The sequence below is a fragment of the Lithobates pipiens genome, unplaced genomic scaffold (genome assembly GCF_037356315.1).
Source record: "Lithobates pipiens isolate NorthernLeopardFrog02 unplaced genomic scaffold, aLitPip1_a1.2 Scaffold_23, whole genome shotgun sequence".
In the NCBI taxonomy this organism is placed as follows: domain Eukaryota; kingdom Metazoa; phylum Chordata; class Amphibia; order Anura; family Ranidae; genus Lithobates; species Lithobates pipiens.
Genome location: NW_027507785.1, coordinates 4,796,171 through 4,868,259, shown reverse-complemented (window position 1 = coordinate 4,868,259; position 72,089 = coordinate 4,796,171). Strand labels below are relative to the sequence as shown.

The 72,089-nt window shown below is 43.8% G+C and overlaps 1 protein-coding gene and 1 pseudogene across 1 annotated transcript; one reads left to right on the top strand and one right to left on the bottom strand.

Moving 5' to 3' along the window:
* Nucleotides 1-38,383: 38,383 nt before the first annotated feature.
* On the top strand, nt 38,384-46,064 carry LOC143926790 (vomeronasal type-2 receptor 26-like). The gene is made up of 3 exons (XM_077450836.1): nt 38,384-38,419; nt 38,926-39,049; nt 45,025-46,064. The coding sequence occupies exons 1-3, from the start codon at nt 38,384-38,386 to the stop codon at nt 45,915-45,917; spliced, it is 1,053 nt and encodes a 350-aa protein (XP_077306962.1). The 3' UTR covers nt 45,918-46,064.
* Nucleotides 46,065-46,431: 367 nt separating this feature from the next.
* LOC143926789 (large ribosomal subunit protein eL15 pseudogene) lies at nt 46,432-46,921 on the bottom strand (annotated as a pseudogene).
* Nucleotides 46,922-72,089: the final 25,168 nt, after the last annotated feature.

The following is a 72,089-nucleotide window of genomic DNA, read 5'->3' as shown; positions in this document are numbered from 1 at the left end:
GACACCAGTAGAAGTCTGTGCGAACACTCCACCATCCGACATCTGGCCATTTTGCCCCACGTCCACATACAGGAAGTCATAGGTCGCTGACACCACCACCAACATCACGATACTTTTAAACCCCTTGTAATTATAATAGTAGGACCCCGAGTTGGGGGTGGGATGATGCGGACATGTTTCCCATCAATTGCACAACCACAATTGGGAAAGTCCCAACGGCTGGCAAAGTGGGAGGCCACAGTCTACCATTCCTGTGGCGTTGAAGGAAACTGTGGTGTCAAACAAGATTTTTTATTTTAATTTTGCACATCAACATTGCAAGCAGATTAGACACAAACATTTTTGGCCAAGATCAGTATAACATTTTGGGGAATGAGTATTTAAAGCCTAAAGTATAAGGTCCCCTTATCAGAGTCATCACCCCCCCATCCCATGGGCCCTTGCAAAAAATGAGGGGGGAGGATGTTTTGGACAGGTAACCCTCTCCACTTCATTGAGAGCTGAATGCATAAAGAATGTGTGATATTTTGGCCAGCCCCTCCTTACTTAAACTATTGGCAGCCCACCGGACAGGTAAGAAGTGTCATAATACAAAAAAAAAAGGAACACATGGAAGCACATTTTGACATTCTGCTATTACCTATCAAGATAATAATAGGATAAAAAAAACTTTAAACTGTAGCATTTGAAAGTATTGAGGCAGGCCCTTGCACTACATGCTTTGGTGAATTCATCCATAAATCTGACCAGAAAAAAAGGTAGGTATAGTGTGTATTGGGTTTGGTAAAGTCAGCAGATAGATGATTACTATCAGCTGACCTAGCAGCTGGGGGGAGGGGGGTTCCTAATGAGTTTGGCCCAACCAAAAAAAAAAAGAATTCGGGCACTCTGTATGAATTTAAGCACACATATAACATTTGTAGACATTTTAGGGGGTGTTTAGGGGAAAGCAATACTATGGAGCTGACTAAATACATTGTTAAGTGACTAGACTATAGGTTTATGGCCCCAGAAAAGCATGCTGGGGAAGTTAGTGAAGGCAAATATGCATGAAGGACAAAAAAGGAACTTTAAAAGCTTCTAGCATGCATGAGGACAAAGGGGCACAGCATATCAATTAGAGCATATTGCAATCATGGTAATTAGGGAATGAGGAAAGAAATACAAGACATTAGCAAACAATAAATACATAGAATGTGATGTTAAAGGAGAAAACTTACCTTCATATAGTCCTTCTACAGGACCTGAATGATGGCAGAACAGGTCTCTGGAATAATGATCCCCAGAGCCTGGGGGGAGATGCCTGTGGAGAACTTCAGGTTCTGAAAACTTCTCCCCATTTCCAAGTAGTGCAATGTGTCAATGAGCCTCTGCTCTGGAGTGATGGCTTGCCGCATTCAGGTATCCTGCCTGGTGATATAAAGGGACAGCAAAGCCAGCAGACGGTGAAAAACGGGGTCCATCATCCGGAGATAATTCCTGAAATCATCAGGATTATTCTCCCGGATCTCACAAAGCAAAGGCATGTGCGAGAACTGGTCACGCTGGCTCAACCAATTCTTGGTCCACAAACTCCTCCTCACCCTGTTCATGGACGGGGCTTGTGTCAAAGCTAAAAGCCCAACACCAGCTCCTGCACAGCACAAACTCTACGACGAGTACGTAGACGAAACATGGCTTAAAACGGTCGGCTGGTCAGAACGGACAACAGAAAGCACCGATAAACAGCAAGGCCTGAAAGAACGACCTGAAAACCAGAAACGAGCAGACAATAAGCAATGAAAATCAAAGCGTACTATACCAAGATATAGTCCACAATGAGCAACAAATGCTAACTGACTACACACACAAGCAGATACGCACCCACAATCACAAACTGAAGAGCAGTAATGATCTGAAGCACAAATCTGAAAAGCGCAAATCGTCTCTAACCAAACTTATACTAGCACGCGATAAACACGAGATCAGCAGAAGGAGCCCAAAGGGTGCCAGACGTGGCGCTGAACTTCTCTTTTCTAGTCCTGTCATACACAGCTTACGTCACCGCGTTCTTGGCAACCGGAAATTCTGACAACTTAGTCCCACCATGTGTATGCAACACCACTTCTGGACCTCTTCCGGACTAAATCCGTTGGTTGTTGGAATGTCCGACCATGTGTACAAGGGCTTAGAGTCTACAAAAGACTTGAGACTGGGCTGGAGGTTCACGTTCCAGCAGGACAACAACCCGAAACATACAGCCAGAGCTACAATGGAATGGTTTATATCAAAGCATATTCATGTGTTAGAATGGCCCAGTCACAGTCCAGACCTAAATCCCGTTGAGAATCTGTGGCAAGACTTGAAAATTGCTGTTCACAGATGCTCTCCATCCAATCTGACAGAGCTTGAAATATTTTACAAAGCAGAATGGGCAAAAATGTCCCTCTCTAGATGGGCAAAGCTGGTAGAGGCATCCCCAAAAAGACTTGCAGCTGTAAATGCAGAAAAAGGTAGTTCTACAAAGTGCTGACTCATACAAATTTCCTCCCCAACATACTTTTCACATATTTATTTGTAAAAAATATTGAAAAGCATTTATAATTTTTCTTCTACTTCACAATTGTGTGCCACTTTGTGTTGGTCTATCACATAAAATCCCAATAAAATACATTTACATTTTTGGTTGTAAGGTGACAAAATGTGGACAATTTCAAGGGGTATGAATACTTTTTCAAGGCACTGTATATTTCTTTGTCTGAATAATAAAATCCCATTAAAATATTTCCCAACATCTTCTCCAGGTCAATTATCGAGTTGCTGATCGTCGCCTGAGGGAAAGAAGAAGGTATCCATCTTTATTCCATATGACACCAGACGATCGGGCCCGTTTTGCAGCTATTATTACATTTTTGCAGCATATGGGGTGGAACTTGGTTGGGATAATGACATCGGAGGACGGCAGCGGTGATGAGGAGTCCCAAGAACTGAGTAAGATGATGGAACAACACGGGATCTGTACAGATTATATCATTCAGCTCTCTCCAGATGTTGTAATTGATAACTTGAAAATGATTATTGGTAAATCAGCAGCTGAGGTTATTATAGTGTGTGGGACTTTCACAAATGACCTTTTCTATATAGTTAGTCATATGCCCTCTTTTATAGAAAATATCACATTTATATTCCCACCACCATGGAGTAAACTAAATTCTGCACTAACTCGGACCCATAAATCAATCAACTGCAGCTTCATATTTGTATGGCCAGAAAAAATCCGCCTACACATTAAAGTCTATGATGATGGTTTCAGCTTCTACAACTGCTTATATGACCCAATAATGGAAGATTTTTGGATTCATTGGTATCGGTGCCTTTCCCCAAACCAAGCCAAAAATTACCGTTTTCAGATCTTCTATGGGATTTCCGCAAAAATGTGTACAGATGTAAGAAATATTTCAGCCAATCTTAATGCTTACACATCTACACCTTCCTATGTATACAGGGCTGTATATGTTCTGGCCCATGCTCTACATGGAATGTACATGAAGAAAAAGACATCTGAACACAATGGACTCCAGCACAGAGTAAGTGGATAATAGGTGTTTACTGTATATTACTAGGATCCGATCCAAGATTATATAATAATGATGTGACTGAAGTAAGATGAACAGCAATCACTGCCCTCCATCTCCATACCAGGGATGAGCTTCATGTTCGACTCAAACATTGGCTGTTCGCCAGTTCGCCGAACAGCAAACAATTTTGGGCGTTCATGGCAAATTCGAAAGCTTTAAAAGTCTATGGGAGAAATCAATAGTGCTAATTTTAAAGGCTTGGTATTGTCATAAAAAGTGTTTGGGGACCCGGGTCTTGCTCCAGGGGACATGTATCAATGCAAAAAAAAAGTGTTAAAACCGGAAGCCCCCCCAAAGCATCTTGTCCCCATGTTGATGGGGAGAAGGGCTTCATCCCCACAACCCTTGCCCGGTGGTTGTGGGGGTCTGCGGGCGGGGGGCTTATTGGAATCTGGAAGCCCCCTTTAACAAGGGGACCCCGAGATCCTGCCCCCCCCGTGTGAATTGGTAATGGGGTACAAAAGTGCCACTACCATTTCACAAAAAAAGTGACAAAAAGGTTAAAAAACATAAGAGAAGTTTTTTGACAAGCCCTTTATTAATTTCTTCTTCTTTCCGCTTCTTCTTTCATCTTTTTTCTTCTGGTCTTCCTACGGTATTATTCTTGTTCCTCCAACTTCTTCTTCTCCATCTTCTTCTTCCTCCGCTCTTCTCGTCCTGCATCTTGCTCCGGCTTCTTCTCCACTCCGATCCGCCTCAGTGGGAGTCTTCGATTCTTCTGACACTTCTTAAATAACATTTACGTAAACGGGGCTAACCCAAAGCACCCTCCCAATGTTGAGGGCATGTGGCCTGGTACAGTTCAGGAGGGGGGGTGCTCTCATCCCCCCTCTTTTCTTGTGGCCTGCCAGATTGCGTGCTCGGATTAGTGTCACCATTTTTTTTTATTTTGGTGTGAGGTACCCCTTAAAATCCATACCAGACCTGAAGGGTATGGATTATGAGGGGGACCCCCACGCCGTTTAAAAAAAAAAATTGGTGCGGGGTTCTGAAGGGGACCTGAAGGGCCTGGTATGGAATTTAGGGGGAACCCCACGCATTTTTTTTTTTTTTAAATTGGTTCGGGGTTCCCCTGTGGGGAAATCCCCATGCCATTTTTATCAATGAACTTTTATGTAATTTGCGGACCAACAATTCATTGTAGCCGTGACGTCAGTAGTTTTAAATGACTTTTTTCCTTTAGAAATGTAAATTTGCTGTCAGACTGTTCTAAACACGGCAAACATGCACCCCTTCACAAGCATACTATAGACACCCCCCAGGTACAAAATTTAAAGGAATATTTCACTTTTATTGTTTCACTTTAATCATTATTAAAATCACTGCTCCCGGAAAAACTGCAGTTTTTAAAACTTTTTTTTGCATTGATATATGTCCCCTGGGGCAGGATCCAGGTCCCCTTTTTATGACAATACCTTGCATATAAGCCTTTAAAATTAGCACTTTTGACATTTGTGTCCAATGGACTTTAACGGTGTTCACGTGCTCAAACAAATTTGTTTCCTGTTCGCATCTTCTGGTTCAAACCGAATGGGGGTGTTCGGCTCATCCCTACTCCCTACCTGAGCAATCAAGAATATTGCAGTCACCTTTTAATGGATGTTACAAGTCACACCCATATTTACAGTATAATATGTAACATGCTCCAGTATATGTCTGTGGGGAGGAGGGGCTTCGACTCACATGACAGTGATCACTGCTCCCGATGACAGGGAGCAGTAGATCGCTGTCATGACACAAGGACTCAGAACGAGGAAATGCCTTGTTTAGAAAGGCATCTCCCAGTTCTTCCGCTCCGTGACACAATCGCGGGTGGACATAGAGTCCACGGGACCTGCGTTCACTGAGAATGTGTGCTGCTTCTTAAAGGAAGCATACCGGTACACCCTTGTGCCATTCTGCCAACGTATATCATCGTGCAGCGGTCGGGAAGCGGTTAAATATCCTGTCTGAGAGATCCCCTTAGTCTGCCTGTAAAGTGGTGCTTCTGTAGAGTGTATAGAACATGCTGCAGCAGAAATTACATTTCTAAAAAAGAAAAAAAAACCACAAGTCAAATCCCATTTAAAATGACCAGCGGTTACAATTTCCGGCACCTGGCTTATGAAAAATTGAATAAACAAAAAATGGCGTAGGGTCCTCCCAAAATCCATGCCAGACCCTTATTTGGACCTGCAGCCTAGCAGGTCAGGAAAGGGGGGATGAATGGTCCTCCCTGGACCATACCAAGCCACATGCCCTCAACATGGGGGGGGGGGGTTGAGTGTTTTGGGGCAAGGGGGGCTGAAGTTGGAAACTAATTGGCCACCATGCACAGCAATACCACATTTTGCACTCTCAACTTTTATTAAATCAATCCCACTGTTTCCAAACAAAGACGGTTCGCCAGGCGGTGTGATTGACGATTGGATTTACATCGGGGAACATTATTTTTTTTAAAGGATTTGTCGAAAAACTTGTCTCTTGTTTTTATTACTTTTTTTACACTTTTTTGTGAATGGGGAGCTTCCAGATTTCGATAAGCCCCCCCCCCCCCGCAGACCCCAAAGACACAGTTGTCAGGATGAGGCCCTTTCCCCCCCCCCATCAACATGGAGACAAGGTGCTTTGGGATGGGGGGACAGAGCCCCCCCGCCCCAAAGCACCCAACCCCCCATGTTGAGGGCATGTGGCCTGGTATACTTCAGGAGGGGGGCACTCTCTCGCCCCCCCCCCCCTTTCCTGACCTGCCAGGCTGCATGCTTGGATAAAGGTCTGGTATGAACCTCGGGGGGAACCATATGCCTTTTTGTTTTCTTTATTTTTTAACCAGCACTTTGTTTTATTATTCAGCGGGGAAACTCATCTACAGCTGAAGACTGACGGTTGTTAAAACTGAACTTCAGTAATTTTTTCAACTTTCCATCTTAACTTTGTATAGTAAAACATTTTTTTCTGCCAGTAAATCCCTTATACAGCCCACTTCCTATTTCTTGCCTGGTCATTAAACTAGACTTATGACATCATGCACAGCTCTCTCTTTCACTCTCCTGAGAGTTTGCCAGGAAAGGGAGGGAGGGTGAGTCATAAGAGGGCCAATGAGAGCTGCAGAGCTGGAGGTGTGCCTCCGTGTGTCTGTGTAAATCCAGGAAGTGAACAGGCAGCGTCTTCAGCTGCCCACAGTTAAAACAGATGCAGCCAGACTCAGCGGAGGGAGATTTCTGCAGCATATTTAGCAAGTACAGAATCACAGTATATATAAAATAATATGCAATGTGGTTTGGAAGGAAGTTTCAGAATGGCAAAGATGTTTTTATAACAAATTATGTGAGCAGACTGCAGTTCCTCTTTAAGGATTGTCCACAGCTATCACATGGTACAATTCTGCTGTGATTGACCCTGTACCATGTGATCTCTGTGTCCAATCACAGAGATTGCAATAGTACACAATGCCTATGCATGACTACCATTGTTTACAACCGACATGTGATCACTGTAATTGGTCACAGTGAGCACATGGTACCAGGACTGCACACCGCAGCTCGGTACAACGATCTTGGTTTGGACACAGTGGGATTGATTTAATAAAAGTTCAGAGTGCAAAATGTGGTACTGCTGTGCATGGCAGCCAATCAGCTTCTAACTTCAGCTTGTTCAACTTACCTTTGACAAAAAAACCTGGAAGCTGGTTTTCATCATTATTATTTATTATTATTATACAGGATTTATATAGCGCCAACAGTTTACACATTGCTTTACAAAATAAAAGGGAGACAATACAGTTACAATACAATAAAATACAAGAGGATTAAGAGGGCCCTGCTCAGAAGAGCTTACAATCTAATAGGGTGGGTACAAAAGGGTGGTACAAAAGGTTACAAACCAACCAAACTGTAGAGTCCTACGAGGTTCAAACCATAAATCCCTATGACCAGGTGGGGGAGCTATTCCACTATTAAACATCAAAAATAATCAAACTCAAAATGGAAGATGCTGAACTCCTACCTATGTATAAGTGATGTTTCTAATATTTTATCTATATCCCAAAGAGATAGATAGATATACAGTGGGGAGAACAAGTATTTCATACACTGCCAATGTCACAGTCCCAGCATGCCCCGGGACTTGACGTCATAAATGGTGGGGTCACTGTGTGACATCACCTGGTGACCATGCCCCATGCCTATATACGTTTCTGCACATCGCTCACATGGCATTACAGTGGAAGAGAGCGTTGTGTCAACATCGCAGGAAGAGAAGAGGGAAGAAGACGACGCAGAAGCCCCTAGCAAAAGAGCTGTAAGAAGATAGTGGATAGTGTGTTTTTTTATTGACATTTTTTTCCCCAGGTGAATGGGTACCCCATACTCATTCACATAGGGTGGGGGGCCAGGATCTGGGGCCCCTTATTAAAGGGGGCTCCCAGATTCTGATCAGCCCCCCACCCGCAGACCCCGACAACCAATGGCCAGGGTTGTCGGAAACAGGTCCTTGTCCTCATCAACATGGCGACAAGGTTCTTTGGGGTAGGGGTTCCGCAGGGCGCCCCCTTCCCCAAATCACCCACCCCCCATGTTGAGGACATGAAGTCTGGTACAGTTCTGGGGGGGGGGGGGGCGTTCACTCGTCCCCACCCCCTTTCCTGACCAGCCAGGCTGCGTGCTCAGATAAGGGTCTGGTATGGATTTTGGGAGAACCCCATACCAGTTTTTTGGCGTAGGGGGTTCCCCTTAAAATCCATACCAGACCTAAGGGCCTGGTTTGCCTCTGGAGGGGGAGCCCATGCCATATTTTAATATTAGAGAGGTGACATTATCGCTTCAATATAGATGGAGACTCGACTTGGAGATGACTTCCATTGAAATCAATGGGTACAAGTCGCCTAGAAGTCGGATTAAAGACATACAGGAACCTTTTTTGAAGTTGGAGTGGCTGCTGTAGTGTACATTAAGATGGCTCCATTCACTACCATTGATTTTCTCAACAGTGTGACTTGGGGAGACTTGGGGTGACCTGAAGTTGGATACTGGGTTGCCCCTGTGTGAACCGGCTCTAAGAAGCCCTCCTATACTGCATTCATTACCTGTATTAACTGCACCTGTTTTAACTCATTACCTGTATAAAAGACACATGTCCACACACTCAATCAAACAGACTTCAACCTCTCGACAATGGCCAAGACCAGAGAGCTGTGTAAGGACATCAAAGAAAAAATTGTAGACCTGCAAAAGGCTGGGATGGGCTACATAAGCAAATATTGCAATAAGTGTATATTGATTGGTTTGCGCACAAATTACAACATCTACAAACTATGGGAAAGATTAATAGCATTTTTATATATTTTCTTTTTTTAATAGCAATGGCAGCGATCTATGATTTTTTTGAGGAACTGCAACATTGTGGAGGCCAGATCGGAAACTTTTGACACATTTTTGGGACCATTGACATTTATACAGCAATCAGTGCTATAAAAATGCACTGATTACTATGTAAATGACACTGGTAGGGAAGGGGTTAACACTAAGGGGCGATCAAGGGGTTAAATGTGTGTTCCCTCAGTGTGTTCTAACTGTATGGGGATAGGACTGAGTAGGAGAGGAGACATTTTGCTGTTCCTACTTACTAGGTACAAACTGTCAGAAACCATAAAACAGACTGAGTCAGAAGTACAATCAAATCACACTTGTTTATTAATAAAAATAAAAGGTAAATAGAAAAAAGCATAGTCAAGCATAGCCAGAGTCCAGTAGCCAAATCGGGTAGTCAGCCATTCCAAAGTTCATTAACCAGATCGGGTAATCAGCCAGGCCAGAAGTCAGGGATCCAAGGAGAGCAACCGCAAGAAGAATAAGAAGCCAGGTGGGATGTCAGCAACCCAGTCTTGAAACAAACAGCAGGTTCCTTGTGATGTGACCAATGCGAAGGTAAAGGAAAAAGTGAGCTGGAAGTTTTTAAATAGGCAGGTCAGATGAGCATCATCGGGAACAGCTGGTAACTGCGGAAAGAGAAGAGAGCTGGCAATTAGCCGACAGCTGTGCGGCCAGCCCAGAGGAGGAAGGGCTAAGCCAGCCCTGACAATTCCCACCTCCAGCACATACAGATTATTCTTCCTCAGTGAGTTCCCACCTCCAGCACACACAGATTATTCTTCCTCAGTGAGATCCCACCTCCAGCACATACAGATTGGTCTTCCGCAGTGAGTTCCCACCCCCAGCGCATACAAATTATTCTTCCTCAGTGAGTTCCCACCTCCAGAACACACAGATTATTCTTCCTCAGTGAGTTACCACCTTCAGCACATACAGATTAGTCTTCCTCAGTGAGATCCCACCTCCAGCACATACAGATTATTCTTCCTCAGTGAGATCCCACCTCAAGCACATACAGATTGGTCTTCCGCAGTGAATTCCCACCCCCAGCACACACAGATTATTCTTCCTCAGTGAGTTACCACCTCCAGCAAATACAGATTATTCTTCCCCGGTGAGTTCCCACCTTCAGCACATACAGATTATTCTTCCTCAGTGAGATCCCACCTCCAACACATACAGATTGGTTTTCCGCAATGAGTTACCACCCCCAGCGCATACAGATTATTCTTCCTCAGTGAGTTCCCACCTCCAGAACACACAGATTATTCTTCCTCAGTGAGTTACCACCTTCAGCACATGAAGATTAGTCTTCCTCAGTGAGATCCCACCTCCAGCACACACAAATTATTCTTCCTCAGTGAGTTCCCACCTCCAGCACACACAGATTATTCTTCCCCATTGAGATCCCACCTCCAGAACATACAGATTATTCTTCCTCAGTGAGTTCCCACCTCCAGCACACACGTAAGTATGACTCGAACATCGGGTGTTTGCCTGTTCGCTGAATAGAGAACAATTTGGGGTGTTCCCGGCAAATTCGAAAGCCGCGGAACACCCTTTAAAAGTCTATGGGAGAAATCAACAGTGTTAATTTTAAAGGCGCTTATATTGTCATAAAAATTGTTTGGGGACCCAGGTCCTGCCCCAGAGGACATGTATTAATGTAAAAAAAAAAAAGTTTTACAAACTGACATTTTTCCGGGAGCAGTGATTTTAATAATGCCTAAAGTGAAACAATAAAAGGTTAATATTCCTTTAAATTTCATACCTGGGGCTGTCTATAGTATGCCTGTAAAGGGGCGCATGTTTCCCATGTTTAGAACAGACCGAAAGCAAAATTACATTTCTAAAGGAAAAAAAGTAATTTAAAACTACTCACGGCTATAATGAATTGTCGGTCCCAGCAATACAGATAAAATAAGTCATTGAAAACAACAGCATGGGATCCATGGGGGTCCCCCAAATTCCATACCAGGCCCTTCAGGTCTGGTATGGAAAAGAGGGGGGATGAGAGCACTCCCCCCTCCTGAACTGTATCAGCCCACATGCCCTCAACATGGGAAGGGTGCTTTGGGGTAGCCCAAAAAAGTACCTTTCCCCATGTTGATGGGGACAAGGGCCTTATCCCCACAACCCTTGCCCAGGGGTTGTGGGGGTCTGTGGGTGGTGGACTTATCAAGGGGACCCCCAGATCCTGGCCTCCCCCTGTGTGAAATGGTAATGGGGTACAAATGTACCATTTCACAAAAAAGTGTCAAAATGGCAAAAATGACAAGACACGGCATGGGACAAGTCCTTAATTAAAAAATTAAAAAATAAAAATTTCCCACAAAGTCTTCTTCTCTTGCTCCGCCGATAGACCGAAAAAAAAAGTGACCGACCAGCCTCCATGGGAGGCTCCCGCCATATGACGCATCTTCGCTTTGCCAGTTATTTTATAACTGAGGGTGGGGCCACACCATGACATTCCCGAGTGACCCCGCCACCCTCTGAGGCATGGGGACATCCCTATGGCTTTCTTGGGGCGTCAGAGGGGACATAAACCCTCAGTTATTAAAGAACTGTCAAAGTGAAGATGCGTCATACGGCGGGAGCCTCCCATGTAGGCAGGTTGGTCGCATTTTTTTTTCGTTCCATCGGCGGAGCAAAAGAAGAAGAAGAAGACTTTTAATTTTTTTTATTTTTCAATAAAGAACTTGTCCCAAGCCACGTCTTGTCATTTTTACCATTTTGACACAGACGTCTGGTATGAATTTTGAGGGGGACCCCCACGCCATTTAAAAAAATAAATAAATTGGCACGGGGTTTCCCTTAATATCCATACTAGACCTGAAGGGCCTGGTATGGAATTTGACCCCCATGCAAAGGGCCTGGTAATGGACTGAGGGATCCCATGATGTTTTTTCAATGACTTCTTTTATCTGTATTGCCGGGACAGATAATTCATTATAGCCGCGAGTACTATTAAATTACTTTTTTTTTCTTTAGAAATTTAATTTTGCTGTCAGACTGTTCTAAACACAGGAAACATGTGCCCCTTTACAGGAATACTATAGTAACCCCCTAGGTACGAAATTTAAAGGAATATTACATTTTTATTGTTTCCCTTTCTTAAAATCACTGCTCCCGAAAAAATGGCTGTTTTAAAAACATTTTTTTTTTGCATTGATACATGTCCCCTGGGGCAGGATCCAGGTCCCCAAACACTTTTTATGACAAAAACTTGCATATAAGCCTTTAAAATTAGCACTTTTAATTATTCACGTTCGTTTCCCATAGACTTTAACGGTGTTCGAACACATTTTTTGCCTGTTTGCACGTTCTGCTGCGAACCAGACTGGGGGGTGTTCATGTTAATCCCTACCCATCAGTGCCACCCATCAGTAGCAAAAAATAAAAAAAACAGCAGTGATTAATTAACACCAAAAGAAAGCGCTATTCGTGTGAAAACAAATGCTAAAAAGGTCATGTGTGTACAGTATTGTTTGACCGCGCAATTGTCATTCAAAGTGTGACAGCGCTGAAAGCTGAAAATTGTCCTGGGCAAGAAGGGGGTGAAAGTGCCCAGTATTGAAGTGGTTAATTCCGGAACTCGTATAACTGTAGATGGTAATGTGTGTATTTCTGTCTTCCATTAACAGCTGCACAAATATGTGAGAAATGTTCATTACACCGACCCAGACGATGGCGAGATCTACTTTAATGAGCGGCAAGAAGTTCCAACTGAACTTTCTTTACAAAGCCGGGTATCGAACATGTCAGGTTTTGTCATTACAGCAATTTCTTATATTAAAGGCCAAGACTTTGTGCCTGGAATGTTGATGAATATCACTGATCCCTTCTTCTGGAAAAGAGGCAACGTAAGAGATTATTTGATTGTTTTCTGTTTCTATCACATGCTGAGGAGGTTCATAATTAGGATTTATAGGGATTGTTATCCTTATTGTAAAGCCGCGTACACGCGATCGAACGGAATTCCGGGCAAGAAAAAGACCGATGAGAGCTTTTCATCAGAAAATGCGACCATGTGTATGATCCATCGGAATTTAGCTGTCCGAATTTCCGCCAGCCAAAAATTGATAGCATGTTCTCAATTTTCCCGATGGAGTGTATGCAATTCCGACATGCCAAAAATCACGCATGCTCAGATTCAACTACGACATGGAAGCTATTGGCTACTGGCTATTGAACTTCGTTTTTCTAGTCCCGTCGTACGTGTTGTGCATCACCGCCGAATTTGGTGTGACCTTGTGTGGGCAAGACAGCTTGAGCGGAATTCCGTCGGAATTCCGTGGGGAAAACCATCAGAGCTTTTTCCGAGGAGAATTCCGATAGTGTGTAAGCGGCATAATATATACCGGCCAATGTGCCGGTTCATGAATGGGGTCATTCTTCGGCGAAGGTTGCTGTCAATTTATGCACGTGGAATGATTCTTATAGGATATTTACTTTTGATGTTGGGTATATATATGTGTTATTGAATAAAGTTGTTATAGAAGGTAATGGAGGCTGTAAATCTCTGACATATGTGACATGGGATATAATTATAAAGGGAAACAACAGCACTGAAAATGTATCTGATCCAACTTACAAATAAACTCAACTTAAGAACAAACATTCAGAACCTTGTTTGTAACACAGGGACCGCCTGTACATCCAATGGGACGAGGGTCGCCACCTTTTCACCAAGCCAAACCTGAACACTTTAGCAGCGCACGCCAACATTTCTCATTAGATTCATTACCTCTGTACAAAGCTATACACCACATTTTTTATGTAGTATACACTTGTAGCACTGACCTCCGAAGGAGCTGCTGATGTTTGATTGGGCCTGCACTCTGCTACTATACCCCCATTGACTTGGCTCAATCCCCTTGACAACAGCTGTGGTGCAATGTTGGTGTGAAGCTAACAGCAAAGGATCCCAGCAACAGCAAACCCCAAAATGTGCAGTATAACAATAGTATACCTTTGTTTATACCTGAGTATCCGTGCTCCACCTGCCGGAAAAGGAACAACGCTTCACACCAATTGTACTTAACCAGAAATGTATTTTTACTGGAACTGGCATATAACAGTAATTACAGTATTACCACTGTCACACAAACGTAATGCAATAGCACAATAGGTATTCACAACAATCTGTACATATAAAGTTGCTTTAGATGACCCTTGAGAGTGTGTCTCCAAGTCGTACTAATGCTCAGAGTAACAACGCCTTAACTCTGGGCACCTTCCCACTTCCAGCACACCTAGGTAACCACAGGAATGTAAAGTTATCAATACAGTACAACCTAATTACTAGGGAGCTCCCCCTACTTTATGATACAGTCCCTCTTAATATTAATAGGATGCAAGGCCTTGCAATAAGAGATGCAGTCTTTAGTCTTCTGTCTTCTGCTAGCTATTTGTGTTGTAGAAATTGTAATCCAAACAGCTGAACAAACAAGGATTATTGTAGGGCGAGTGTTAGAACTGTTCGTGCAATGCAGCATACTTACAACTGCCTTTGGTGTAATTGGTTCTGAACCGCAGTGTCAGTAGTCAATGCTGTGTAGGCTTGAGGCCTGCTCAAACTCAGTCCTTTAGATAAGATCTCTTCTATGGGACTACAGGTCCCAGCAACACTGTGTTTAGAGTCTAAGTGTGAAAAAGTATGTTAATAACTATAGGCGGCAGCCCTCTCACCCATCCAGATCTGTAAAGTAGAACAGCTCTGCTCCGGTTGTCCCAGTCTTGCTTCACGCCAGCTGGCGCCGTCACACCGCTCCGCTCTGCAAGATGAACTGGAACCCTCTGATGGCTCCGACCGGTGTCTCTGGTTCCTTCCCGATCCGATCACATAGTCTTTCCAGCACACAGGTGTAAAGCAGAGTCGCTGGCTGTTCCGCTCCACAGTTAATATAGGCCGCTAGATGGTGCCAAATACAAAGTTATAACACTATAATAGTTTAACACTGCATAACCCTAGCAGGCAAAAATACCAGCTCTACACACTATACATATATTTTGTGATTAAATAACATTTCTAATCATGTGGAGTTAATAATAAGAGTCGCCCTTTACATCAGATTCAACAGAGTTTCCCTTTAGATCTTAATATGCAGAGCTCATATTTTTTAAACAAATAAACTATACTTGAAACTTTTTGTTCATATAAGAAGCAACACTAATTATGAATATGAATGTACTATTCTTGGAAGTATTTTTTTGTTACTTTTGTGTGAAAATAAAAATCACACAGATTGATTTAAGCTGACTCCGACATAATTAAGAAATTTGTCTCACAATCATTTTAAAGTTTTTGCAATATTAAGCTATTTTAACATTGGCGCATGCCAGCCAGAATCAATTTGGCAGAAGTTTTTTTTTTCCCCACTTCCTTCCTTTGATCAGATGGGAGAAAGTGATGAACAGAATTTAACTTTGCAAATATTTAACGAACCTAGAGGAAAAATATTTTTTTCTCAATTGATTGTGAAGACCTGAGAATTTCAAGTGGAAATCAGAAGTTTTGACATAGACTTCAGCATAGAACGGAAACAGTATTATATTTGGTGAGTAGAAAACCATGGATTTTGTAGATTGTTTAGCTAATGAAAGTGCATTGGAGTTTAAAGGTCTAGTGAAACGGGTCTCTGACGCTGTTTTATGGAAGCCAATGTATGAACAATGTTTGCAGGCAAATTTTGAAATTGAAAAGGCTAGATTCCCATTAGCTAAAACAAAGAAAATAATTACATAATGTAATGAAGCTAGTTATTGTTTTTAATTCAATGGTTTATGATGACTCAGAAGATCATATGATTTGTGTAGTGCACAAGTCAAAATGCACAAACACAGGAGAATTTATATATTGAACAAATACTGACTGAGAAAGGTGAATTGGAACAGAAAATTAATGCACTATTGGAAATGTCTAAAGAAAGAGAAAGTTGTATTGCCTTTTTGACTCAGAAAGAGGTTGAAAATGAGAATATTATAAGTTTGCTTTGGAAGGTATTATTGGAAGCTCAGTCTTCTGCACATGCTCAGTGCTCAGCACAGATAGAAGTTCTTGGACGTGTAGGGAAGTCAGATGCGAGTGTTAATGATGTTGACTCCGGAGCTGAAACAGTGGAGACTTCTGATGAGTCTATTGTTAATATTTCCTCAGACAATGAAAGGTTGAAGTCTGTTAATTTGAATAATAGTAATATTATTCAGAAATGTAAGTTTTCATCGCCATATGCTCTGAGAAAGGTTTATGCAAGAAGAGCAACTCTTAAATGTTTTTGTTTGCAAACGAGAGGGTCACATAGCCAGGTTTTGTTTGATGGCTAATAATGATATGCAAAAGAGTTGTATTATCCGAAAACTATGCCATGAAGTGTTATGAAGTGTATTCCGTGAGGTGGTATAATAATTTGAAGTATAGAGGCCATAATAATCAAACTTATTTACCTTTTAGGACCCAAATTCAGAGATTGCAAATTGAAAATAGTCCATTAAGACAGAAAAGGTATCATTGGGTAGAATATAGCACTGTGAAAAACGATGTTAGCAGTCCCTAAATGTATTACATGGATGGTAAAAATCTTCTGGTTAATGTTTCTTTGCTATGAATAAGGTTATGATGTGAGGTTCAGAGATTTGGCTTTTATGTTTGGAATATTATAAAGGACTTTTCATATATTTTTAGTATTTTCCAAGGATAAACCTTTTGTTTTGTTCAGGTGGAACATTGAGAGGTTTAGATCACCTGAAAAGGGGAGTAATTAGCAACTTTGTCTTCAATTAGCAACTGAATACATTTTCTTTAAGACAATAGTGAGTTAGCTGTAGGCAATAGAACAGCAGACACATTAGCTAAGGAAGCAGCTTTGTATGGAAAATTAGTGATTCAACCTGAATTGGTTTCAATTAATGCTGTAAAGAAAACAACCACACGGAATCCTTAATTTTTAGAGGAACATGAAGGGGTGATTTCTTTTGTATTCTTCTCAGGGTGTCATGAGATCTTTCTTTGTTTGTGAAAACGGGATCTTGTGTCATGACTTAGATGGGTATCTGCATCCTGTTATACCAAAACACCTACAGGTGGGCTTCACTAAAGATGATGTTTTGATAATTGTTAGGATGTTGATTAATCATGGTTTTCCAGTTTGGGGTATATCAGAAATCAGAAATGTAACATATCATTCACAGTATGTGGGAATTGTTGAAAGAATGAATGGGACAATAAAATCTAGGATTACAAAAATGTTGTTAGATAGAGGAAATACTTGGGTTGATGTTGTTCCATTTATTTTAAGGAGGTGTTGTCATTTAAAAAAAATATTCAGCAGCTACAAATACTGCAGCTGCTGACTTTTAATAATCGGACACTTACCTGTCCCAGGGTCCAGCAATGCGGGGGATCGAAGCCCGGCTCATCTCCCCCTCCGTTTGGTGGCGCCGGCATTGTAACTGTGGGAACCACTGCACATGTGTGAGTCGCGCCATGTGCCGTGATTGGCCGCTCAGTCATCTGGGACCTGTGATGTGTCCCAGATGACTGTCTAGAGGGTGGGGGAGAACTGATCTCCCTTCCTGCACCGAGGGAAGTGAAATCAAGAGCCCAAGCACTGAAGGAGGCAGAATACCCGGGAACCCCTAGCAACTGGTATTTAGAGGTGAGTATTTTTTTTTATAATGTACATTAATGATTTTTTTTTTTGGGGGGGTGGAACTCCACTTTAACATCTGTATAGCTAGAACAGTTTGTGGTATATTTTACCACAGATAAAATTGTCACTAGAGAAAAGATGAATCCTGATGATGATGATAAATCTCTCTTTAAAACTTTTCTTTTGTTGAGCTGACATCTTTTCTTCTTTTTGGAATCCATGATTCCTCCAGGTTAGATTTTTATAATTCATTCCTGAAAAAGGGAACGCAGCATCATTATCTCAGCATATACAATTTGTTGTACCCACATTTTGTATTGTCTACATGCATTTTTCACTGAATTGAGACATCAAAAGTCAGCAGCTGCAGTATATGTAGCTGCTGACTTTAAAAAAATAAATAAGCGGAACTCCGCTTTAACAGGATTGAAGATTTACACAAAGTCATTACATCATTCAGAAACAAGAGAAGTCTAGACATTGATATTAATACAGACAAAAAAATGATAAAAACACTGATATCAATACAGAGGACAAAAATGATAAAGATATTGATATTAATGCGCATGGCATAAATCATGATTTTAGATATGTTAATCTTAATACAGGAGAATATTTGTATGGATATGTATGTGTAGGACAGGGATATGATTTCTGTATGCAATTATATTTCAGTCATAGCAATAATATTGAAATCAAAGTTAAAATAGAATCCAAAACAAATGTTGTTAAAATGCAGGGATCATATATACTAAACATCAAAACCGGAACTTTTGAATGTAATATATTGCGGAGAAGTTTCTGATCGAAATATTTAAAAGGTAATGATTCAAAAATTCGGTCTGGAGATGTTACTAATACTCTGTCAAGATTTGGAAAAAATACTTTATTCCTTAGATCAATTCTATTACCTTTTTCAATGTTTTGTAAAAATATTAGAGCCAGAACATTTAAACATAATTGGAGATGAAAAAAGGGACGTTGTAAGAACATGGGATTTTAAAGTAACACTGAAATTAGCTCAAATAAGGAATACAATTAGTATTTCTGTGGTCAATATGATTGTTCCAGAAATTAAAATATTTCCACAATCTTTAAAAATCATTGAAGACAAAAATAGTTTGCATTTGATATGTTATACAGAAATATATCTACCTCAAAATTAATTGTTAACTGGGAAAAGGAATGGTGAATTTTTGCGTAGTTTTCTTCACAGTTCTACTATTATAATTCATAACGGAATTTCTGGTAGTGTGAATTGGATCAATGATACATTTGTTTATCAACAAATGAGTGTGTCTTTGAATGATACTGGTATATATGAACGTTTCATATCAATAGAGCATTATCCGGTGAAATGTGCTAAGGCAAGTGTTGTAATGTCTCCAAGGAAAACTCCATGTATTAATAAGAAAAGAGTTCCTGTGAATCCATTTCAGATTAATCATTTCCAAGCTCTATTGAGAGATGGAAAGTTTGTCATTAAATTGTGGAACTTTAATGTTTCAGAATGGAAAATTTCTACAAGGTTTCCACAATGTTAAGTACATTTGGTTAATATGGAATTGGGTATTGAAAGATGGTTTGTAATGAAAAGTAGAAATCATAACAGAAATAAGCGTGGTATTGTTGAAAGTATTTTAGGAGGGATTGGCACAATTGGGATATTAATACTTTGGTTCCCGACCAGCGCACGACGATGTACGTCGACAGAATGGCACGGGCAGGCATATTGGCGTACAGGTACGTCCAATCTTCAATGCCGCCCTGCCATCGGGAGTGCGCCGCCGGCGGCACGCTCCTGCACTGGTCGGGATCCCCGTGAGTCCGGTCGCGGGACCCGCGGACTCGATCGCTGCGGGCATCCCCGCGATCGTCTCACGGGACGGCTGAATGGAGGAAATGCTGTGTAAACAGCATTTCTCCATTCTGCCTAGCAACTAGTGACGCTGATCTCTGCTCCATGTGATTGGAGCAGAGATCAGTGTTCACTAAATGAAAGCCCAACCCCCCCACAGTTAGTAACACACCCCTAGGAACACTTAACCCCTATACTGCCACCCACTGGTTAACCCCTTCACTGCCAGTGTCATTTACACAGGAATCACTGCATTTATATAGCAGTGATTACTGTATAAATGACAATGGTCCCAAAAATGTGTCAAAAATGTCCGATGGGTCCCTCACAATGTCGCAGTCACAATAAAAATCGCTGATCACCGCCATTACTAGTAAAAAAAAAAATAATAAAAAATTATTCATAAAAATGCTATAAAACTATCCCTATTTTGTAAACGCTATAACTTTTGCGCAAACCAATCAATAATCGCTTATTGCGATTTTTTTTACCAAAAATATGTAGAAGAATACATATCGGCCTAAACTGAGGGAAAAAAATGTTTTTTTATATATTTTTGGGGGATATTTATTATAACAAAAAGTAAAAAATAATGCGTTTTTTTCAAAATTGTCGCTCTATTTTTGTTTATAGCACAAAAAAATAAAAACCGCAGGGGTGATCAAATACCACCAAAAGAAAGCTCTATTTGTGGGAAAAAAGGATGTCAATTTTGTTTGGGAGCCACTTCGCACGACCGCGCAATTGTCAGTTAAAGCGACGCAGTGCCGAATCGCAAAAAGTGGTCTGGTCTTTGACCAGCAAAATGGTCCGGTCTGTAAGTGGTTAAAGTCTGATCTTGAAACAGCTGGTTTAGTGGGGAGTAACGGTATTAAAATACAAAGAAATTTAAATGAGAGGTATGATTATTAACCACTACAATACAGGGCACTTTCGCCCCCTTCCTTCCCAGCCCAATTTTCAGCTTTCAGCGCTCTAGCGCTTTCAGTGACAATTGCGCGGTCATGCTACACTGTACCCAAATGAAATTGTTATCATTTTGTTCGCACAAATAGAGCTTTATTTTGGTGTTATTTATTCACGACTCCTTTTTTTTTTTTTGCGATATAAGCGCAAAAATAGCGGAAATTTGGAAAAAAAACAATATTTTCTTTTTTCTATTTGAAAAGAAATCCAATAAAATCAAATTTTGTCATAAATTTAAGCCAAAATGTATTCTGCTACATGTTTTTGGTAAAAAAAATTCCGTTAAGTGTATAATAATTGGTTTGTGTGATCACGGACATATGTACGCAAATGATCATGTACATATGTGTGCAGGTGATCACGTACATATGTGTGCAGATAATCATTGGGACATGTGATTTTAGTGGGACATATGTGGGGGACATGTTTTTATTATTAGGGACATGTGTTTTTATTATTTGGGGACATGTATGTTTTGGGGACATGTGTGGGGACTGTGTTTGTACTGTGTGGTGTGTTGTGTGTTTACACTACACTGATGATCAGTGAGTAAAAAGCTGTAAAAAGCAGCCCATACTCACTGATCATCAGCCGGCTGCAGCGTTCTGCTCTCCTCTCCTCAGCGGTGACTTCCGTGTGAGGAGAGGAGAGCCGATTGCCTAGCAACCGGCTGTTTGTTTACATCACATGACGGCCGTAATTGGACACGGCCGTCATGTGATCAGGAGGGCCAATCACAGAGCCCTCCTGCCGATCTGAGATGTGCCGTGTCCGGGTGACACGAGCACATCGGGATCGCGCCGCTGCGCGGGCGCGCGCGCGCGCGATCCCGCTACTCCTGAATGACGTTCCTAAACGTCCTATCAGGAGTAGACGGCTCCCACCCGGCCGTATATATGCATTGGCCAGGTGGGAAGTGGTTAAAGAGCAAGTAAACCCTAATGGTTTCACATGTAGCTTTTAAGAACTCTTTTCATATTTTTGAAACAAACAAACTATACTTGAAACTTTTTGATCATATATGAAGCAACGCTAATTATGAATATGAATGTACTATTTTTGTAATTATTTTTTTGTAACTTTTGTGTGAAAATAAAATCACACATATTGATTTAAGCTGACTCAGACATAATTAAAAAAATTGTCTCACAGTCATCATTTCAAAGCTTTTGCAATTTTAAGCTATTTTTACATCTCCCAAATAGAGGGGTTCCCCGAGGTTGAGGTAGGTGAAGAGGGAGAGGTAGATGCCCCCGATCCTCTGTATGAGGATCCTATTAATACTTAAAATAGGTTTGATCCCTTTCGGCGAGATGGAGATGGTAATGGGGACAGATACGTCACTGAGAACTCCTCAGATTGGGGGTTAAGATGGGGTCAGAGAGATAGCTACTCAAAAAGTGTATCTCATAATGGTGCTAATTATTACCCACAGCAGAACAGCCAACCAGGAACTTAATATCCTGGTAGAGGAGGTTCAACTAACAATCAAAATAATCACGCCAGACCCGGAAGTGCGGCGGTAGCTGAGAGCCGGCCGGCTCATCTTTGAAAAACGTTCAGATTTTCTCTGTTTATGTGAGTGTACTGATTTTATTCTTGCGATTTAATAAATAAGGTTTTTTTTTACGCTATGCGGGTGTCTTTTTGCTTTCTCCATATGAACTGAGGCACTATCGCTTTACTGTTTGGAATTAACATTGAGGAGAGTCCATGTGGTTCTTGTGACGGTTCATCCAGACCATTTATATATATGCCCTTTTGATCTCACATAACACTGAGATCTCAAGTTCTGGTAATCGGCCCCATTTTTTCACTGGTGGAGGTGCCTCTTTTGGATTCCTGTTCACATGAAGTGACGTGGGTGTCAGTTTTCCATTCTCACTCTGAATGAATCATCACTATTTGTTGATTGGCATTATTTTCTTGGGACTTTAATGGACTAATTCTTTTTCTTCTCTTTGTTTATTTTTTAAACGAAATGTGATTCTGTTTTTCATTTTGGCTTTACATGTTTGAATTTATAAGGGATATATATATTTTGTGTTATTTATTTCTCTGTATTTGAGGATTCCTGATAGGTCCTATTAGGTGGGGGTTTTTTCACGTGATTTGACATTGGTGTTTATTATTTGCGTTTTTTCCCCGTATGTATTAGGTATATGACTTTTTTTATAATATTTACATTATTTATGTATTCATTTATATACTATAATGTTCACATTTATTTAATATAATTTTTTGTCATTGATCACTTATGTTTTTAACTGCATGAATCGATTTAGATGGGGATCAATTTATTTTTCATTTAGCCAGACTATTTGTTTTTTTATTTCTTGGCTTCACACATATAGGTATTACTTTAGTACACTTTTTTTGTTTTTTAGCGCAGCTCACCATTACACATAGTTTAAGACTCAGGTGTCGCAGCTGATAGAGATGATGGTCTGTTGCCTGCCAAGCCCACTGTTCTACCCAGTGATGAAGTTTCAGAGTTCAAGAAGTCTTCAAGCTCTACGGTTGCAGCCAACAAATCAAGCAATCTGCTTCAACTGTGGAGGAGTGGCACATATCGACGGGTGTGTCCATGTCCAGTAAAGCCTGAAGCACATTGCCAGAAGCTGGCGGGAAACTTCAGAGGGCCCTGGTGAAGGAGCCAACTGGGTGCCCATCTACCTTAGCTAGCTCCAGAAAAACCAAAGACGCAAAGGGACAGCACCAGAAATCCAAACGCTTGCAGAGGGCTCCCATTGTTGCTTTTGAGCGACCCAGTGTCCCATTTCCATTGACACATGCAGCCTGGTATCGAAGAGTCAATGCACACCAAACTCCCAGAACTCAAGGGAGGAAGAGCGGATACAAACCACCAAACAGGCCAAGGTCAACACTTCCTCCAAGCTCCCTGACAAGCTGGTGGGACCTTCTCCTGTTATCTCCATCCAAGTAGAGGGAATCTACACCAAGGCTCTCCTGGATACTGAAGCTCAAGTGACCCTTCTCTACAGAGACTTCTATGACAGGCATCTTTAACACCTGCCATTGCAGAAGTTGAAAGAGCTGGATATATGGGGCATCAGGACCCAGAACTTCCCCTATGGCTATTTACCAGTCAGGCTGACCTTCGACCCCTCTGTAGCCAGGGAAGTTGAGACCTTTGAAACTTTGGCACTGGTCTGTCCTCACCCACCAGGGGCCAGTAGGAGTTCTCTCATTATCAGGGCTAATATTGATTTTGTCAGAAGACTGTTGATTCCTCTTGTCCAAGAGCGGGACACTTCAACCACAAATGTACTCCCCATGTTGAGCCAAGCCTATCAATGTCTGATGTTTGAACAGAAGGCCCCAGCTGAAGGAGTGGGAAAGATCTGGTGCTTGGACGGGTAGGGGAAGGTGTTACAGCCTGGTGAAGTAAACTAAATTGGAAACAACTAGGACCTTTCATTGTCCTTGAAGTGGATGGACAGAGAGAAGACATGGGTGTGGAGATAATTCCTGAAGTGGTTTCAACCAAAGCATTGCAAAGAAGTCACAGGAGAATCTCGGTCAGTGCCCACAACTTTACAGCCTTGCCAGTGAAGATGCCTGGTTGGATGTTGCTGGGACAAGTCAATACGGCTACCACAGTCTCAACATCTGATTTGGTGGGGGGAGAAAAAGATGTGTTCCCTGTCGAGAAGTTCTATCTGAAGAACACTCCTGAGATGGCAGGCTGCATTCTCCAAGAGTGAGTTCGATGTGGTATGTGCAAAGAGCACCAACCACCGGATCTGTCTCCAGGAGGATAAGCCGTTCAGAGAAAGAGTCTGGCGGATTCCTTTAAGAGACTTGGAAGACCTGTGTGAACAATTGGCAGAGCTGAAGAGAGCAGGTATCATTCACGAGTCCTAAAGTCCATACGCTTCCCCGATAGTAGTGGTACAGAAGAAGAATGGATCACTGAGGCTGTGTATAGATTACAAAATGCTGAACCGAAGGACCATTCCTGACCAGTACACCACCCCAGGGATAGAGAATTCCATGCAAAGCCTGTCAGGGGCAAAATGTTTCAGCGTGCTGGACCTGAAGAGTGGGTACTACCAAACCTCCATGCATCCTGAGGATCGGGAGAAGACAACCTTCATTACCCAGATGGGGTTCTTTGAATATGACCGCATGCCTCAAGGCCTGTCCAACCCCCCAGCCACTGTTCAAGGGCTCATGGAGAAGATGGTGGGTGACATGAACCTGATAGAGCTGTTGGTGTATCTAGATGACATCATTGTCTTTGGGAGGACCTTAGAGGAGCACAAAGAGCATCTGGAGAAGGTCCTCAAGAGACTCCATGATGAGGGTTTGAAGAAGTCTCAAGAGAAGTGCCAGTTTTATCAACCCTCGGTCAACTACCTTGGTCACATCGTGTCTGCCAATGGAGTGGCCACTGACCCTCAGAACCTGGAAGCTGTCACCTCCTGGTGGAGGCCTACTAATGTGACTCAGGTTATTTCTGGGATTCTGTTCCTATTACAGAATATTCGTTGAGGGATTCACTAAAATAGATCACCCACTCAATGAACTACTGAAAAGCGAAGTGGAAGATGATGAACCAGATCCAACTAAGCCTGTTAGACCAGCTGGAGGGCCCAGAATACCCAGAGAATCCATTCAGGAACAGTGGACTGCCCAGTGTGAAGAGGCCTTTAGGCAGCTGAAATGGAGCCTAACGACCGCTCCAGTCCTGGCCTATGTGGATCCAAGCAAACCATACGAACTACATGCCAGTTGAGATGGATTAGGCGGGATGCTGTATCAAGAGCACAATGGCCACCTACGGCCTGTTTCCTATGTAAGTTGGGAGCTTGGCACCTGCCAAGAAGAACTACCCTACGCACAAAATTGACTTCCTAGCCTTGTAGTGGCTAGCGGTGGATAAGTTGAGGGATTACCTGTATAGAGCTGAGTTTGTGATCAAGACCAACAATAATCCTCTCACCTACATCCTCACTACCGCCAAGTTGGACACCACAGATCACAGATGGTTGGCTGCCCTATTGGGGTTTACTTTCAGCCTGAAGTATTGACCAAGGGTCGGGAACAAAGACGCGGATGCTTTGTCAAGAAGGCCCCATTGATCCAGAGACTTTGCAGAAGAATGGGCCCATCTCAAGGAGCACAATACCAAGCTGGAGGCTTTGCCCAGGGCCAAAGACATTGGAGTGTCAGCCGCTGGTGTCCCCAGATGTTATTGCAACATCACCTTTCTGGGATAAAGGTCTGCCCAAGCTCTCTAGCAAGGACTTGCAAAGGGACCAGTTGGAAGACCCTCCCTGTAGCTGGGCATTGAAGGCTTTGGAGAGCCAACATCTGGGTCAGATAAACAGAGGGTCTATTGGAGCTGCAGCTCTAGGCCCCTACCATAATATAAGCCTGATACACTGAGCAACAGCAGCCCGAACCTTGCTGGCAGCATCACTTTCCCAGCAAGTCAGTCCAGCTTCCATGTAAATAGGGCTTTTTTTCAGTCTGCTCTGTGCTGACCCCTCACTACTGTCACTCTTGAACACACAAGCTCAGCTTCTGTGTTGACATGTGACAGCGATCCTCTCCTGGCTGACGGATGCACTAAATCTTCCCTGCACAGCAGAGGAGGGGGTGGGGAATGTACACAGCCCTGTGGTCTGAAGGCTGCAGCTCCTCTTGAAGCCCACATGGCTGGAGGAGATAGGTAGGATTTATACATGGCTTTCAGTAGTTTATTAATGGGTAATTGTATGAAAGAAAGAGTGGCATATGGATAGGAGTTCTGTTCGTTTTTTTTATTTTTTGGCACTCATATACAGACCCAGTATTTTCTGTGACTGTATAATGTATGGCAGGTCTGCTCTAATTCCACAGGTGGTGCTCTCAAGGGAAGATGTTCAGGGAGACCCTGACAAGTAACATCTAGTCACTACTGAAAATTTTTTTTTTTTATTGTGTGTGTGTGTTTATATACAGCTGAGCTCATATTGTGGAATTTTCTGTTTAACCCACAATTCCCTCCTGGAATGGGGAAACACCCACTAGCCAAAAAACAACCTGAAACGGGCCTGCGAATACACCATCTAATAAAAGATGGTAAACCATTACCTCACGACCAAATAAACTCAACATGGGCCTTACCTAACCTGAACTTATTGGAATACTGGCAACTCAGGAATTACATAAAGAGTATTCAAAACACAACGGACCTATCGGAGGCCCTAACCAATTTTGAAAAACTATGCTTAAGCCACACCCCACAACGACATGCTATTTCCGTGCTCCACAATATGTTATGGGATAACACTCAAAATTGCTCAGGAATAGCGTGCAAGGCATGGGAAAGAGATCTTAATGTAGACATGACAGAAAAAATGTGGGAGGTAGTATACCGGAATGTGCACAGGAGCTCTTTAAACGTCTCTATACAAGAGACAAATTATAAAATCATGACGCGATGGTACCGCACCCCCGCCATACTACACAGATACAATACATCACATCCAAACAAATGCTGGAGGTGCCACAACTCACCTGCTGACCTCCTGCATATCTGGTGGTCCTGTCCGACTATCCAAGAGTTCTGGAAACAAGTCCATACACTAAAATATTACCACAGACGTGTTAGAATACTCTCCTGCACAATTCCTTTTTCATCTCCAAAAAACAAACAATACAGCATACCACAAATCACTAACAATATTGTTAACTTGTTGCTGACCGCCGGCTGCCAAATGACGGCCAGGCGGCGCAGCTCTTGTGGCGGGAGGCCGTCATATGACGGCCTCCCGTTTAAACAGGGAATGCGCGCGATCGTGCGCGCGCATCCCCGTTCCCTCGGTGGCGGCGTGTCACGGAGACACCGCTCACCACCGAGGGTGGTAAACAGCCATTGGTCATGGCTGTTTACCACGTGATCGGCCGTGATGAAGTCACGGCCGATCACAGCTAGAGCTCGTAGCGTGTAAACGGCGCATGCGCGGGATCGGGAGCGCGCTGCTCGTTCACATCGGTGGTGGCGTGTTCCCCGGGAACACTGCTCGTCACCGATGCCGGTAAACAGCCATTGGCTGGCTGTTTACCCATGTGATCGGCTGTGAACCTTTCACAGCCGATCACTAAATGTAAACACAGAGCGGTAACTGACTGTTACCAACTCTTCTCTCCTCACACACCATTTCCAGTGTGAGGAGAGAAGAGCCTGGAGCAGTGAGTTATCGATCTGTGTTCTGTAGTGTCTGCACAAACACCACACTGATCAGATCGCCCCCCCCCACTGTCATCTGTCACCCAACAGTCACCACAGTCACCCAATAAAGTGAACCTGTCACATAGGAGTCTGCCATAAGTGACCGTCAGCGGTGCACCTGTCACCCATCACCCGTCACCCATCAGTGACCACTAGCTGTCACCCGTCACCCATCAGTGACTGCCAGCTGTCACCCGTCACCCACCAGTGACCGTCAACTGTCACCCGTCACCTATCAGTGACCGTCAACTGTCACCCGTCACCCATCAGCCACCGCCAGCCTCACCCATCAGTGACCGCCAGACATCACCCGTCACCCATCAGTGACCACCAGACATCACCCGTCACCCGTCATCCATCAATAACCACCAGACGTCACCCGTCACCCATCAGCCACCGCCAGGCGTCACCCACCAGTGACTGCCAGACATCAACCGTCACCCATCAGTGACTGCCAGACTTCACCCGCCATCCATCAGCCACCACCAGCCGTCACACATCAGCCATCGTCTGTCACCCATCAGTGACCGCCATCCATCGCCTGTCACCCATCCGTGACCGCCAGCCATCGCCTTTCACCCATCAGTGACCGCCAGCCATTGCCCATCACCCATCAGTGACCACCAACCATCACCCTCCACCCATCAGTCACCGCCAGCCATCAGTGACCGCTAGCCGTCACCCATCACCTGTCACCCATCAGTGACCGCCAGCCATCACTCGTCACCTGTCACCCATCAGTGACCGCCAGTCATCAACCGCCACCCATCGTGACTGCCAGCCATCAGTGACCATCACCCATCAGTGACCGCCAGTCATCAGTGACCATCACCCATTAGTGACTGCCAGCCATCAGTGACCATCACCCGTCACAGTCCGTGGCCTGTCACACCGTCATCACCTACCACCCATCGCACAGTCCATCAGTGAACGTCACCTGTCACACAGCCATCAGCGTCATGGCCAAAAGAGTATACACCAGCGAGGAGGCGTTCCAGATCCTCTCCATGACCGCTGAGAGCAACGGGGAATTCTCATCAGATTCCAATTCCGATTCTGATTCTGATTCCGAATCAAATTCGGCATTTAACCCGAATAGTGAATCGGAAAATGATTCGGAGGAAGAATGGGTCCCTCCTAAAAGGGCAAGGCCCTCTGAAAACCAGGATTATATTCCCAGGCCCAGTATCAGAGTTCCTGCCAGCAATAGGCCCCAAGAACAAATTCCCAAGCCCAGTACCAGCGCTGCTGTCAGCGTTAGGCCCCGGGATCAAATGCCTAGTACCAGCTTTGCCGCTGGAGATGGGCCTCACCAACAATTGCCCAGACCCATTACCAGTGCTGGCACATCACGCCTGAGTACCAGCATAGGAAATTCCAATCTGACTACTAGAGTGTCACATCCCCCAAGAGCCAGGGCCTCTACATTTATGCCAGATGGTCTTGCCAACCCAACATGGCTGCCTTCCGACTCGGCATCACCAATTATTCCCCCTTTCACAGCACAGCCAGGTGTGCAGACCAACAACCAACATTTTTCAGAGATCGATTTTGTTCATCTGTTTTTGCCCGACACATTTCTGCAATTAGTTATGGACCAGACAAATTTATATGCCCAGCAGTATATTGCCAATAACCCCCACTCATCATATGCCAGTCCCTTTGAGTGGCGAGATCTCAATTTGGAGGAGTTCAAAATTTTTATGGGCCTCACCCTGAACATGGGGATTACAAAAAAAAAAATGAAGGACATGCCTATTGGTCCACCCAACCCATCCACCACATGGCTATGTATTCTGCCGAAATGTCCAGGTCCCGATACAAGAAGATAATGCGCTTTCTTCACTTTAGCGACAACACCGAGTGCCTTCCCCACAATCATCCAAATTATGACAAGTTATGTAAACTTCGCCCACTGATACATTTCTTTTCCCAACAATTTGCAGAACTCTATGTCCCCGATCAAAATATATGTGTCGATGAGTCCCTGGTACCCTTTGCAGGCCGGCTAAGAATAACGCAATATATACCTAGCAAAAGGGCCAGATATGGAATAAAATTATACAAGCTGTGTGAGAGAGCCACAGGATATCTGTATGCGTTCCGCATATATGAAGGAAGAGATTCCCAGCTCCAGCCCCCTGAGTGCCCGGCCTACATGGGCACAACTGGAAAGATTGTATGGGACCTGGCATACCCACTTCTGAACAAAGGATATCACATATACCTTGACAACTTTTACACCAGCCTGCCCCTTTTCAGACACTTATACCTTGCAAAAACCCTGGCCTGCGGAACCTGCAGAAAAAATAGAAAGGGCTTCCCACAATCACTGGCAAACAAACAGCTGCGAAGGGGGGAAAGAGCATCACTGAGATGCAACGAAGTGCTGGCCTTGAGGTGGAAGGATAAAAGGGACATGTACATGATGTCCACCATCCATGAGGACACTACAATTGATGTTCAAAGAAGACAAGGTCCCACTGAAAAGCCAACGTGTGTCCAAGATTATAATCTCTACATGGGGGGAGTGGATTTCAACGATCAAATGATTCAGCCCTATTTGTCAATAAGGAGGTCCCGATTCTGGTACAAGAAAGTAGCAATCTATCTAATCCATTTGGCCATTTATAATTCCTACATAGTCTACACCAAATCCATGGAAAGCCCCGCCCCCTTCCTAAAATTCATCGAAGAAGTTGTCATGTCCCTCATTTATCACCAAAGACCCCCCCCAGAAGACCTTCGCTCTGAGGCTGTTTGCCGACTTCGTGAGCGCCACTTCCCCTTCAGAATTCCAGCATCTGAAACAGGCCGAAGACGGCAAAAAAAATGTCGCGTGTGCACCAAAAAAAGGTTTCGAAAAGATACCAGCTACCATTGTCCCGATTGTCCCTCCCAACCTGGCCTTTGCATTGGTGAATGCTTCAAACTTTATCATACATCCCTAAAATATTAGCCCATATTTTTAACCATTTCCCCATTTTCATTATCTGTGCTGACCATTTTTCATGCTTCCCCAAATAACCATGCCACTGTCTTCCACGTGAACTGACCCTGGCCTGTTTTTTGACTATGCCTCTGCCTACTGTTTGGACTGCTTCTACGTGAACTGACCCTGGCCTGTTTTGTGACTATGCCTTTGCCTACCGTTTAGATTGCTTCCACGTGAACTGACCCTGGCCTGTTTTACCAACTACGCTTATGCCTACCGCTTGGACTGCTTTCACGTCATCTGACCCTGGCCTGTTTTATGGACTATGCTTTTGCCTACCGCTTGGACTGATCTGTTGCCCTGCTACTCTAGGACACAGGGGTCTCACATGTGAGGGGCTCCAGAAATGTTTTTCCGGATGGAGGAAACAATTTTTATTGTTTCTTCCGGTTTTCGGAATAGGGTCTGGAGTCCGGAGGCTTCTTAGAGATTTGGGTGGGTCGAAGCCTCTACCCCTGTGCCCCTGTGCACAGGTCTTACGTGATTGCGGCCCTCAGCCTGCCGCTGACTTACTGCCACCATGCCTCTGCCTGCCGCATGAACGGACCACACCGCTACCTGGACTATGCAAATAATTAGCTGTATCAAGAGGTAGTATGTTTATGAAGGGCTGGAGAGCGGTGCGATAATGAGTGTCTGCAGGTAACAGTGTACCAGGACCAATATTATGGCTGTGCTGGCTGTCTCTGCCTGGACAATTTCTATGGACTGCCATGCTGACAATATCCTTGTGCTGACTATACACAATATTCCTGCCGGCTGCCTTGATAACTACCATTGCTGTCGCTAAGCACATCCCTGCCTGCTGCCTGGACCAGCGCTCTGGTGGATACTACACAGGTAATGCTTTCTTTTTTACCCTTTCCACAATAGAATTTATTTTGGATTGTAATTCTTGGTATGTACATGCTATGTGTTAGAAATATGAAGGGCCTTCAAAAATTATAGGTTGCCAGGAAACTATATGTCATTTATGCTCCTAGAACGTCTGATGGTGCTACTTGAATGTTGGGCCTTTGTATGTGGCCAGGCAGTGTAAAAGTTTCACACATGTGGTATCGCCATACTCAGGAGGAGTAGCAGAATGTATTTTGGGGTGTTATCTTTGCTATGTACATGCTATCTGTTGGAAATATCTGATAAATGGACAACTTTGTGTAAAAAAAAAATGCGTTTTCATTTTTTTCCACATTTTCCAAAAACTTCTGGAAAAAAATGAACCGTTCTAAAGACTCATTATGCCTCATATATTATACGTTGGGGTGTCTGCTTTTCAAAATGGGGTCGTTTTGGGGGCAATACCATTGTCCTGGTGCTCCAGGGCCTTCAAAAGTGTAATAGGTGGTTGAGAAATGAGATGTGTCATTTATGCTCGTAGAATGCCTGAAGATGCTATTTCAGTGTTGGGCCTTTGTATGTGGCCAGGCTGTGTAAAAGTCTCACACATGTGGTATCGCCATACTCAGGAGGAGTAGCAGAATGTATTTTGGGGTGTCATCTTTGCTATGTACATGCTATGTGTTGGAAATATCTGATAAGTGGACAACTTTGTGTAAAAAAAAATGCGTTTTCATTTTTTTCCACATTTTCCAAAAACTTCTGGAAAAAAATAAACCATTCAAAAGACTCATTATGCCTCATAGATTATACGTTGGGGTGTCTGCTTTCCAAAATGGAGTCATTTTGGGGGCAATTCCATTGTCCTGGTGCTCCAGGGCCTTCAAAAGTGTAATAGGTGGTTGAGAAATGAAATGTGTAATTTATGCTAGTAGAATGCCTGAAGACGCTATATCAGTGTTGGGCCTTTGTATGTGGCCAGGCTGTGTAAAAGTCTCACACATGTGGTATCGCCATACTCAGGAGGAGTAGCAGAATGTATTTTGGGGGGTCATCTTTGCTATGTACATGCTATGTGTTGGAAATATCTGATAAATGGACAACTTTGTGTAAAAAAAAATGCGTTTTCATTTTTTTCCACATTTTCCAAAAACTTCTGGAAAAAAATGAACCGTTCTAAAGACTCATTATGCCTCATATATTATACGTTGGGGTGTCTGCTTTTCAAAATGGGGTCGTTTTGGGGGCAATTCCATTGTCCTGGTGCTCCAGGGCCTTCAAAAGTGTAATAGGTGGTTGAGAAATGAGATGTGTCATTTATGCTCGTAGAATGCCTGAAGATGCTATTTCAGTGTTGGGCCTTTGTATGTGGCCAGGCTGTGTAAAAGTCTCACACATGTGGTATCGCCATACTCAGGAGGAGTAGCAGAATGTATTTTGGGGTGTCATCTTTGCTATGTACATGCTATGTGTTGGAAATATCTGATAAATGGACAACTTTGTGTAAAAAAAAATGCGTTTTCATTTTTTTCCACATTTTCCAAAAACTTCTGGAAAAAAATAAACCATTCAAAAGACTCATTATGCCTCATAGATTATACGTTGGGGTGTCTGCTTTCCAAAATGGAGTCATTTTGGGGGCAATTCCATTGTCCTGGTGCTCCAGGGCCTTCAAAATTGTAATAGGTGGTTGAGAAATGAAATGTGTAATTTATGCTAGTAGAATGCCTGAAGACGCTATTTCAGTGTTGGGCCTTTGTATGTGGCCAGGCTGTGTAAAAGTCTCACACATGTGGTATCGCCATACTCAGGAGGAGTAGCAGAATGTATTTTGGGGGGTCATCTTTGCTATGTACATGCTATGTGTTGGAAATATCTGATAAATGGACAACTTTGTGTAAAAAAAAGAATGCGTTTTCATTTTTTTCCACATTTTCCAAAAACTTCTGGAAAAAAATGAACCTTTCTAAAGACTCATTATGCCTCACAGATTATACGCTGGGGTGTCTGATTTTCAAAATGGGGTCATTTTGGGGGCAATTCCATTGTCCTGGTGCTCCAGGGCCTTCAAAAGTGTAATAGGTGGTTGAGAAATGAGATGTGTCATTTATGCTCGTAGAATGCCTGAAGATGCTATTTCAGTGTTGGGCCTTTGTATGTGGCCAGGCTGTGTAAAAGTCTCACACATGTGGTATCGCCATACTCAGGAGGAGTAGCAGAATGTATTTTGGGGTGTCATCTTTGCTATGTACATGCTATGTGTTGGAAATATCTGATAAATGGACAACTTTGTGTAAAAAAAATGCGTTTTCATTTTTTCCCACATTTTACAAAAACTTCTGGAAAAAAATGAACCATTCAAAAGACTCATTATGCCTCATAGATTATACGTTGGGGTGTCTGCTTTCCAAAATGGGGTCATTTTGGGGGCAATTCCATTGTCCTGGTTCTCCAGGGCCTTCAAAAGTGTAATATGTGGTTGAGAAATGAGATGTGTCATTTATGCTCGTAAAACGCCTGAAGATGCTTCTTCAATGTTGGACCTTCGTATGTTGCCAGGCTGTGTAAAAGTCTCACACATGTGGTATCGCCGTACTCGGGAAGAGTAGCAGAATGTATTTTGGGATGTAATTTGTTGTATGCATATGCTGTGTGTGAGAAATAACCTGATAATATGCCAATTTTGTAAAAAAAAAAAAAAAATCGTAATTTTGCAAAGAATTGTGGGAAAAAAATACAACAAAAAAAAAAAATCATGCTACTTACTTAATACCTTGGAATGTCTACTTTGTAAAAAGGGGTCATTTGGGGGGTATTTGTACTTTCCTGACTTGTTAGTGTCTCAAGAAATGAGATACACCTGATATACTGAAGGCCTGATCAGATGTGATCAATTTTCAGTGATTGGTACCATAGTTTGTAGACTCTATAACTTTAAAAAAGACCAATTAATTTACACTAATTTAGGTTATTTTTACCAAAGATATGTAGCAGTATAAGTTTTGGCCAAAATTGATGAAGAAAAATTACTAATTTGCAAAAAATTTTGATGGAAAAAAAGAAAAAGGCATTTTTTTCACAAAATTTACGGCATTTTTTATTTATAGCACAAAAAAAAACCCACTAGTGATTAAATACCACCAAAAGAAAGCTCTATTTGTGTGAAAAAAAGGACGCAAGTTTCATATGGCTACAGTGTTGCATGACTGAGTAATTGTCATTCAAAGTGTGAGAGCGCTGAAAGCTGAAAATTGGTCTGGTCAGGAAGGGGGTGTAAGTGCACTGTATTGAGGTGGTTAATTAACGCAGCGAAAATGTGCATACCCCCCCATATGGGGCTCATCAAAAGCCCCCTCCTTGTCAGATTGGTTCAAAAGAATAAACAAAATCGCAGAAATGAAGGAAGTGATTGCAGTCTCCAGAAATCACCCACAAAAATTCTCCAAACTTTGGGCATGCTGGCTTCACTTTAAGAAATCAGGGGAGTACCTTCGAGAAATGCACTTGTGAACACCTTACCCCCTATACATGTAGCATACCATTTAACGCACATCGGGAAATACATTTTCAAAGAACATCCAACGAACTAAGCAACAATCAAATCAAACATCACATGATCCTCCCCCTGGGAGAAAAACGTGAGGAACCCCATAAGGAACAACAATATATGAAAAGTGCCACTTAGGACTGCATAACAACATATAGAGCGTGTAATCAAAACGTCGAAACTCCTGCACTACTTCTGTTCCCATTCTAGTCCCACCCCCCTCTTGCCCCCCCATCCCCAATCCCCCACCCCTCCCACTTCCCATATACATCTAAACAGAGACGTATGGTGTGCGGGACACACTCATACCCCCAAATGCAAATAAATGCTGTGCACTAGAAACAACCCCTAGTCAGTACACTTCAACAATGACTAACAACAAACATAGTAAAGGGGGTAAAAATAAAATAAAAAATAAAATTAATAAATGAAGAATGATAAGTATAGAGCCTTACAAGACAAGCATATGCTCTCTATATACATTATGACCCCCTACCCATTTCTCAAAAAACAAAAACAAATACAAACTATCCATGCTCATAAGGTAAATGCCATTGGAATTATCACCTGTTTCTTCTATATGAGTTTGTGGATTGCGATTCAACTGTTTGTTAATTACCACATTGTAATACTATTATTTTTTTTTTTAGTGTACCTGTACCCTACCATTTCTTTTTCAATAAATAAAAGTTTGGAAAAAAAAATTGTGGAATTTTGGCATTAATATTGAAAATATGACTGATCATGACAAAAAAACGTATTTTATTTAATGATAGTAATCACATGAAGCCATTTATTATCAATTTTGTGGATACTTTTTAACTCACTAATGATAACCAAAATCACCCAAATGGCCCTGATAAAAAGTTTACATACCTTGGAATGTTTGGCCTTGGTACAGAAAGTGGCACACACACACACACAGGTAAAAATGGCAATGAAAGTTTAATTTCCCTCATTTGTAGCTTTTTAAATTGGAATGAATGTGTGTATAAATAGACAAAACATTTGTTACCTCTCACGTGGATGCACAAAGCAGGCTAGACACTGAGCCATGGGGAGGTGGAAAAGAACAGTCAAAATACCTGCGTAACAAGGTAATGAAACTTTACAAATGTGGAAAAGGATATAAAAAGATATCAAATGTCTTGAATATGCCAGTCAGTACGGTTTAATCACGTATTAAGAATTGGAAAATTAGGGGCTCTTTTGATACCAAGCCAAGGTCAAGTAGACCAAGAAAGATTGCAGCCACCACTGGTGAAAGCATTTCTCAGGATACAAAGAAAAACCCACAGATAACCGTGGGAGAAATACTTCTCTCCAAAAAGACGGCATGGTTGTTTTCAAGGAGCACAATTCACTGATACTTGAACAAAAAAAGAGCTGCATGGTTGACATGGCAGAAGGAAGCCTAAACTGCACCAATGCCACAAAAAAGCCCAATGAGGCATGTCATTGTGTTGTTGGGCATATTGTAACCAGGCTTTTTTGTGGAACTTGTACAGAAAAGGCTTCATTCTGGCAACTTGACCATGCAGCTTTTTTTTGTTCAAGTATCATCGTATTGTGCTCCTTAAAAACAACCACACCATCTTTTTTCCAGAGCAGCCTGTATTTTCCTGTGGCAGTTGTGGCTGAAATCTCTGGATCTACCTGACCTCGGCTTGGTATCAAGAGATCCCCAAATTTTCCACTTCTTATTAAATGATTGAGCAGTACTGACTGGCATATTCATGGCTTTGGATATCTTTTTATTTCCTTTTCCATCTTTGTAAAGTTTCATTACCTTGTTACGCAGGTCTTTTGACTGTTCTTTTCTACCTCCTGATGGCTCAGTGTCTAGCCTGCTTAGTGCATCCACGTGAGAGCTAAAAAAACTCATTGACTATTTATACACAGGCACTAATTGTGATTTAAAAAGCCACGGATATGGGAAATTAACCTTTTAATAGCCATATTAACCTGTGTGTGCCACCTTCTGTGTCTGTACCAAGGCCAAACATTTCAGGGTGTGTAAACTTTTTATCAGGGCCATTTGGGTGATTTCTGTTAGTATGATTTTAAAAGGAGCCAAAAAAAAAACGTTTTGATAATAAATGGCTTCATGTGATCGCTATCCTTGAATAAAACACAGTTTCTTGGCATGATTGGTCATATTTTCAATATAAATGTCACAATTTCTGCCAGGGTATGCAAACATCTGAGCACAAATTATACATATATATATATATATATATATATATATATATATATATATATATATATATATATTATATATATTTTCAGTCTGCACACTGAAACCTGCACTCTTTGTAGTGAGCTCTTAAACCCTTTATGTAGCACACTCCTAAATGCTGCGTCCTCTACATAGTGCCCTCCTGAACCCTTTGGTCTGTATGTAGCACACTCCTGAACCCTGCACCCTTCTGATGCGTTATGAGCTCCCCCATGGGGGTGGAGGATGGTGGGAGGGTAAGCGGGGTGTGTGATTGAGCTCCTGTACCTATTCTCTGAGAAAAAAAGCCCTGCTCGTAAGAGCCAATCATCAGCCAGTAGGAAGGAGAGCAGTCAGATTGAATGTTGCACCAATGGTCAGCCTCACTCCGCCAACTAGAAGGGGATACTAAAGCAAAGGACAGGAAAAAGGAGAAATGCAGTGATTACATACAATATACAGTATCTTTGGACTCAATATAAGACAGAGCCACAACAATCATGCAGCCAGAGAAGGTAAAACTCCTGACCCGCCTATGTGTATGGGGTCATTGAAACTGCGTTTTAGTCCCCATTCACACCTGAGCAGTTTGTTGTGCTTCAGCTGTGGTGCATCAATGCATGATACAAGGAATCCAACAATAGGACTATGAAGCCCATTAACTGTTACAGTACACATGATCGGACATTCCGACAACAAAATTCTGGATTTATTTCTGGCGGATGTTGACTCAAACTTGTCTTGCATACACACGGTCACACAAATTTTTGTTGTTGGAATGTCCGACAACAAGCTCCCATTGAACATTTGTTGTCGGAATGTCCGATCGTCTGTACGCGGCATTATGCAGCATGCTTCCATGTGAATTGGAAAAAGGTGCAAGCACTTCTTTTGGTGCACTTATGGCCCCATAGACTTTAACACAAATGCATGAAAAACTGCTGTAGTGATAAAAAAAGGAGGGATGGAATGTGCCGTGCAGTGTTGAGGGGTGCTGCAATGTTGGTTAGGTGGTAAAGGAAGCAAGGTGTAGACATGGTAGATTATGAGGGAAGGGGGATGCAGGCTTGGTAGGGTGGTAAAGGAAGAAAGGTGCAGACATGGTGGATGATGAAGGAAGGGAGGATGCAGGCTTGGTGGGTGATAAGTAAAGGGGAGCTGCAGGCACAGTAGGTGGTGAGGAAAGGTGGGGAGCCCAGACATGGTTGGTGGTGAATGAAGAGAGCTGCAGGTGCAGTGGGTGATAAGACAAGGGTGGCTACATGCACAGTAGGTGGTAAGAGAAAGGGGCCCAGGTGTGGTGGGTGGTAAGGGAAGGGGGCTGCAGACACAGTAGATAGTGAGGAAAGAGGTTCCAGGCACAGTGGGTGGTGAGGGAAGGAGAGCCTAGGCACAAGTGGTAGTTAAGGAAGTCAGTGCTGTAGAGAAAATGTTAATGTAGCATACAGGGCAAGGAGCTTCATAATCCATGGCCCACCAGAAAAAAAGGCCACCAAAATCCTCAGCATCAGGCCCATGATGCTCTTAATCTGGCCCTGGGTAGAGGCAAACCCAAACCTCATTTCTATTTGTAACAATTAAATTGTATAGTCTCATGAGATATGATGCACCTTTACAAAATAATAATAATATCTGATTTCAGGTTCCGGTATCTCGATGCTCGGATTCCTGTATTCCCGGCAACAGAAAAAAGTTTGGATCTTCAATTCATAAATGTTGCTATGAGTGTGTCTTGTGTCCAGAAGGAGAGATCTCCAACATTTCAGGTGAAGTTTTTATTTGTTACTAAGTTATTGTTGGACTGGGCAGAAGATACGGCTGTAGGTAAAGTGTATGTCCGGGAAGAAAACATAGGAAGTACATCTCTACAATGTGTGCATCATTTCCTCATTCTGTATCCTTTTAAAGTCTCCTGCAAATACAGAAATATACCTGTTGATCCTGCCAGAAATGCACTCAGCCCCTAAATCACATTGTGGGTTGACAACACACAGGAGTTTGTGGACTGAAAAAAAAAATAATGGTGTCAGCTCTGCCAGTACAAATCTGCATTATTCAATTCCTGATCTGTCACAATGCACAGTAACAAGTAAGTTTACCTTTTTTATGATTAAAAAAGGTATCATTGAGCTCCAAAAATAAAATAAGAGCCGGTGCTTAATGCAAAAAGCAGCTGCTAGTCCTAGAGGTAAATATGCCCATTTGTATGTAAATGTCCACTGGCAATTGAGTTATAGCCGGTGGTTGTTGGCCGCAAATGTGGCATGTTATTTGTATGCTTAAAAACTGAATAAAAAAGAATTTTCCAAAAAAATATGCGCAAACCTTTGCTATAAAATGCAATAAATAATGTGACGATCCGGGGTGATTAAGCTCTAGTGGTGCGTCCGAGTTGAAGAAATCATGCCAGTCCCGACTGCATTTTCAAGGGCATGGCAGCCCGTTTTATGCAAAAGAAACAAAGTTCAAAAATAAACATCAGAACAATCAGCATTCAGCCTTAGTGGCTAAAAACACAGCACTCCTGCTCAGGCCTTACACCTTAGGTCTTGGTCTGTCTTCCCCAGACCTAACGTTCAGCACTTCTGTGCTTGCAGCTTCGTGCTGCACTGACTCCCTCTTGACTCCCTCTTGACTCCCTCCTGACTCTCTCCTGGCTCCCTCCTTGCTCCTTCCTGACTCCCTCCTGGCTCCCTCCTGGCTCCCTCCTGGCTCCCTCCTGGCTCCCTCCTGACTCCTAGGCCAGACCTCCTGTCTGCCGGGCGGAGCTGTCTCTAAGGATGAGCCCTAACTTCTATTCCTGGGATGATTATGAAGCCAGCACACAGGTGTGCAGTTATCAAGCCTACCAAAATCAGGCACACACTGCTCATATGTACCTTTGACACAGGGGTCGCATCTCCACAATAAATAAATAAAAAGTGCGTCACTCAAACGTATAAACTGCGAAATGTGTCATAAAGTGCAAACTTTACCAAAATGTATATATTTCTAAAAATGTAAATAACAAAGTAGTCCATAATATCCAAATGTTTGATAGTGACAGTTCATGATGTTGAAACCTCCCAGTGATATGCACTATATTAACAAAAGTATTGGGATGCCTGCCTTTACACGCACATGAACTTTAATGGCATACCAGTCTTATGCCCTGTACACACACTGTCGGACATTCCGAAAACAAAATCCATCTGAATTTTTCCAACGGATTTTGTGTCAAACTTGTTTTGCATACACACGGTTGTTGGAAACTCTGATTGTTCTGAGTGCGGTGACGTAGAACACGTACGACGGAACTATAAACAGGCCAGTAGCCAATAGCTGTGGTCTCTTAATTTATTCTGAGCATGCGTGGTACTTTGTCCGTTGGAATTGTCTACACACGATAGGAATTTAAACTATGGGATTTTTCTGTCGGAAAAGTTTAGATCCTGCTCTCAAACTTTGTGTGTCTGAGATTCCAATGGAAAAAGTCAGATGGAGCCAACGCACAATCAGATTTTCTGACAAAACGATCTGATCGCACATTTTCCAACGGAAAGTCCGACCGTGTGTACAGGGCATTAGTACAAGTACTTGTACTTGTGCTTGTAAGGTACGCTTGCCAACAAACTGCATGGCAGGTCAACATATGTCTGATCAAGCATGTGGTGCCCAAGCGGATAATGTTTTGGCCACGCGAGATACGCTTGAGACATATGTTGCAAATAGCAGCGGTGCGATCTGATGCACTTGTCTCAAAAAAGCCCACACCAATGAACTTTTGGAATAACATGCAGAGGCAGCGCCCCGCACAGGCGGAGCTCTGCGGTGTGATTCAGTTGGTGTGCTGCCCTTAAGCTGGACCCTGGAGGCCACCCTGCCTCGTTGGAGATGTGCCTCCTCCTCCTCTTCCTCCTCTCTCCTGTTAGGCACCCACGGGGAGTCAGTGACCTCATCATCCCCTCCCTCCTCATCACTGGAGCAAACCTGGCAGTATGCTGCAGCTGGTGGAACATGACTGCCATATTGCTGTCCTTCTTGGGCATCCTCTCTCTCTGGGCTCACTCTACTGCCTTCCTCTAGCTGGGTATCATCATCAGAGCCTTCAAAATGCTGGGCATCCTCCTGGAGCATGTACCCAACACTGTGCTCAATCAGTTCGGGGGACTCCTCAGGAGGACATGGTGGGTCTAGGGAAGGAGTGACTGATGCCATTGAGACGAGGGACGAGGCCGCGTTGGCAGCTGCTTTGCCAGTACCCTGAGCCTGGGTGAGAGAGGATGAGGAGGATGAGGAGAGCTTGGTCATCCACTCTACCAAGTCTTCAGCATATTGCGGCTCAACACATCCAGCTGCCGAAAATAAGAACAAGCATGTCCCATGGCCACGTGCTGATGACTATGTACAGCGTCCATAACCAGCACTGTTGCCTCTAGACACAGAGCCCCCTTGCTCTCTTTTATTGGCTTGTGAATGTCTGCCTCTCCTTGTTGGCCTTCCAGACATACCAATGGCCTGCAGGGAGATGAGAACACCAGCAATTGGGCTAGCTTTAGGTGCACACTGAGCATATGGCACAATACACTGACTGTAACTGCTGCAGCTGCCTGTGGTATAGGACTAAAACAACAGCAGCAATTGGGGTAGCTTCAGGTGTACACTGTGCAGGTGGCACAATACACAGACTGTAACTTCTGCAGCTGCCTATGGTATAGGACTAGAACAACACCAGCAATTGGGGGTAGTTTCAGGTGTACACTGTGCAGGTGGCACAATACACAGACTGTAACTGCTGCAGCTGCCTATGGTATAGGACTAGAACAACACCAGCAATTGGGGGTAGCTTCAGGTGTACACTGTGCAGGTGGAACAATACACAGACTGTAACTGCTGCAGCTGCCTGTGGTATAGGACTAGAACAACACAAGCAATTGGGGTAGCTTCAGGTGTACACTGTGCAGGGGGCATAATACACCTGCTGTAATTGCACTAGGTTCAAAAGAAATTAAGACACTGTCTCTGCCTATCTGTCTCTATGAGCCACCGCAACACACTACGCAAGGCCGCCGGGAAGGCGGCCTTATATAGTGTGGTGCGTGTACTAAACCCCCTGAGCTATAATTGCCCACAGGAATCCTGCCTGTTGCCAATTATGGCTCTCCTTGTTGCCGGCGCTGTGATTGGCAAAGAATGCGGGTCATAGTGCATGCTTCGCCAATCTTCAGCCAGCAATGCACTGCAATGCCGCAGTGCATTGTGGGCCGTGAGCGCCACACGAATATGGAGTGAACGACCCATAAAGTTCTGGTTTTGCCAAATGGGCAAACACCCGGTGCTTGAGTCGAACATGCATTCGGCTCGAACACCCAGCTCATCCCTAGTCACCACCAACTTCTGTTACTAAGTCCTGAAAATGCTCTTCTGGTCACTTGAAGGGCACCAATGTAGTGTTATAATATCATGGTGGGTATATAATTAATTAGTAGTTATTAAGTAATTTTGCGCAGCAACCCAATTCTTCCAGAGAGATGCACTTTATTGACTTCCAACACAGAACAAAGTCTTGAAGCAGATGACAAAATCCAACAGATTATATATGACAACGAATACCAGCCCCCATGTCTCCTAGACCTGTACCTTCATAATCACACACCGAGACAAGACCGAATGCCATGTTATATCCCCAATACACTGAATACACTGAATGGCTGAGTAATTTGATTGGCCCTTTCCATTAAATGCTCTGATATCCTTGTGTCTTTCAGAGTGACAGAAGATGACCCCTAGCCGTGAACAGCTGTAGTCATAAACTGCCCTAATTTGCATTCTTGCATATTAACATCAACACATTTCCTTCAATATGCAAAATTAGATTAACAGATACCACATTTACACCCTTTTGAGGTGTAGAATGAACTTGTATGGAATGCCTATATCCTTAATCTATATTCTTGCATATTAACATCAACAAGTCCCCTTTAATATGCACAATTATAGTAACAGATACAAACGTGGCCTGCCTAGAATGGACTTGTCTTAGAATGCCTACATACAACATCATATATAAATATATTAAATACATGGACATATATATATATATATATATATATATATATATATATATATATACACACAAAACACATATCTGAGGATATTCCTTGAACATAAGACAGCTTACCACTTACCTAACTGGATGTTTTTTTTAGGTACCTGCAGCTTATGCATGACTCTAGAGTCTGATTCTATAGAGAGGATGTTGACCTCCAGTGTGATGGATAAATCTATTTTCGCTCTCTAACTACGTTTGACTTTGGCTTATGCAGCCAAAAAGAGTAGATTATATTTCAGATGGCATGCTGATATCCCTACTTTGAAGGAGGACGAATTGGAAGATTGCTTGGGATCTTACAGTATATCACCACTATGTTCTTAACCAGGGATAGATTTATCCAATTCAAGTTCCTGCATAGGCTTTATTATACCCCCCAGCACCTAGCAACCATTTATTCATCTGTTTTTTCAGCTTGTCCACAGTTTCAGGCCTTGGAGGCCTCATTTTTTCCTATGGTATGGTCTCGTGCATCCTTACAGTTGTTTTGGATGCAGGTAGTGTCTGATGTTAACTCGGTGTGTGGTTTGACCCTCGGATTGGACCCCAAAGTTTTCTTGTTAAATGTTTTTGACGACTCTCATCTGAAACATTTTGTTTGCTCTACTTCATTTTATATATGCCGGAAGTCCTCTCTGCCTCCCACGGCCACTTCCTGGTGCTCTACTGTGAATCACTATAAGCTTACCTTCCATAACCGAAAGCACCCTAGGAAGTTTGATCAAATATGGTCTGCCTGGACTAATAGCCTGTTCAAGCTGCTAATGTTAAACACGTATTCCCTAAGTTGGGTATTTGATAATTGTTGTGTTGGTTCCCTCCCCTTACCCCCCCCCCCCCCCGTTCCTTCCTTACTACCTCCCCCTTTCCTAATCCCTTCCTCTCTTTCCTCCCATCCTTAACCCTTTCTCCCAACTCTCCCCTTCTTCTGCCCTTCCTCCCCCCCTTTTTCCTCATAGATGTCACTCAACTCTAGCAAATATGTTTGGGATTTTCATCCCTATGTCAGTATACAACTTATGTCTGTTGCCTTGAACGCTTGTACTATGTACCTATGGTTTTCTCTTTTCTGTTGATTCTGTTGGTACTTCAATAACAATAATTTCTGTTTAAAAAAAACGACTCAAACCATCCCCCTATCCTGTTCTCCACAACATAGAGACTAATCACTCTGTGGACGCAAATAAGAGAAGTTAATTTTCAGGGTTTTTCAGGGTTTTCAGACAATTGGAATTGAAACTCCTCATTATCATCATTTCTTTTTCTGCCCATAACACATTGGGGTTTATTTACTAAAGCTGGAGAGTGCAAAATCGGGTGCAGCTCTGCATAGAGATCAAGCAGCTTCCAGGTTTTATTGTCAAAACTGAAGTTAGAAGCTGATTGGCTACCATGTACAGCTGTACCAGATTCTGAGTGCACCAGATTTAGTAAATACACCCCATTGCATGCATTCCTTTTTATAATCTTTACCATGTCCTTATGGCAACAACAACTTTTCTTCCACTTGCCAATAGGCATTCTCTAGCTATAGGAATCCAGTTGTGAGATAGATAGATGGATGGATATTTTGTTTATCTCTCCCACAATGTTGTGATGGAAATCCCATTGCTATCTCTGCTCATTGTATTTGTATTGTTCTTCCTGCAGACAGTGAAAACTGCATGAAATGTCCTGATGAAGAATGGCCAAATGAGAAGAAGGATCGGTGTGTTCCAAAACTTGTGGAATTCCTCTCCTACACTGATGACACCATTGTTGTAGTATTTTCAACTGTCTCCATCCTCTGTTATCTTCTGACTGGTTTAATATTGGGGATATTTATACATTACCAGGACACCCCCATTGTTAAAGCCAATAACCGGAACCTGAGCTATCTTCTCCTGGTCTCCATCATGCTGAGCTTCCTCTGTGTCTTCTTGTTCCTCGGCCATCCAGTAGATGTGACCTGCATGCTCCGTGTCTCCTCTTTTGGTGTCATCTTCTCAGTTGCCGTCTCTTCTCTACTTGCCAAAAGTATCATGGTGTGTATTGCTTTTAAAGCCACCAAACCTGGGAGTCCCTGGAGGAAATGGATGGGAGCCAAACTACCTACTTTTATCATTGGTGTCTTATCACTGGTTCAAGTCTTAATCTGTGTCACTTGGTTGTCTATTTCTCCTCCCTTCCAGGATCGGGACACTCACTCTTATCAGGGGAAGGTCATCATTCAGTGTAATGAGGGTTCAGTTATCGGCTTCTACTCTGTCCTGGGATATATGGGGCTTCTGGCCGCTGTGAGTTTCATTATCGCTTTTTTAGCCAGAACATTACCGGACAGTTTTAATGAAGCCAAGTTCATCACCTTCAGCATGCTGGTGTTCTGCAGTGTCTGGATCGCCATGATCCCGGCCTATCTGAGCACCAGAGGGAAATACATGGTGGCTGTGGAGGTTTTTGCTCTAATAGCCTCAAGTTCTGGACTTCTTGGTTGTATATTTTTCCCAAAATGTTACATAATTCTGTTCAGACCTGACCTGAATACAAAAACATTTATCCACTAATATGTATGGAACAACGCCGGGTTATCAGTAGTTATAGCATTATCTTTATTTTTGTTAATCTTAGTATTTTGGTAGTGTATTGAGAATGAACACTGCTATATATAAATATTTAATACTTACCTCTCCAGAGGATGGTGAGTTTAATTTTTGCTCAGACACTTTGGGTTTGTTGGAAAACTTGTTCCCTTGCTGGGTGTAGTGGTTCTTCCCACCAGCCGTTCCATCACTACAGAACAATGTAGTCACTTAGTGAGGAGAAACCACAGTGACCAGAGGGGGGCAAACTATCCAAAACATCCTAAAGTGTCAGACCTTCCCAGAAGATAAATATTGAACATGTTCTTTTATAGGCTGATTGTAATATCATTATTTTAGTGTTGGGGTCACTTTAATTATATTGGATGTAGATGTGTCCAGATATATTAATAAATACACTTTGTTGGTGCCTTCAAAAATATTTTTTTAATATTAAAGTTGATTGAAGCATGCACTCAGTAATCCAAAAACAGCTTTATTATAAGTATGATCCCAGATAGCGGTAATGGTGGAACTGAAGAGTGTTGCGTCTTCTCCAGGGAGCACAACGAGAGTCCCTAATGGTAAGATGGAACTTGTGACCTTTGCCAAGACCATGACTCTTTTTGCCAGGGGATGTCAGTCCACCCATCTCCCTGTGTTTGTGCACAGCTTTAGTGATCCATTTTAGTGCCTGTATTGCGTCTGATGGCCTTGTGGAAAGTGTCAATGAGGATGATCTCAAAGATCTTATAAGTTGAGTCTTCACCAACCCAGTAGGAGTTAAGAACCCTCGGGCATGGGGTGCTTACGTCTACCACTGCAAACTCTGACACGGTAGATGACATACCCTTGCTTGACCTTGTAGCCTAGTCTACGAGCTTTGTCTGGGATAGTAGTACGTGGTGCGGGGTTGGAGAGAAGACAGTTGGCGATACTGCAGACTGCTTCTTCCTCCATAGCACTTGCATGTACTTGTAGGCACCCATTCTGGCTTATGCTGATACCTCGTCAGCCGGAAAGGAAGGAGCAAGTTACTCAGAATACCTTATGATGAGCAGGGTCCACAGGACACTTCCAAGTTCACATTTTAAGTGATAAGTTGACATAATTTTAAAGCATTTTTTTCTTCATAGAACCTAATAAAAAAAAAATTCTCCTTTAATAAATTTCTTTGTAAACTGCTACCACAATGGAGTATTCTGGTTACCCATACAATTCTGCAGAGACAACATTCCGACCCCTCACCTTTCCAGATCCTGAAATGAAAACTTCCAGGTGATCATTGATCAGTTGTAGGTTTTATTTTGAAGAAGACATTAAGCACTAGACTTATGTTAGCTTAATATGTTTTGAAATGAGGGCCAAGGGCCCCATAATACGGTATTTCTGCCATCTCCGAGTTCTTCTAGTCAGACGTGTCAAAGAAAAAGATGAAAAGATAAAGAGGTAACAATCCCTCCAATCCCTTCCTATAAATATTCAAATTATTCACATAAAGGATGACACTGCTTAATATATATATATATATATATATATATATATATATATATATATATATATATATACTGTATATATATACTGTTTATATATATATGTAGCGCCGTTACTCCTAACGTGTATGCGATATATATTTAAATGTAGTTTTTGCTCAAAACTATAGTAAGTTTTGAGGCTAATTGTGCTAAATTGTACTTTGGCATCAGTTTGGCTGGGCTGTATAGAAGTATAAATGATTTGACTCATGAGGTATGGCATGTTATTGCCATCATCCCGAAAATTATACATATAATTGGATAACACCTCAAATTTATTGGGATTTTTAAGGCAATATAAAAAAAAGAAAATATATACTAAAATATATATGAAAAAAATATATAAATTTTTATTACAACTATCAAAAGATATTACAAAACCACAATAATCCATAAAATAACAGTGTTGTGCTAACATATGTGTATGGCATAGAATGTTACTACATGCGTAGACTCTATCCAGCAAAACAGGCAGCTCTTTTCCTACGCGTTTCGAAAAATGTGCATTAACAATTTCTTCTTCAGGGAAGCCGCTGTCTGCAAGCACACAACAAGCAATGAATATTACAGAAATTACATATGTACAAATGACATGATACATTAAAACCCAATACTTGAATACTCACATGCTATTTCTGTACCAAAAGTAGGCACTATCTCCTCTTTAGGCGACCGTTCCAGAAACGGAAAGACAGGCCAAGAGAGGAGGGGATTGAGCCACAAACGTGGAGATGGTAAGGATAGTATGGATCTGTTGCAAAGTCACCGCATTCAAAGCCGACAGCGGCTTCCCTGAAGAAGAAATTGTTAATGCACATTTTTCGAAACGCGTAGGAAAGAGCTGCCTGTTTTGCTGGATAGAGTCTACGCATGTAGTAACATTCTATGCCATACACATATGTTAACACAACACTGTTATTTTATGGATTACTGTGGTTTTGTAATATCTTTTGATAGTTGTAATAAAAATTTATATATTTTTTTCATATATATTTTAGTATATATTTTCTTTTTTTTATATTGCCTTAAAAAATCCCAATAAATTTGAGGTGTTATCCAATTATAGGCTGTATAGAAGTATTGCCTTGTCATAGGTGGGGTTGTACACCTGTGGGAGGCTTTCGTGACAGTTACAGGTCTCAGTTAATTGTGTGGGGTGGATTTTCCCAAGTCATATATTTCCAGAGGAGCCCCAGTGTCTGGGGAAATTGACATGTAATTGTCAACCATTAGACAATTAATGGTGTTTTGCTAAGCCATGGTCAGAAGGTCAGGTCAATCCCATTTAAAGTAATTTCTGATCCAACACTGTCCCCAAGGGGCTGAAATTGGTAATTATTCGAAATGGCGTTGGTCGGGGTTGCCATGGAAACACATAAAAACACCATCGTCTTTTGACAAAATCAAGTACTGAAATACACACCCACTTTTGGGGGAAATAAAAAGTAGCTACAGATCGGGGAGTCTGATGGGAAGAAAGAAAGGTAGCTGAAGAAATGGATGGAGATTAGAGGGAGTCCCTTTGGGACTCATCATCACCTCACTGAAGCTTCTCAAGATGACAGACTTCTAAGCCCTTGTACACACGGTCGGACATTCTGATGGAAAATGTTCGATTGGACTGTGTTGTCGAATAATCCGACTGTGTGTGGGCTCCATCGGAATATCTGACCGACAAAGTTTTAGAGCTGGGCTGTAAAATTTTCCAACAACATGATCTGATCGGACTTTGTCCGATCGTTTGTAGAGAATTCCGATTGGACAAAACGCCACGCATGCTCAGATCAAATTCCTAGACCAGAGCTATTGGCTACTAGCCTGAATGTAGTCCCATCATAATAAAAAAAAGTCATCACGTTCTGAACGATCGGATTTTCCGACAACTTTGTCCGTCCATGTGTATGCAACACCAGTTTTGGACAAAATCCGTCTGACAAAATCCAATGGATTTGGTTGTCAGAATGTCCGACCGTGTGTACAAGGGCTTAGAGTCCATTCACACATTGGCAACTTTGGATCCGACTTGAAGTCATCCCAAGTTGCCTCAAGTTGCGCAACATGATAAAATCAATGTAAGTGAATGAGAGCCGACTTAATGCACACTACTGAAGTCTAGTGATGGACGAACTTCCGACGGGACGTTTCGCGAACGCGAAACGCGAACGGACACAAACGTTCGCGAAAACGACCGTTCGCCGCGGGCTCCATTGACTTCAATGGGAGGCGAATTTCGCAAACCTTTAGGTCGAATTTGCGGCCACGGGGTAATTATTAGGGGGTAGCACGTAGTCCCACCACCTGGACAATAGCATAATACATGTATGAGGTGAATTTGGGATCGATAACTACAAGCATTTTTTTTTTATTTGGGAAATTGTTCTGACAATTCAGGACTATGGAGCTAATGAAGGCAATGGAGGAGAGGGAAGGTCAGGGACCAGGGTAGGCAAACAAGAGGGTGCAGGAGATACAGAGCACTGACAGCAGCACCGTAATACAGAGCACTGACATCAGCACCGTGACATACAGCGCTGACAGCAGCTCCGTGACATACAGCGCTGACAGCAGCTCCGTGACATACAGCGCTGACAGCAGCTCCGTGACATACAGCGCTGACAGCAGCTCCGTGACATACAGCGCTGACAGCAGCTCCGTGACATACAGCGCTGACAGCAGCACCGTGACATACAGCGCTGACAGCAGCTCCGTGACATACAGCGCTGACAGCAGCTCCGTGACATACAGCGCTGACAGCAGCTCCGTGACATACAGCACTGACAGCAGCTCCGTGACATACAGCGCTGACAGCAGCTCCGTGACATACAGCGCTGACAGCAGCACCGTGACATACAGCGCTGACAGCAGCTCCGTGACATACAGCGCTGACAGCAGCTCCGTGACATACAGCGCTGACAGCAGCTCCGTGACATACAGCGCTGACAGCAGCTCCGTGACATACAGCGCTGACAGCAGCTCCGTGACATACAGCGCTGACAGCAGCTCCGTGACATACAGCGCTGACAGCAGCTCCGTGACATACAGCGCTGACAGCAGCTCCGTGACATACAGCGCTGACAGCAGCTCCGTGACATACAGCGCTGACAGCAGCTCCGTGACATACAGCGCTGACAGCAGCACCGTAAGCAGCCCCAGGAGGAAGTCAGCACAGCACAGGGATGGTGTGATCCCCTCATAATAAGAACCCCCAGGAGGAAGTCAGCACAGCACAGGGATGGTGGGAGCCCCTCATAATAAGAACACCCAGGAGGAAGTCAGCACAGCACAGGGATGGTGGGAACCCCTCATAATAAGCAGCCCCAGTAGAAATATGACACCGCTCAACCTCTTCAAAGAGGAGGGTAGGGGCATATAGTACGGTGTGCTTTTTTGGGTCAGGGAAGTGAGCCAAATGAATTAAGAAGGTCTGTGTGCTTGATTCCAAAAATTGTTTATAGACATATACATGGTCTACTGATCACATGTGTTGAATTCCTCCGAGATCCATGCCTCATTCATTTTTAGAAATGTGAGGTAGTTAACACTGTGGTGAGCTAGGCGAGTACGCTTATCGGTCACAATCCCCCCTGCTGCGCTGAACGTCCTTTCGGACAGGACACTGGATGAGGGGCAAGCCAACAGTTCGATTGCAAATTGGGCAAGCTCTGGCCAGAGGTCAAGCCTGCCCACCCAGTAGTCTAGGGGTTCATCACTCCTCAGAGCGTCCACATCGGCCGTTAACCCAATGTAGTCGGACACCTGACGGTCTAGGCGTTCCCTGATGCTGGATCCGGATGACACCTGTCGATGGGTCGGCTGAAAGAATGACCTCATATCCGAAGTCACCAACACATCTTCAAACCGGCCTCTTCTTGCAGGCGCTGTTGGATTGGTACCCGCAAATCCTTCTCTGGGAGTGGGAATTGCTCCTCTGCCAGCGCACGCAAAAGCAGAATGCAGCATTTCTCGAAGCAAGGCCTGGAAGTGCTGCATTCTGACAGCCCTCTGCGACGGCGGTAACATTTCCGCCATTTTGTGTTTGTACCGGGGGTCTAAGTACGTTGCCACCCAGTACTGGTCCTTGACCCTCATGCTTTTTATACGGGGGTCCCTATTAAAACACTGGAGCATGAAGGCCCCCATTTGCACTAAAGTGGAAGCGGTGTGGTGGCCTGGCTCCTGCTCATCATCCAGGATAATGTCGTCCTCTTCATTCTCCTCTCCCCATCCTCGCACAACAGGGATCCCAGAAAGGTTTAAAGCATGCTCTTCTTGCTCCTGCTCATCCGCCCCGGCACCATCCTCCTCTGACTCCTCATCAGACTCCTGTTGTTGACTTGTCTCAGATAGAGTAGCCCCCCCTGGGAATTCATCCAGCATTGCGACTTCCTCATCTTCCCGCTCCTGCTCCTCCACAGCCTGATCAATGACACGACGCAATGCACGCTCCAGAAAGAAGGCATAAGGTACCATGTCACTGATGGCGCCATGGCTGCGACTGACCAGTTTGGTGATCTCCTCAAATGGCCGCAGAAGTCTGCATGTGTCGCGCATGAGCAGCCACTGGCGCGGTGAAAAAAAACCCAGCTCCCCAGAACCGTTTCTTTCGCAGAGTTCATACAGGTAGACGTTAACTGCACGTTTCTGCTGGAGCAGCCTATCAAGCATATAGAAGGTTGAGTTCCATCGCGTCGGGCAATCGCAAATAAGACGTCTGACCGGCAGATGGTGTCGCCGCTGAATGTCAGCAAGGCGAGCCATGGCCGTGTAAGATCTTCTGAAATGGGCCGAGATTTTCCTTGCCTGCCGCAAGATGTCCTGGACCCCAGGGTATTTGACAAGGAATCGCTGCACGACCAAGTTTAAGACGTGTGCCATGCACGGCACGTGCGTGATTTTGCCCTGTTTCAATGCGCTAAGCAGATTGGCACCGTTGTCACACACCACTTTACCAACTGTCAAATTGAGCGGTGTTAGCCACTCATCTGCCTGTGAACGCAAAGCTGAAAGGAGTGCCGGGCCAGTGTGGCTCTTTGCTTCCAGGCACAACAGACGCAGCACGGCATGGCAACGTCTCACCTGGCATGTGGAATAGGTTCTGGGGAGCTTGGGCGGTGCAGTGGAAGAGACGCTAGCAGCGGAAAAGGAGGAGGCAGCTGAGGAGGAGAGGGAGGAGGATGGAGTAGGAGGAGGAGAAGAAGAGTCAGGCCTGCATGCAATCCGTGGCGGTAAAACCAAATCTACACGGGTGCCACGGGTTACATGCTTGACGGCCGTCAGAAGGTTCACCCAGTGGGCAGTAAAACTGATATACCTTCCCTGCCCGTGTTTGCTAGACCACGTGTCTGTGGTCAGATGTATCTTGGCACCGACACTGTGTGCCAGAGATACATTCACTTGCCGCTGAACATGGCCATATAGCTCTGGGATGCCCTTCTCTGAGAAATACTTCCTTCCTGGGACCTTCCATTGTGGTGTTCCAATGGCCACAAATTTGCGAAAGGCCTCCGAGTCCACCAGTTTATATGGCAGTAGTTGGCGGGCTATGAGTTCTGACAAGCCAGCCGCCAACCGTTGGGCAAGAGGGTTATCCGGCGTCATCATTTTTTTACGCTCAAACATTAGGCCCACGGAAGCCTGCCTTTTTGCAGAAAAATGTGAGCTTGGCGTGATGGAAGGTGGAGTGGAGGACAATTGTGAGGAGAGAGGAGAAGGAGAAGTAGAAGACGAGGCTGGACGGTGAGAGCCTGCAGTGTGGCTTTGTGTGTTCCGTTGCTCCCACTGGGCTCGGTGATGGCTGCTCATGTGCCTTCTTAAGGCGGTCGTCCCTAGGTGAGTATTGGGCTTACCGCGACTAACGCGTTGACTGCAAAGATTGCAGATGGCAACGCTATTGTCAGCAGCGGACACGTTAAAAAAAGCCCACACTGCGGAGCCATGTGCCGGTGTCCTGGGAGCGCCAGATGTGACCGTACATGGTCGATGACTCGCTCCTGATACATTTGCAGTCTGCTTTGTCCCTGCTGTGCAATGTAAGTCATTGCTGCTTCTCCTCCCTATCTGCTGGTCCATATCTCCCTCTGAACTCCCCTCCTCTTCCTCTCTTGTGGGCACCCACGTGACATCACTAGACACGTCATCATCAACGTCACCTTCCCCACCGCTATAAGTAGAGTAGGCAGCAACACCGGGGACCAACCTCCTCCTTGGGCTGATCTGGGTACTGGCGTCAGACTGCTGAGTAGCGCTTGTTGCTACCTCCTCTTCCTGATCCAATACCAAGAGTGGCTGCGCATCAGAAATGTCCTCTTGATATGGATCGGAAAATAATTCCAGTGACTCAAGCGGAAGGTATGTGGTGGTGGTGGTGGTGGTCGTGTTGTTGGTGGTAGTGTCTTTGGGGGTGCACATAGCAGAGAGTGAAGAAGAGGGTGCAGATCGAGAGGATGAGGAGGGTGCAGAAGAGTAAGGCTGAGCGAGCCACTCAACCAAGTCTGGTGCATCCTTTAAAGTAATTGAACGCACCTTCTGCAACTTCCCACTTTGGCTCAAGCCTGTTGCTCCTGCCCTACCCCTACCACCCCTGCGGAAGGGCCTGCCTCTTCCTCTGCATGTCATTTTTTAAATGACCCTGTGACAAAACTCTTAGTCCCTATACCGCTGAAGGACTGCTGCAGTATAGGTGAGCGGTCAGCAGTGGTGCACGTCAACCCTATCTATTGTGGACCTATAGCGGTCCTTACAGAACAGCAGACTGTACCGCACTCAAGCCTATGTACCGTAGCACCCTATACCAAGTTACCAGTCCTTATAAGAACTTTTGTGGACCAAGCAGGTTGTGTATTAGTGTTTAGCAGACTGTACGTCAGTCCCTATACCGCTGAAGGACTGCTGCAGTATAGGGCAGCGGTCAGCAGTGGTGCACGTCAACCCTATCTATTGTGGACCGATAGCGGTCCTTACAGAACAGCAGACTGTACCGCACTCAAGCCTATGTACCGTAGCACCCTATACCAAGTTACCAGTCCTTATAAGAACTTTTGTGGACCAAGCAGGTTGTGTGTTAGTGTTTAGCAGACTGTGCGTCAGTCCCTATACCGCTGAAGGACTGCTGCAGTATAGGGCAGCGGTCAGCAGTAGTGCACGGCAACCCTATGTATTGTGGACCGATAGCGGTCCTTACAGAACAGCAGACTGTAACGCACTCAGGCCTATGTACCGTAGCACCCTATACCAAGTTACCAGTCCTTATAAGAACTTTTGTGGACCAAGCAGTTTTGTGTTAGTGATTAGCAGACTGTACGTCAGTCCCTATACCAATGAAGGACTGCTGCAGTATAGGGCAGCGGTCAGCAGTAGTGCACGGCAACCCTATGTATTGTGGACCGATAGCGGTCCTTACAGAACAGCAGACTGTAACGCACTCAGGCCTATGTACCGTAGCACCCTATACCAAGTTACCAGTCCTTATAAAAACTTTTGTGGACCAAGCAGGTTGTGTGTTAGTGTTTAGCAGACTGTGCGTCAGTCCCTATACCGCTGAAGGACTGCTGCAGTATAGGGCAGCGGTCAGCAGTGGTGCACGTCAACCCTATCTATTGTGGACCGATAGCGGTCCTTACAGAACAGCAGACTGTACCGCACTCAAGCCTATGTACCGTAGCACCCTATACCAAGTTACCAGTCCTTATAAGAACTTTTGTGGAACAAGCAGGTTGTGTGTTAGTGATTAGCAGACTGTACGTCAGTCCCTATACCAATGAAGGACTGCTGCAGTATAGGGCAGCGGTCAGCAGTAGTGCACGGCAACCCTATGTATTGTGGACCGATAGCGGTCCTTACAGAACAGCAGACTGTACTGCACTCAGGCCTATGTACCGTAGCACCCTATACCAAGTTACCAGTCCTTATAAAAACTTTTGTGGACCAAGCAGGTTGTGTGTTAGTGTTTAGCAGACTGTGCGTCAGTCCCTATACCGCTGAAGGACTGCTGCAGTATAGGGCAGCGGTCAGCAGTAGTGCACGGCAACCCTATGTATTGTGGACCGATAGCGGTCCTTACAGAACAGCAGACTGTAACGCACTCAGGCCTATGTACCGTAGCACCCTATACCAAGTTACCAGTCCTTATAAGAACTTTTGTGGACCAAGCAGGTTGTGTGTTAGTGATTAGCAGACTGTACGTCAGTCCCTATACCAATGAAGGACTGCTGCAGTATAGGGCAGCGGTCAGCAGTAGTGCACGGCAACCCTATGTATTGTGGACCGATAGCGGTCCTTACAGAACAGCAGACTGTAACGCACTCAGGCCTATGTACCGTAGCACCCTATACCAAGTTACCAGTCCTTATAAAAACTTTTGTGGACCAAGCAGGTTGTGTGTTAGTGTTTAGCAGACTGTGCGTCAGTCCCTATACCGCTGAAGGACTGCTGCAGTATAGGGCAGCGGTCAGCAGTAGTGCACGGCAACCCTATGTATTGTGGACCGATAGCGGTCCTTACAGAACAGCAGACTGTAACGCACTCAGGCCTATGTACCGTAGCACCCTATACCAAGTTACCAGTCCTTATAAGAACTTTTGTGGACCAAGCAGGTTGTGTGTTAGTGATTAGCAGACTGTACGTCAGTCCCTATACCAATGAAGGACTGCTGCAGTATAGGGCAGCGGTCAGCAGTAGTGCACGGCAACCCTATGTATTGTGGACCGATAGCGGTCCTTACAGAACAGCAGACTGTAACGCACTCAGGCCTATGTACCGTAGCACCCTATACCAAGTTACCAGTCCTTATAAGAACTTTTGTGGAACAAGCAGGTTGTGTGTTAGTGATTAGCAGACTGTACGTCAGTCCCTATACCAATGAAGGACTGCTGCAGTATAGGGCAGCGGTCAGCAGTAGTGCACGGCAACCCTATGTATTGTGGACCGATAGCGGTCCTTACAGAACAGCAGACTGTAACGCACTCAGGCCTATGTACCGTAGCACCCTATACCAAGTTACCAGTCCTTATAAGAACTTTTGTGGACCAAGCAGGTTGTGTGTTAGTGATTAGCAGACTGTACGTCAGTCCCTATACCAATGAAGGACTGCTGCAGTATAGGGCAGCGGTCAGCAGTAGTGCACGGCAACCCTATGTATTGTGGACCGATAGCGGTCCTTACAGAACAGCAGACTGTACTGCACTCAGGCCTATGTACCGTAGCACCCTATACCAAGTTACCAGTCCTTATAAAAACTTTTGTGGACCAAGCAGGTTGTGTGTTAGTGTTTAGCAGACTGTGCGTCAGTCCCTATACCGCTGAAGGACTGCTGCAGTATAGGGCAGCGGTCAGCAGTAGTGCACGGCAACCCTATGTATTGTGGACCGATAGCGGTCCTTACAGAACAGCAGACTGTAACGCACTCAGGCCTATGTACCGTAGCACCCTATACCAAGTTACCAGTCCTTATAAGAACTTTTGTGGACCAAGCAGGTTGTGTGTTAGTGATTAGCAGACTGTACGTCAGTCCCTATACCAATGAAGGACTGCTGCAGTATAGGGCAGCGGTCAGCAGTAGTGCACGGCAACCCTATGTATTGTGGACCGATAGCGGTCCTTACAGAACAGCAGACTGTACCGCACCCAAGCCTATGTACCGTAGCACCCTAGACAGACCAAGTTACCAGTCCTGATAAAGAGCTTTGTGGAACAAGTGAGTTGTGAATGATTAGCAGACTGCAGCAGAAGGGCAGCAGTCAAGTATAATATTCTTTCTATATTTGGAAGAAAGAATATTATACGTGTACAAGCCTATTACCGTACCACTGATACCAGTCCTGAAAAGAACCTTTGTGGAACTAATAGTAACAGCAAGTCTTTAAAATTATCCTCACTGCCTGACACACTGCTTCCTGCCTGTCCCTATACAAATTGGCAAAAAAGAGTAGGCTGGAACGATTAGCTGGAACAGCTCTTTTGTGGACCTGATAGTAACAGCTAATGATGATGATGATGATGATGATGAAGAAAGACTAATCTGGCTGAGCTGTCCCTAAAATAGCAGCATACAGCGCTCTGTCCCTTTATCTAAACTGACAAAAGAAACTCAGGCTGCTGACCTAACACCTATACCAGTCCTGAAAAGAACTTTTGTGTACCAAATAGCTAGCGTTTTCTCTGTCCCTACTCCACACAGGATCCTTTCCCTACAGTGACAGAAGAAAGAATGTAAAATGGCCACCGGATCGGGTGTATTTATAGGTTAGGGGGAATGTCCAAGTGTCCATGAGCTGTCATGTCTCAATTGGTTGTCCTGTAACACATGATAAACGTGTCACGAAAGGTTAAAGTTCTTGTATACATTAAACACGTAAGTCCGCCGGGGCGAACGACGGAAAAAGGCGTTCGAACCCGCGGACGGCGAAAGTCGGAAATTCGCCGCGAAACGACCGCCGGGCGAACCGTTCGGCCATCACTACTGAAGTCTCTCTGACTTCAGAAAAGGTTCCTGCACTACTTCAATCCAACTTCTAGGCAACCCGTACCCATTGATTTCAGAGGAAGTTGCCTCCAAGTCGGATCCCCTGTCTTAACTGATGCAACTTTCCAGGAAGTAAAAATAGTTTTCTAGGCAAACCCCTCCCTCCCACAGAGCTGATTATTATGTGATTGGTCACTGGCAAAGTCCCCTGTCCTGGAAGCAACTTCAAGTTGCCTTGTAAGTTGCCTCAAATCGCGCTGTGATTCATACTAAAGTCGCGTCCAAGTTGCCTCCCAAAGTCTCGCTGAAAGTCATGTTGCCCCGTGTGAATGGACTCTTAAAGCTCTGGTAACGTATTTGTTTGTTTATTATACCTTTTTGGTAATTGAATTGTTTTTACATTTACATTACTAAGACCATTTAAATACACGGCAAAGCAAAATTGGAGTTGTATTATTTTTAACTGCAGTATGAAATAATTAATTCCAAATATTTAACCACTTAATAACCGCCCTATAGCCGAATGACGGCTTTAGGGCGGTTTCTTAACTGTGGGAGGCCGTCATATGACGTCCTCCCAGAATTCCGCTCTCGCGCGCCCCCTGGGGCGAGCACTCGAGAGCATCCGTGACCGCCGGGTCCACAGGACCCGGCGCATCACGGATCACGGTAAACGGCCGCTCGTCGCGGCCGTTTACCACGTGATCGCTCCGTCAAATGACGGAGTGATCACTTGTAAACAAACCGGCGTCATGTTATGACGCCGGTTCCTCCCTCCCCCTCTCTGTACCGATCGGAACAGCGGAGGGGGAGGAGATCGGTGTCAGCAGCGATGTGGGCTGCATCTGCAGTGCCCACATCGCTGCTCACCAAAAATTAACCCCTCAATTCCCTGCAAAAACTCTGCAATACCCTGCCATTAGTCTGCAATAGTCTGCCATAGTCTGCCATAGTCTGCAACGCTCTGCAATAGTCTGCAACGCTCTGCAATAGTCTGCAACGCTCTGCAATAGTCTGCAACGCTCTGCAATACCCTGCAATGCTCTGCAATAGTCTGCAACGCTCTGCAATAGTCTGCAACGCTCTGCAATACCCTGCAACGCTCTGCAATAGTCTGCAACGCTCTGCAATACCCTGCAACGCTCTGCAATAGTCTGCAACGCTCTGCAATACCCTGCAACGCTCTGCAATAGTCTGCAACGCTCTGCAATACCCTGCAACGCTCTGCAATAGTCTGCAACGCTCTGCAATACCCTGCAACGCTCTGCAATACCCTGCAACGCTCTGCAATACCCTGCAACGCTCTGCAACACTCTGCAATGCTCTGCAACACCCGCCAATACCCTGCAACACTCTGCAACGCCCGCCAATACCCTGCAACGCTCTGCAACACCCGCCAATACCCTGCAACACTCTGCAATGCTCTGCAACACTCTGCAACACCCACCAATACCCTGCAACACTCTGCAATGCTCTGCAACACCCGCCAATACCGTGCAACACTCTGCAATGCTCTGCAACACCCTCCAATATCCTGCCATACTCTGCAACGCCATACTCTGCAACGCCATACTCTGCAATGCCATACTCTGCGATACCCAGCCATACTCTGATATACCCAGCCATACCCAGCCATAGTCGGTGATACCCTGCAATACCCAGCCATAGACACCCCCCCCTCCCGCCGCCCTCCGGCCGCCCTCCGGTGCTTCTACCGACTCGCCAATACTATCAAATCCAGAATCTTTTTTTTTTTTTTTTTCAGGCTTCCCAGCTTAGAGGTGAGATGTGGGGTCTTATTGACCCCACATCTCACTGTAAAGAGGACCTGTCATGCCATATTCCTATTACAAGGGATGTTTACATTCCTTGTAATAGGAATAAAAGTGATCAAAAAATTTATTTTTGGGGAAAAAAATGTCAAACTAAAATAAATAAAGTAAAATGAACAATAAATTTTTTTTTTTTTTTAAAGCGCCCCTGTCCCCATGTGCTCGCATGCAGAAGCGAACGCATACGTAAGTCCCGCCCACATATGAAAACGGTGTTCAAACCACACATGTGAGGTATCGCTGCATACGTTGGAGCGAGAGCAATAATTCTAGCCCTAGACCTCCTCTGTAACTCAAAACATATAACCAGTAAAAGAAAAAATTAAATCGTCGCCTATGGGGATTTTTAAGTAGCGACGTTTGGCGCCATTCCACGAGCCTGTGCAATTTTGAAGAGTGACATGTTAGGTATCGATTTACTCGGTGTAACTTCATCTTTCACATTATACAAAAATTGGGCTAACTTTACTGTGTTTTTTTTTTTTTTTTAAGCACAAAACAGTTTTTTTTCCAAAAAAAAGCATTTGAAAAATTGCTGCGCAAATACCGTGCGAGATAAAAAGTTGCAACGACCACCATTGTATTCTCCAGGGTGTTTGCTAAAAAAACATATATAATGTTTTGGGATTCGATGTAATTTTCTAGCAAATAAATGATGATTTTTACATGTAGGAGAGAAATGTCAGAATTGGCCTGGGTGCTCCAGAACGCCTGATGGTGCTCCCTGCATGTTAGGCCTCTGTATGTGGCCACACTGTGTAAAAGTCTCACACATGTGGTATCGCCATACTCGGGAGTAATAGCAGAATGTGTTTTGGGGTGTAATTTGTGGTATGCATATGCTGTGTGAGAAATAAACTGATAATATGACAATTTTGTGAAAAAAAAAGAAAGTAAAAAAAATCTTGATTTTGCAAAGAATTGTGGGAAAAAATGACAACTTCAAAAAAACTCATCATGCCTCTTACTAAATACCTTGGAATGTCTTCTTTCCAAAAAGGGGTCATTTGGGGGGTATTTGTACTTTTCTGGCATGTTAGGTTCTCAAGAATTGAAATAGGCCGTCAGTACTTCAGGTGTGATCAATTTTCAGATATTGGCACCATAGCTTGTGGACTCTATAACTTTCACAAAGACCAAATAATATCCACCAATTTGTACTTATTTTTACCAAAGATATGTAGTGGTATAAATTTTGGCCAAAATTTATGAAGAAAAAATTACTAATCTGCTAAATTTTATAACAGAAATGAAGAAAAATTCATTTTTTTACAGAATTTTCTGTATTTTTTCTTTTATAGCACAAAAAATAAAAAACCCAGCGGTGATTAAATACCACCAAAAGAAAGCTCCATTTGTGTGAAAAAAAGGACAAAAATTTCATATAGGTCCAGTGTTGCATGACTGAGTAATTGTCATTCAAAATGTGAGAGCACCGAAAGCTGAAAATTGGTCTGGTTATTAAGGGTGTTTAAGTGCCCAGTGGTCAAGTGGTTAAAGACATATACCGTGTTATTTGTCTTTAAAAAGCTAAAAGCCAACATTTGTAAAATGGTTTTATCGAGAGCTATGTAAAATAGATTCATTTTAAATTTAACAGAAGTTTTGATCAAATTATCAAGCGATGCACAATATAACAATTTTGTTTATGCATTTAAGAGTATAAGGAAGTCTGTTTGTTTGAGAGAGATCACATTAGATTGTTTACATAAGCCTATGAAGCCAGGGAAGCTATTCACAAGTTCCAAGTCTTAAATATACAAGTATCATTTAAGTATTGAAATGTGGTATTTTGTAACAAGAACTTAAATAATATAAATGTGAATAATATTATCTTTATCATCATTTACCTGATATGTAGAAGTATAGATTTATTTATCCATGTATTTGTTTTATCACAAAATATACCTGATATTAATTTGCACTGTATTTTAGTTAATAAATATAAATCAAATATTTGCATATTTTCATATTTACAAAACATTTCAAATATTTCAGTATAAATTTTCTGATAGGATGTTTTTTTCACTTTAATGCATAGGCTGCATTAAGGTGATAAAATGCGAACCTTTACAGCCCCTTTAATCAATAATCCTCAAATAAATATAATCACTGTTACACAAAACAAAATAAATGTGCAAATACTAAAGTACTAAACCATGTAAGATAAATTGTATAAAGAAAAAAGTGGACACGTGGGACTTTAAATGATGCATGTCAATAAACGTAGCTACAGGTGTATACTGCGCTGGAGGCACACAACACCCACTAACTCCTGCAGAAGGCTCAATTAGAGAACAGCAATATAGGTAGCTACAGGTGTATACTGCACTGGAGGCATACAACATCAACTAACTTATGTAGATGGCTCAATTAGAGAACAGAAATATAGGTAGATACAGTTGTATACTGCGCTGGAGGCACACAACACCCACTAACTCCTGCAGATGGATCAATTAGAGAACAGCAAAATAGGTAGACACAGATGTATGCTGCGCTGGAGGCACACGACACCCACTAACTACTGCAGACGGCTCAATTAGAGAACAGCAATATAGGTAGATACAGGTGTATACTGCACTGGGAACACACAACACCCAATAACTCCTGCAGATGGCTCAATTAAAGAAGAGCAATATAGGTAGCTACGGATGTATACTGCACTGGAAGCACAAAACACCCACTAACTCCTGCAGATGGCTCAATTAGAAAACAGCAATATAGGTAACTACAGGTGTATACTGCGCTGGAGGCACACAACACCAACTAACTCCTGCAGATGGCTCAATTAGCGAACAGCAATATAGGTAGATACAGATGTATACTGCGCTAGAAGCACACAACACCCGCTAACTCCTGCAGATGGCTCAATTAGAGAATAGCAATATAGGTTAATACAGGTGTATACTGCGCTGGAGGCCCACAACACCAACTATCTTCTGCAGATGGCTCAATTAGAGAACAGCAATATAGGTAGCTACAGGTGTATACTGCGCTGGAGGCACACAACACCAACTAACTCCTGCAGATGGCTCAATTAGAGAACAGCAATATAGGTAGCTACAGGTGTATACTGCGCTGGAGGCACACAACACCCACTAACTCCTGTAGATGGCTCAATTAGAGAACAGCAATATAGGTAGCTACAGGTGTATACTGCACTGGAGGCACACAACACCAACCAACTCCAGCAGATGGCTCAATTATAGAATAGCAATATAGGTTAATACAGGTGTATACTGCGCTGGGAGCACACAACACCCACTAACTCCTGCAGATGGCTCAATTAGAGAATAACAATATAGGTAGCTACAGGTGTATACTGCGCTGGAGGCCCACAACACCAACTATCTTCTGCAGATGGCTCAATTAGAGAACAGCAATATAGGTAGATACAGGTGTATACTGCGCTGGAGGCACACAACACCAGTTAACTCCTGTAGATGGCTAAATTAGAGAACAGCAATACAGGTAGATACAGGTGTATACTGCCTGCGCTGGAAGGACACAACACCCACTAACTCCTGCAGATGGCTCAATTAGAAAACAGCAATAAAGGTAGCTACAGGTGTATATTGCGCTGGAGGCACACAACACCAACTAACTCCTGCAGATGGCTCAATTAGAGAATGGCAATATAGGTAGATACAGGTGTAAACTGCCCTGGAAGCACAAAACACCCACTAACTCCTGCAGATGGTTCAATTAGAGAACAGCAATATAGGTAGATACAGGTGTATACTGCGCTGGAGACACACAACACCAGTTAACTCCTGTAGATGGCTAAATTAGAGAACAGCAATATAGGTAGATACAAGTGTATACTGCACTGGAAGGACACAACACCCACTAACTCCTGCAGATGGCTCAATTAGAGAACAGCAATATAGGTAGCTACAGGTGTATACTGCGCTGGAGGCACACAACACCAACCAACTCCTGCAGATGGCTCAATTAGAGAATGGCAATATAGGTAGATACAGGTGTAAACTGCCCTGGAAGCACAAAACACCCACTAACTCCTGCAGATGGTTCAATTAGAGAAGAGCAATATAGGTAGCTACAGGTGTATACTGCGCTGGAGGCACACAACACCCACTAACTCCTGCAGATGGCTCAATTAGGGAACACCAGTATAGGTAGCTACAGGTGTATACTGCGCTGGAAGAACACAGCACCCACTAACTACTGCAGATGGCTCAATTAGAGAACAGCAATATAGGCAGCTACAGGTGTATACTGTGCTGGAGGTACATAGCACCAATTAACTCCTACAGATGGCTCAATTAGAGAACAGCAATATAGGTAGATATAGGTTTATACTGCGCTGGAAGCACACAAAACCCTCTAACTCCTGCAAATAGTTAAATTAGAGAACAGCAATATAGGTAGCTACAGGTGTATACTGTGCTGGAGGCACACAACACCAACTAACTCCTGCAGATGGCTCAATTAGAGAATGGCAATATAGGTAGATACAGGTGCAAACTGCCCTGGAAGCACAAAACACCCACTAACTCCTGCAGATGGTTCAATTAGAGAAGAGCAATATAGGTAGCTACAGGTGTATACTGCACTGGAGGCACACAACACCCACTAACTCCTGCAGATGGCTCAATTAGGGAACACCAGTATAGGTAGCTACAGGTGTATACTGCACTGGAAGAACACAACACCCACTAACTACTGCAGATGGCTCAATTAGAGAACAGCAATATAGGCAGCTACAGGTATATACTGCACTGGAGGCCCACAACACCAACCAACTCCTGCAGATGGCTCAATTAGAGAACAGCAATATACGTAGCTACAGGTGTATACTGTGCTGGAGGTACATAGCACCAATTAACTCCTGCAGATGGCTCAATTAGAGAACAGCAATAAAGGCAGCTACAGGTGTATACTGTGCTGGAGGTACATAGCACCAATTAACTCCTACAGATGGCTCAATTAGAGAACAGCAATATAGGTAGATATAGGTTTATACTGCACTGGAAGCACACAAAACCCTCTAACTCCTGCAAATAGCTCAATTAGAGAACAGCAATATAGGTAGCTACAGGTTTATACTGCGCTGGAGGCACACAACACCAACTAACTCCTGCAGATGGCTCAATTAGAGAATGGCAATATAGGTAGATACAGGTGTAAACTGCCCTGGAAGCACAAAACACCCACTAACTCCTGCAGATGGTTCAATTAGAGAAGAGCAATATAGGTAGCTACAGGTGTATACTGCGCTGGAGGCACACAACACCCACTAACTCCTGCAGATGGCTCAATTAGGGAACACCAGTATAGGTGGCTACAGGTGTATACTGCACTGGAAGAACACAGCACCCACTAACTACTGCAGATGGCTCAATTAGAGAACAGCAATATAGGCAGCTACAGGTATATACTGCACTGGAGGCCCACAACACCAACCAACTCCTGTAGATGGCTCAATTAGAGAACAGCAATATAGGTAGCTACAGGTGTATACTGCACTGGAGGCACACAACACCAACCAACTCCAGCAGATGGCTCAATTATAGAATAGCAATATAGGTTAATACAGGTGTATACTGCGCTGGGAGCACACAACACCCACTAACTCCTGCAGATCTCTCAATTAGAGAATAACAATATAGGTAGCTACAGGTGTATACTGTGCTGGAGGCCCACAACACCAACTATCTTCTGCAGATGGCTCAATTAGAGAACAGCAATATAGGTAGATACAGGTGTATACTGCGCTGGAGGCACACAACACCAGTTAACTCCTGTAGATGGCTAAATTAGAGAACAGCAATACAGGTAGATACAGGTGTATACTGCGCTGGAAGGACACAACACCCACTAACTCCTGCAGATGGCTCAATTAGAGAACAGCAATATAGGTAGCTACAGGTGTATATTGCGCTGGAGGCACACAACACCAACTAACTCCTGCAGATGGCTCAATTAGAGAATGGCAATATAGGTAGATACAGGTGTAAACTGCCCTGGAAGCACAAAACACCCACTAACTCCTGCAGATGGTTCAATTAGAGAACAGCAATATAGGTAGATACAGGTGTATACTGCGCTGGAGACACACAACACCAGTTAACTCCTGTAGATGGCTAAATTAGAGAACAGCAATATAGGTAGATACAAGTGTATACTGCACTGGAAGGACACAACACCCACTAACTCCTGCAGATGGCTCAATTAGAGAACAGCAATATAGGTAGCTACAGGTGTATACTGCGCTGGAGGCACACAACACCAACCAACTCCTGCAGATGGCTCAATTAGAGAATGGCAATATAGGTAGATACAGGTGTAAACTGCCCTGGAAGCACAAAACACCCACTAACTCCTGCAGATGGTTCAATTAGAGAAGAGCAATATAGGTAGCTACAGGTGTATACTGCGCTGGAAGAACACAGCACCCACTAACTACTGCAGATGGCTCAATTAGAGAACAGCAATATAGGCAGCTACAGGTGTATACTGTGCTGGAGGTACATAGCACCAATTAACTCCTACAGATGGCTCAATTAGAGAACAGCAATATAGGTAGATATAGGTTTATACTGCGCTGGAAGCACACAAAACCCTCTAACTCCTGCAAATAGTTCAATTAGAGAACAGCAATATAGGTAGCTACATGTGTATACTGTGCTGGAGGCACACAACACCAACTAACTCCTGCAGATGGCTCAATTAGAGAATGGCAATATAGGTAGATACAGGTGCAAACTGCCCTGGAAGCACAAAACACCCACTAACTCCTGCAGATGGTTCAATTAGAGAAGAGCAATATAGGTAGCTACAGGTGTATACTGCGCTGGAGGCACACAACACCCACTAACTCCTGCAGATGGCTCAATTAGGGAACACCAGTATAGGTAGCTACAGGTGTATACTGCACTGGAAGAACACAACACCCACTAACTACTGCAGATGGCTCAATTAGAGAACAGCAATATAGGCAGCTACAGGTATATACTGCACTGGAGGCCCACAACACCAACCAACTCCTGCAGATGGCTCAATTAGAGAACAGCAATATAGGTAGCTACAGGTGTATACTGTGCTGGAGGTACATAGCACCAATTAACTCCTGCAGATGGCTCAATTAGAGAACAGCAATAAAGGCAGCTACAGGTGTATACTGTGCTGGAGGTACATAGCACCAATTAACTCCTACAGATGGCTCAATTAGAGAACAGCAATATAGGTAGATATAGGTTTATACTGCACTGGAAACACACAAAACCCTCTAACTCCTGCAAATAGCTCAATTAGAGAACAGCAATATAGGTAGCTACAGGTTTATACTGCGCTGGAGGCACACAACACCAACTAACTCCTGCAGATGGCTCAATTAGAGAATGGCAATATAGGTAGATACAGGTGTAAACTGCCCTGGAAGCACAAAACACCCACTAACTCCTGCAGATGGTTCAATTAGAGAAGAGCAATATAGGTAGCTACAGGTGTATACTGCGCTGGAGGCACACAACACCCACTAACTCCTGCAGATGGCTCAATTAGGGAACACCAGTATAGGTGGCTACAGGTGTATACTGCACTGGAAGAACACAGCACCCACTAACTACTGCAGATGGCTCAATTAGAGAACAGCAATATAGGCAGCTACAGGTATATACTGCACTGGAGGCCCACAACACCAACCAACTCCTGTAGATGGCTCAATTAGAGAACAGCAATATAGGTAGCTACAGGTGTATACTGCACTGGAGGCACACAACACCAACCAACTCCAGCAGATGGCTCACTTATAGAATAGCAATATAGGTTAATACAGGTGTATACTGCGCTGGGAGCACACAACACCCACTAACTCCTGCAGATGGCTCAATTAGAGAATAACAATATAGGTAGCTACAGGTGTATACTGCGCTGGAGGCCCACAACACCAACTATCTTCTGCAGATGGCTCAATTAGAGAACAGCAATATAGGTAGATACAGGTGTATACTGCGCTGGAGGCACACAACACCAGTTAACTCCTGTAGATGGCTAAATTAGAGAACAGCAATACAGGTAGATACAGGTGTATACTGCACTGGAAGGACACAACACCCACTAACTCCTGCAGATGGCTCAATTAGAGAACAGCAATATAGGTAGCTACAGGTGTATATTGCGCTGGAGGCACACAACACCAACTAACTCCTGCAGATGGCTCAATTAGAGAATGACAATATAGGTAGATACAGGTGTAAACTGCCCTGGAAGCACAAAACACCCACTAACTTCTGCAGATGGTTCAATTAGAGAACAGCAATATAGGTAGATACAGGTGTATACTGCGCTGGAGACACACAACACCAGTTAACTCCTGTAGATGGCTAAATTAGAGAACAGCAATATAGGTAGATACAAGTGTATACTGCACTGGAAGGACACAACACCCACTAACTCCTGCAGATGGCTCAATTAGAGAACAGCAATATAGGTAGCTACAGGTGTATTCTGCGCTGGAGGCACACAACACCAACCAACTCCTGCAGATGGCTCAATTAGAGAATGGCAATATAGGTAGATACAGGTGTAAACTGCCCTGGAAGCACAAAACACCCACTAACTCCTGCAGATGGTTCAATTAGAGAAGAGCAATATAGGAAGCTACAGGTGTATACTGCGCTGGAGGCACACAACACCCACTAACTCCTGCAGATGGCTCAATTAGGGAACACCAGTATAGGTAGCTACAGGTGTATACTGCGCTGGAAGAACACAGCACCAACTAACTACTGCAGATGGCTCAATTAGAGAACAGCAATATAGGTAGATTTAGGTTTATACTGCGCTGGAAGCACACAAAACCCTCTAACTCCTGCAAATAGTTCAATTAGAGAACAGCAATATAGGTAGCTACAGGTGTATACTGTGCTGGAGGCACACAACACCAACTAACTCCTGCAGATGGCTCAATTAGAGAATGGCAATATAGGTAGATACAGGTGCAAACTGCCCTGGAAGCACAAAACACCCACTAACTCCTGCAGATGGTTCAATTAGAGAAGAGCAATATAGGTAGCTACAGGTGTATACTGCGCTGGAGGCACACAACACCCACTAACTCCTGCAGATGGCTCAATTAGGGAACACCAGTATAGGTGGCTACAGGTGTATACTGCACTGGAAGAACACAGCACCCACTAACTACGGCAGATGGCTCAATTAGAGAACAGCAATATAGGCAGCTACAGGTATATACTGCACTGGAGGCCCACAACACCAACCAACTCCTGCAGATGGCTCAATTAGAGAACAGCAATATAGGCAGCTACAGGTGTATACTGTGCTGGAGGTACATAGCACCAATTAACTCCTACAGATGGCTCAATTAGAGAACAGCAATATAGGTAGATATAGGTTTATACTGCGCTGGAAGCACACAAAACACTCTAACTCCTGCAAATAGCTCAATTAGAGAACAGCAATATAGGTGGCTACAGGTGTATAGTGCGCTGGAGGAACACAACACCCACTAACTCCTGCAGGTGGCTCAATTAGAGAACAGCAATATAGGTAGACATGGGTTTATACTGCGCTAGAAGCACAGAAAAACCTCTAACTCCTGCAAATGGCTCATTTAGAGAACAGCAATATAGGTAGCTACAAGTGTATACTGCGCTGGAGGCCCACAACACCCACTGACTCCTGCAGATGGCTCAATTAGAGAACAGAAATATAAGTAGATACAGGTGTATACTGCGCTGGAGGCACACAACACCAATTAACTCCTGTATATAGCTCAATTAGAGAACAGCAAGATAGGTAGATACAGGTGTATACTGCCCTGGAGGCACACGACACCTACTAACTCTTGCAGATGGCTCAATTAGAGAACAGCAATATAGGTAGCTAAAGGTGTATAGTGCGCTGGAAGCACACAACACCAATTAACTCCTGTATATGGCTCAATTAGAGAACAGCAATATAAGTAGATACAGGTGTATACTGCACTGGAAGCACACAACACTCACTAACTCCTGCAGATGGCTCAATTAGAGAACAGCAATATAGGTAGCTAAAGGTGTATACTGGGCTGGAGGCACACAACACCCACAAACTCCTGCAGATGGTTCAATTAGAGAACAGCAATATAGGTAGAAACAGTTGTATACTGCACTGGAGGCACACAACACCAACTAACTCCTGCAGAAGGTTGTATTAGAGAACACCAGCAATAAAGGGTAGATACAGGTGCATTTCGTGCTGTGCTGGAGGCACACAACACCCACTAACTCCTGCAGATGCCTTTATTATAGAACACCAGCAACTAAAGGGTAGATACCGGTGTATACTGTGCTGTGCTGGAGGCACACAACACCTACTAACTCTTGCAGATGACTCAATTAGAGAACAGCAATATAGGTAGCTACAGGTTTATACTGCACTGGAGGCACACAACACCAACTAATTCCTGCAGATGGTTGAATTAGAGAACACCAGCACTAAAGGGTAGATACAGGTGTATATTGTGCTGTGCTGGAGGCACACAACACCCACTAACTCCTTCAGATGCCTTTATTGTAGAAAACCAGCAATTAAAGGGTAGATACAGGTGTATATTGTGCTATGCTGGAGGCACAGAACACCCACTAACTCCTGCAGATGGATCAATTAGAGAACAGCAATATAGGTAGATAAAGGTGTATACTGCGCTGGAGGCACACAACACCAACTAACTCCTGCAGATGGCTCAATTAGAGAACAGCAATATAGGTAGATACAGGTGTATACTGTGCTGGTGGCACACAACACCCACTAACTCCTGCAGATGGATCAATTAGAAAACAGCAATATAGGTAGATAAAGGTGTATACTGCACTGGAGGCACACAACACCAACTAACTCCTGCAGATGGCTCAATTAGAGAACAGCTATATAGGTAGATACAGGTATATACTGCACTGGATGCACACAACACCCACTAACTCCTGCAGATTGCGCAATTAGAGAACAGCAATATAGGTAGATACATGTGTATATTGCGCTGGAGGCACACAACACCAACCAACTCCTGCAGATGGCTCAATTAGAGAATGGCAATATAGGCAGATACCGGTGTAAACTGCCCTGGAAGCACAAAACACCCATTAACTCCTGCAGATGGCTCAATTAGAGAACAGCAATATAGGCAGCTACAGGTGTATACTGTGCTGGAGGTACATAGCACCAATTAACTCCTACAGATGGCTCAATTAGAGAACAGCAATATAGGTAGATATAGGTTTATACTGCGCTGGAAGCACACAAAACCCTCTAACTCCTGCAAATAGCTCAATTAGAGAACAGTAATATAGGTAGCTACAGGTGTATACTGTGCTGGAGGTACATAGCACCAATTAACTCCTGCAGATGGCTCAATTAGAGAACAGCAATAAAGGCAGCTACAGGTGTATACTGTGCTGGAGGTACATAGCACCAATTAACTCCTACAGATGGCTCAATTAGAGAACAGCAATATAGGTAGATATAGGTGTATACTGCGCTGGAAGCACACAAAACCCTCTAACTCCTGCAAATAGCTCAATTAGAGAACAGCAATATAGGTAGCTACAGGTTTATACTGCGCTGGAGGCACACAACACCAACTAACTCCTGCAGATGGCTCAATTAGAGAATGGCAGTATAGGTAGATACAGGTGTAAACTGCCCTGGAAGCACAAAACACCCACTAACTCCTGCAGATGGTTCAATTAGAGAAGAGCAATATAGGTAGCTACAGGTGTATACTGCGCTGGAGGCACACAACACCCACTAACTCCTGCAGATGGCTCAATTAGGGAACACCAGTATAGGTAGCTACAGGTGTATACTGCGCTGGAAGAACACAGCACCCACTAACTACTGCAGATGGCTCAATTAGAGAACAGCAATATAGGCAGCTACAGGTGTATACTGTGCTGGAGGTACATAGCACCAATTAACTCCTACAGATGGCTCAATTAGAGAACAGCAATATAGGTAGATATAGGTTTATACTGCGCTGGAAGCACACAAAACCCTCTAACTCCTGCAAATAGTTCAATTAGAGAACAGCAATATAGGTAGCTACAGGTGTATACTGTGCTGGAGGCACACAACACCAACTAACTCCTGCAGATGGCTCAATTAGAGAATGGCAGTATAGGTAGATACAGGTGTAAACTGCCCTGGAAGCACAAAACACCCACTAACTCCTGCAGATGGTTCAATTAGAGAAGAGCAATATAGGTAGCTACAGGTGTATACTGCGCTGGAGGCACACAACACCCACTAACTCCTGCAGATGGCTCAATTAGGGAACACCAGTATAGGTGGCTACAGGTGTATACTG

What these genes read in the sequence shown, in the direction of transcription:
- LOC143926790 (XM_077450836.1), top strand. Translation starts at nt 38,384, where the DNA reads ATGGTGGATGATGAAGGAAGGGAGGATGCAGGCTTG. An exon ending in GAAGGGAGGATGCAGGCTTG is followed by an intron (nt 38,420 to 38,925) that starts GTGGGTGATAAG and finishes ATCTGATTTCAG; the next exon opens with GTTCCGGTATCTCGATGCTC. An exon ending in AGAGATCTCCAACATTTCAG is followed by an intron (nt 39,050 to 45,024) that starts GTGAAGTTTTTA and finishes TTCTTCCTGCAG; the next exon opens with ACAGTGAAAACTGCATGAAA.